At 35.2% G+C, this 72089-nt stretch overlaps 1 long non-coding RNA gene across 1 annotated transcript; it reads right to left on the bottom strand.

The window, feature by feature from the left end:
* Positions 1 to 40794: 40794 nt before the first annotated feature.
* Positions 40795 to 48589, bottom strand: LOC130455799 (uncharacterized). Its single transcript, XR_008913926.1, has 4 exons — positions 48428 to 48589; positions 47897 to 48082; positions 46260 to 46293; positions 40795 to 41480 (listed from the first exon to the last, which is right to left on the bottom strand). It is a non-coding gene; the product is annotated as an uncharacterized LOC130455799 (long non-coding RNA).
* Positions 48590 to 72089: the final 23500 nt, after the last annotated feature.

Here is a 72089-nt window from a genome sequence, read left to right as displayed (position 1 = left end):
TAATAGTGAATACAATTTTTGAGAGTTACAAATAACATTTTCCCATATAGGAATCTTAATGATTTGACATTATTGAAACCCTTACAGAAAAAAATAAAAAAAAATTTCCCCTCTCTTCCTTATTTATCTTTTCATGTTTCTCTTGGTTTTTGTATTTGGATATCAAAATTTCCATTTAGTTATGGTCTTTTCTTTATAAATATTTGGCAGTCTTCTATTTTTTTGAATGTCCATACTTTCTCTGGGAAGTATAAAGTCAATTTTGTTGGGTAGGTAATTCTTGGTTGTAGACCCAATTCTCTTTCCTTTCTGAGGCTGCCAGATCCTGTGTAATCCTGATTGGTGCTCCTTAATATCTGAATTGTCCCTTTCTGGCTTCTTGTAATATTTTATCCTTAGCTTGGAAGCTTTTGAATTTGACAATTACATTCCTGAGGGTTGTCTTTTGAGGATTTAATGTAGATGGTGATCTATGGAATATTTAAATATCTATTTTGCCCTCTTGTTGAAGAACTTCAGGGCAGTTTTCTTAGATAATTTCTTGTAGTATGATGTCAAGATTTCTGTTTATTTCCAGGTTTTCAGACAGGCTTATGATTCTCAAATTGTCTCTCCTAGATATGTTTTCTAAGTCAACTACTCTCTAGATGAGATATTTTGTGTTTCCTTCTAATTTATCATTATTTTGACTTTGCTTTATTAATTCTTGCTGTCTTGTGAGATCATTGGCTTCTACTTGCTAAATTCTAGTTTTTAATGACTGATTTTCAAATAAAATATTTTTATTTCCCTTTTTGGTTTGATCTATCCCACTTTTCATGGTTCCCAGCAGGTCATTTCTGGTCTTTAATGGGCTAATTTTTTCATTTGATTTCTGGGCTTCATTTACCAAGTGGGAGATGCTGTCTTTTAAACTGTTATTTTCTTTTTGAACTATTTTCCACTTTTCATGCCAAATCTTTTCCATCTTTCTCAGAATCTCAGATTTGAACTCTTCAATAGCTTATGACCAATGTCCATTTTTTGGAAAGTTTGGGTGTGTTTACTTGTTTGTTGTCTTCTGCTGTCTTCTCTTTAGTCCGGATTTTTTTTCTCCATAAAAATTATCAAAGGTTAAGATTTTCTTCTCGTTTTTTTTTTTTTTTAGTGGTTGTGGATTGTAGTTCTTGTGAATTGGTGGCCATTGCTGTGTTCTTTCCTGATCAGAAGTCTAAGTGAGGAAGGTGGGCAATCTTTGTGTTGAGCCTCAGAGAGGTTTTTGTGCTGAGGCTATTTTTCAAGTCTCTGCCTGTACAGTCTTTTTGCCCAAACTCCACATTCTTCAACCTCCTGGGGACCCAAGTCTCACTGCTCTTAGGGGCAAGTCCAGCCCCTGAGAACCTAAGATTGCTTCACAGAGGTCAGGGTGTGGAGTATAGGTAAGTCTTTGTATTGAGTGCCAGAGAAGTTTTTGTCCTGAGGCTATTTTTTAAGTCTCTGTGGCATCTGTTGTGAGCTGCCTCTCAGTCCAGAATTATAAGGCTTTAGTTCCATGTTTCCTCGGCCTTCTGGGGTACTAAGTTTTCTTTCTCTTAGGGGTAAGTCTGTGTTGATCTTAGCCAACCACCCTCCAGGAACCTAAAAGTTGCCCCATGTTGGCTTCAACTCTGGGACCATAGGTAGAGTGGGGGATAGGTGATGAGCTTGGTGGGATTAATTTCCCCCCTTTTAGCATAGAAATGCTCAGACTGTGCCTACCTTCCAAGCTAAGCCCTAATGTAGAACTCCTTTGCACATTTGACTTTGGTTTTTTCTTTTTGAGGCACTGTATCTCTTTCGGTGGAGAGGAGAAGAGAGGAGAGGAAGAGCCCTGCTTTTAGTTTGGGGCCATCTTAACCCAGAAGTTAGTTTGCATTTAATTTAGATGGATTTTTTCCATTCTCCTTTCTTTTCTCTTTTAATCCTAACCTAACTTTTCCACTTTAATTCTTCAATCTAGTCAGTTCTATGGAATTGGAAGTCAGTTTCCACTTTACTTTCTTTCATTGATCATGCCTGACCTGGTTCTTGACTCTCTGCATTAGGAAAATCACATCCGCAGCCTTACATACCAATCTTTCTGTTACCTAAAGTCTTCTAACACTCAGAACACCCATATAAGAGGCAGAGAGTAGGGGTCAGTGATCACAGAACAACTGTAACATGCACCTTCTTGTCAAGGTATAAAAATATAAATATGAATGTTGGGTGAAAATTATATGGATGGAGTATGACTGTTTAAATAGCAACTTTGGCCTAGAAATATATCCCACACTATATTCATACTCTCAGAATGCACTTCTGGTTTCTCTCCACCAGACTTTCTCTTTTATTCCATAGAAACCTCTTCACACTGACAATTCACTCCACATAAGGACTACTTACATGGGGGGCACCCTCCACCGTTGAGACATCATTTTCTGACTGACTGGTTCATCCCAGAGCACTACTTTAATGGGATGGCACAGACTAAATGCAGATTTATTTCTCTCCTAGCTGAACTGTTGAATGATCATCTTCACAGATTTTTCTCTTCCATGCTGGGGGCCAGGTACTTTTTCCTCAGTCCACTCCCTTTTCATCTCTCTTTTTGTGCCATTTTCCCCTATTAGAATGTAAGCTCCTTGAAAACAAAGCCTGCCGTTTTGCTGTGCTTGACCCATAGTTAGCCCTTAATAAATGCTTTTTAACAGGCTGATCAACGCTTATGAAACTGTCTGTGTGTAAATGATGAAAATGTAATGAAAGAAATTTAAGAGGAAAGCTGAAGCTTTTGATGTTGATTATCCATATTAAAGAACTGATGGAGTGAAAACAGAATAACTTTAAAAAATAGTTAGGTTACATAAAAAAAATAATAGTTAGATTCATTTATTTGAGCTGTTCACCACTCAAGCCTAATTATTATAAAGCATTGGAATGTTTAGATCATTAAATATGTGTCAGTTTGAGTTTCTTATGAATTTTGTTTTATTACTACAACAGTAAACTTCATAATTTGTTGCTTATATCTCATGGGCATCTGTCCATGCAACAAAGATAACCACTTACAATTTAAACTAATTAGGGAGAATGTTCCTTCTGGGACTTCTGCTATAGCTTTAAGATACCTAGAACAATGGTGTCAAACTCAAATATAAACAGAACCAGTAAATCCTATATAAAGATCTCTGATGGTCAAATATTGACTTATGTTCAAAATGCAATGTTATCTTTGTTTTATTTTATTGTTATTTATTTATTTTATTTTCCCCAATTTCTTTAAATCTGGTTCCTGTTATATTTGGGAACTGAGCTGAGTGTTTGTTTGCTATCTTTGATCTAGAATGCCCTTCTACATCATTCTGTTAAGCTCACATTCTTTCTTTATTCCTACAATTTCTAAAGTGTTATTTTATTCATGAACTCTCTTTGAATGATTATTCATGTGACAGTATGTAGCTTTGCTCCTACTCTGCCTTGCCATGCAATTAAAACATTGTTTTATAAAGTATTTACTATAGTATTTGAGGTGAAATGCTTTGGTAAAAAATGAATAAAATGCTATTGTTGAAAATAACTTCCCTAAAATATATAGATTATTGGGAAAGGTGGTATTAAGGATTATATATCCCTTAAGTAGAGATGAAAGAAGAGCCAGTGAAGCTTGACTTGAATTGTATTTTTGAAACAAAGAATGAAGACTGTCTTCATTCTCACTGGAAGTAACTGTAGATCTCTGGATGCCCTTAAAAGAGCTATCCAGATGTTCTGCTACTCACTAGAATGCAAGTAAATGTAACTACCTAGAAATTGCTTGAGATAAAAATGCTTGAGATAAAATTGCTGCAATCTCAGGGGTAAACAAATAGTACTCAGAGCAAAACTGTCATGCTAAAATTTGAAATTGCCCTTCCACTAAGATGTAAGGGTTAAAATCCCAAGATTTTAGGGCTTTAAGTTTACAGTCCATATGTGAGGATATGAAACAAATAAAAGTAAATGTTATAGCATTGAATTAAACTGTGTTAATTAGGCAACTTAATTTATATATACTTAAATAGCAACCTTTCTTCATGTCAAGTCCTGTGAGGAAACCTGCCCCAAAGTCTTGTTCTGTGTGCCTCCATGTCCAATTAAAAGCATCTTGCAAGTCCACATCAGTATGTTTTTTGGTTTGGGTTTTAGTTTAGTCACCCAGAGGACACCATAAGTTCAAAACACAACATTTAATGAAATGATAATGTCAACGTGAGATCTGGACATTTCAATTGGAGAAACCCCAGGACCAGGCACAACTGTCTAGGGCTGAACCACAGACATTAAAGGTTAAGTCCCCCATTTGGGGATCCTACTGTGGGTGGGATTAGTAGATATAGTCAAAATGTTGAGTGCCTTTATTTGTTTTAGAAGCTTCTCCCATTGTTTTAAAGACCCTTCTCAGGTAGCCCAGCTCCTGGTTTGACCCCTCCTTTGTAATTGCCCCAGTTGGCTGCTCCTTAATACCCCTGAGGCTGGCTGCAACCTCTTTGCAGCCTGCTTGCAATTTGTCTAGGTGTGCTTGCTGTACCTAGTTCTCCAGAGGGTATAAAAGACCCCTAAGTTTTGTCACTCTTTGGAGCTATCATCTTACCTGGTGATCCTTCCAGAGATAAGTCCCCAAAGTCCCAGAGTGTAGGCCCGGAGAAGTTCTTGGTGCTGGGCTCTAGACTTGGCCAGACATTGGACCTATCCCTCTCCAAATTAAAGGCTTCATTTTTCTGAATATTAAATAATTCAGTTTTTTTCAAGTTAACAATAACAAACATTTATAATGGATTTAAGATTTTCAAGAAACTGACAATATTACCTTATTTTATCCTCATGACAATCTTAGGAGATAGCTGCCATTAATATGCCCATTTTATTGCTATATAGAGCCAGTAACTATTGCAGATGGAGATTAGGCGACCTGCCCAGGGTCATAGAGGTAGTAAGTATTTCAGGAGTGATTTGAGCTCAGGTCTTAAAACTACAAGTATAGTGCTTTCTCCAGCACCCATAAAAAGAAATGTTAGGAAAAGTTGTATTAAAATATTCTTCCCTGTAAATGATTAATCTCCCATAAATGGATATACCATCAGCGGAAAGAGTAGACACATAGAGGGATCAAACACGAGCTATATTTGCAGAGTAAACCAGGGTACATTATAGAAAGGTGTATGATAGGGAAAAGTATATGCATGTGACTGAATAGACATGGTATAGCAACTCATGCTCATTTTGGCTGTAGGGCCACATATCTTTTAATGATATCACTGAATCTTATTTGCCTCTGCTTTTACATTCTTAGAATTGCATCTTTTTTATCATTACACTGGGTGTAACATCTCCCACTTCCTTAGAAGCTCTATTTTTCTTCTCCCCATCTTTTCCCTCTTCCCAGGATTTCTCTGTTACTTTACTCTAGGTGTCTCTGCTCTCTATTAGATGCATTTCACTGCTGATCTGAGCTGAACAAAGCAAGCTTGTTACTTGCTTGACAACTCATTGATATTGCATGCTACCCATCTCAACTCCTATTTGCTCTGGTGCAATGATTCAGAAGCCTCTCTGTAATATGGAAAAGCTGATGATTATTTAATTGTAGCCAAAATCTAGAAGCTATCATCCCCTTCAGAGGGGCTAAGAAACAATGTTAGCTAAAGTATCACCAGGATAAGGCTGTCTTTTATTTAGCTCTCTACTATTCACACTGAATGGCATAATACTATTTAATTTGACATTCAAATTAATTTGTCAGAACAAAAACCAACCAAGAATGCAATGTCATTGTCTTCCACCCACTTGATCCATGTTCATGAAATTATTATTATATCTTTTTGCAACAACCTTTCTCACTTTGATTTCATATTTTCATCAGCAATAAGTTCTCATTTCCCATGTTATTTCCTCTCAACACAATGTAAGCTCCTTGACAGTTGTTTTACATATACAAACATTTGTGTGTGTATGTACACATATATATATTCATGTATATATTTAGGGTTATGTATAGGGTGTGTGTGTGTGTGTGTGTGTGTGTGTGTGTTGTGATGATTAAAATAGTGGAAGACTTAAATTGTTTCAGATAAAAGAGTTGGAGCTTAAATTGTGACCACAGAAAATATGGTTCAAAACAGTGTCTTGTTTTAAATCAAATATAAGGTGGTCACCAGGGAAATATTCCCAATTATGAAATATATCCGTCAACTAGGTTTTATAGAGATTTTAATTCATACAAATGAGGAATTAAAGAAAGAGAGAAAGAGAGAAAAAAGGAGAATAATGAGAAAAAAGGGCTATATCAGCCTAGGCCAGCATGAGCCAGCCTAAGCTAAAAACCCTAAGAGAGGGATCAGTCAGTCTTTTATCAACTCAACACAAGATCTCTGAGAGGGAGCCCCGAGAGAGACCCTTCAAGGCAGCTTTGGCCAGCTGCCTCCTCCAATTCAGCCTTTCCCAGCTGACTGTCCTGAGACTCAGCTTTTCCTCTCCTTAGAAAGGGAATTTTCTCCTATGTCACCTCCCTAAGTTCTCACATCTACCAATCACAGTAGATGTTTTCCAAAGGACAGACCATTTTTAATTCACACCTAAGAAGGCTTGAACTTTTGATTAAGTTCATGCCTGAAAATCCTCTGAGTAAGTTTCTCACCTCTTTGCTCCTTTTAAATTCACAAGTTGCCTGACCTTTTATAGGTACTTAGCACCCTTTTGTATTAGATCTAAAAATAGGCACAGCTTAAGAACTTTTGCCTTACTATAAGTATGGGTTTAAGTATCTTTCATTGTTCAGCAAGGACTTTCTTCCCCCAAAGCAGGCTTAAGTAGGGGTGGAGTAGAAGTCTCACATTCCTGATCTAAGTAGAGGTCTTGCATTCCTGATCTAAGTTCCTTCATTGTTTAAATGGGGAATGGTCTTAACCAAACCTTATGAAATAGGGTCTGAGAATTTTTAAGGTTCCCAGTGTGTGTGTGCGTGTGTATCTATGTATTTCCGGGGTCTAAAACCATGTCTTTTAAATATTGTAGGCTCTTAATAAATATTTGTTTGATTGACAATTTAGATTTTTTATCATCTATGTAGGGTATTGTACAGAATGGAGTATGGAATAAAGAAATAACATTTTTATCTCCATATTTCAAAAACATGACTATTCATCATTTCCTACAATCTCTCAATATCCTGACTTCAAATTTAGGTCCTGAGAGAGGATAAATAGAACTCCTTTTCCTGTGATATAATTATCACCAAAAATATAGTCACAGTTGTTGTATGGACCTTGTGGAATCTGTAGAAACAGTGATTTTTTTTTTTTTGCTATCTCAATTAGGGGAGGGAATTAACATGCTAGGAGTTATCTGTGCCAGTGAAGTGAGAGTTGTAGTTCTTATGAACACAAACATAATAATTCTGTTCAAATAGCTGGAAATCAATAGAAGTGGTAGCCTGAGCTGGATCCAGTTTGGGACATCCCATAATACCATATAAGGAGCACTGACCATAAACTGTTCATCTGCAAAGGCTCATCTCTTTCACACTGATATTCATTCTCCTGGTAGTGTTCTTGGGCAACAGGGATATAAGCTCTGAAAAACTAATATAACTAGTAATTCAAAGTAGAATACATATGTGTACGGCGAACACAAGGAAATCATATCATAATACCAATGGCAGTTGCACTAGAGGACCTACAAGAAAAAAATTGTCTAGAATTGTATGATCAAAAAAGTGGTTGGTCAGTCTTAGAAGATGAGAAAAAACAAAGCAAAACAAAACAGAAGAATGCCCTTAGTTGTATAGTTGTACCTCTGAAACACTAAGAAAAAACAACAAATAAACAAATGAACAAAAACAATAGGAAATGCTTCCATTATGTGATATAGATACAAATAAAATGTATTTAAAAGTCTTAAAAAGAATCTTCCAAGCTGAGAAGGCTAGGAGGGGCTCTTATCTGCATAGGGAAGTAAGAGAACCCACATCAATAAAGTCAATGATCCACCAAACTATCAATCCTTAAGCCTTATGAAAATAAGCATTAAAACTCTAGTCCTTGTTTATGTTTAACAATGTACTACATTTGAGATTCACATTCTTGAACTGCTATATGTATATGATTGTGCATATATTTGCATATAACAAACATACACGTGTGATTATTTATTGCTATTAAAGAAGAAAATTATCAACAACTCAGTCCTGCAATAGATGGTTATCAGTTAAAATGTGCCATAATTAGGAATCCTATCAAGTTGTTGGTAATTTTTTCCTTTTATTATACCATAAAATCTCTCTCATTCAACATATGTGCATCCAGTAGGTCTTGTCTTCCCCTTTGTCATCTCATTTCAGCAAGGTAATAGTCCTAGGACTGGATTACTTACATACATAATCTCAGTTTAGTGGATATAAATGTCATGTTATGTGTACTTGGGAAGGATTTCTCTATTGTTTGACCCATGTGCTTATTATTGGACTTTAAGACTATCTCTGTTAATGCCATTGCTCACTGAAGCAAACTATTTTTTTGTTGTTGTTGCAAATTGCTGGTTGTCATATGGTTGCTTTTCCCTTTCGAGCATTGCTTTACAGACTAAATGTATAGTAATGAAAAAGAGACGATATTCCACGTTTAATAAATCATTTTTATAGGAAAATATACAGAAAGCAGGTGGTATTTGTGTTCTCTATTCCCGAAGAGGAGTAATATGTTACATATTTTTAGCTGAAGCAGCATTTAACATAAAGAGGATTTAGATTACCTGGGTCTGAAAATAAATAGTCTGATCAAATACATGCGTAAACCCCCTTCTCATGATATTTTGAGACTCTCTTTGCAAAGATAAATGAAATATTTTACATATTGAAAGTGAACTACTATTTGTCATTTGCATGGCATTTGCAATTGACAAAATACTCTTGCAGCCAATTTATAGAAGCTGCTTTTTATCTCAACTCTGTGAGGCAAGTTTCCATTATTGGACATATTTTGCAGACTAGGACTCTGAGAATATTGTTCAAGGTCAGCCATTACAGTAGAAGGGGAATCAGGAATCACAAATTGCCATTGTGTATAAGTTTAAATCCCAGATTCCTTAAAGTTATCAAAGAGTGACTTTCTTCCCTTCTTATTTTCCCATTAATCTATCACATCAAAACCCACCTGCTTCTATAATAATCTCCAGGTGATCTTCCAAAATACCTTGACTGTTAATAAGTGCAATAAGGACAATAAGGTCATTCCCTTGTGAGGGTAGCCATTGGGTCGTCGACCCATGGTGAACCAGGGCTTTGCTCACCCAGCATGTGAAGACTGCTTCGGCCGAACAGATGGAAGAAACCAATAAGAAGGTTGGACAGCTGAGATGGCGATGCAGCAAAGCACCATGGAGTGCTCAGGGCGTGTTGGAGCACAAAGGACAACACAGCCATCCAATGCAGCTGAGGAAGTCTCCAGACGTAACAATTTTTCGTGCCACTGGACCCAGGCTGACAATGCTGAGAGAGTGGGACTGTCTCTGTTCATTGACTATTCCACTTAAATCTCCTTCACACACAAGTATCTTTGTGCACACTCATCTATCCTAACCCCGTCCACCCTCTTCAAGACCTGCAGCGATGGGGGAGTGACGACGCACAGGTGGAGGTGACCACTGGCAGTTGTAGTCACGATCCTGCACGTAGGCGGCCCACGGACCAGTGGTCGCTCGGCCCTGTAGGGCAGCAGGGATGTTTGGCAACATTCTGGGTAACTGAGCAGCCCTCTCTAGGACAGCACTGCTCACCCTAATCAAGGGAGGGGACTAGAAAAGGTGTCCCAAACATTGCCTGCCCTACAAACACCCGGTCAGCACAACGTGGCTGGAGGGTCATCCCCTTTAAGTGGTCAAAATCAAAGAAAAAATACAAAGAAACTCCTACTAGGATCATGGAACATCAGGCCATTACTTGATAGAGAGAATACCCCAAGACCTGAGAGAAGAACAGCTCTAATCAGTAAAGAACTGGCACGATATAACATCGACATCGCAGCCTTAAGGGAAACATGCTTACCAGAAGAGGGATCACTCAGCAAACCCACCACTGGATACACCTTCTTCTGGGAAGGTAGAGCCTCAAAGGAAGACAGAATCCACGGTGTTGGCCTGGCCATCAAGACCAGTTTGCTCAAACAGCTGTCAGACTTGCCTGTGGACATCAGCGAGAGGCTCATGAAGATCCGTTTGCCTCTCAGCAAAGACCGGTATGCCACAATCATCAGCGCATATGCCCCAACACTGACCAGCACAGAGGAGACCATCGAGCAGTTCTACTCTGACCTGAGTGCCGTCCCGCACTCAGTGCCCACAAATGACAAGCTGATACTACTGGGAGACTTCAACGCCCGTGTTGGTCAGGACCATGAAAGATGGAAAGGAGTGCTCGGCAAACACGGCGTGGGCAAAATGAACAACAACGGCCTACTGCTACTCAGCAAATGCTCAGAGTTTGAACTCACCATCACGAACACTGTGTTCAGAATGGCGAACAAATATAAAACAACATGGATGCACCCACGATCAAAACAGTGGCATCTCATTGACTACATCATTGTATGATGGCGAGATATCCAGGATGTAAAGATCACCAGAGCCATGAGAGGAGTTGAATGCTGGGCAGACCACTGATTTGTTAGAGCGACTCTTCAAATGCGTATTGCGCCTCACCATCCAAAACGTGCCCAGACAGTTCACGCATTGTACAACGTGAGTCATCTTAGAGATCCATCTTATTTGCAAACATTCCAGTCCTGCCTGGACAACAAGCTGTCTGCCAAGGGGCCACCCACTGGAAGCTCAACCGAGAAATGGAACCAGTTCAGAGACGCAGTGAAGGAAACATCAAAGGCAGTCCTAGGCCCAAAACAACGTAACCACCAGGACTGGTTCAAGGAGAACAACACTGCTATTGAAGACCTATTGAACAAGAAGAACAAAGCCTTTATGGAGTGGCAAAATAACCCAAACTCTGCTCCTAAAAAGGACAGATTCAAGTCTCTCCAAGCCACGGCGCAGCATGAGATCAGGAAGATGCAAGACAGATGGTGGGAAAAAAAGGCAGAAGAAATCCAGCGGTTTGCTGATATGAAAAACTACAAACAATTTTTCAGTGCCCTCAAGACTGTCTATGGGCCATCAAAACCTACCACCACTCCCTTGCTATCCTCTGGCGACACTCTCATAAAAGATAAAAAAGGCATCAGCAACAGGTAGAAAGAACACTTCAGTCAGCTTCTCAACCGACCCTCTTCAGTCGACCAAAGCGCCCTTGACCAGATCCCCCAAAACCGCTCCATTGAACAACTTGATGTCCCTCCTTCAATAGAGGAAGTCCAAAAAGCCATTAAACAAATGAGTGCAGGCATGGCACCCTGTAAAGACGGGATCCCAACCGAGCTGTACAAGGCCTTAAAGGGAAAGGTGCTCCAGGCATTCCACATAGTGCTGACCAGAATCTGGGAAGAGGAAGACATGCCCCCAGAACTCAGAGATGCCTCCATCGTAGCCCTATACAAGAACAAAGGCTCACGAGCAGCCTGTGACAACTACAGAGGCATCTCACTACTCTCCACTGCTGGAAAGATCCTCGCCCATCTTATACTCATCAGACTCCTGTTATCTGTTTCAGAGCAGAACCTGCCTGAATCACAATGTGGCTTCCGACCAGATCACAGTACCATCGACATGGTCTTCATGGTGAGGCAAATGCAGGAAAAATGCCTTGAGCAGAACCTGAGTCTCTACATTGTCTTCATAGACCTGACAAAGGCGTTCGACACAGTGAACAGGAATGCATTGTGGGTGATCCTCAGCAAGCTCGGTTACCCAGCAAAATTTGTCAAACTGATCCAGCTCTTTCATGTCGACATGACAGGGGAAGTCCTATCTGGTGGAGAGACTTCCGATAGCTTCAACATCTCCAATGGCATGAAACAAGGCTGTGTCCTCGCTCCAGTACTATTCAACCTATTTTTCACCCAGGTATTACAACATGCTGTGATGGATCTAGACCTGGGCGTCTACATCAAATACTGACTGGATGGCTCACTATTTGACCTTCGCCGCCTGACTGCAAAAACAAAGACAATAGAGAGACTCATCCTGGAAGCTCTCTTTGCAGATGACTGTGCTCTCATGGCCCATCAAGAAAATCATCTCCAAACCATTGTGGACAGGTTCTCCACCACAACAAAGCTGTTTGGCCTGACTATCAGCCTCAGCAAAACAGGTGCTGTTCCAACCTGCACCAGGGAGGACAACTAACCAGCTGTGCATTACAATCCACGGCACGCAGCTCTCTAAAGTCAACACTTTCAGTACCTGGGCAGCACCATCACCAACGATGGGTCCCTAGACCACGAGATTAATGCCAGGATCCAAAAGGCCAGCCTGGCACTTGGGCGGCTGCGCTGCAAAGTCCTCCAACACAGCAGTGTAAGCACTGCGACGAAGCTCAAAGTGTATAATGCAGAGGTCCTCAGCTCGCTCCTGTACGGTTGTGAGACCTGGACACTGTACCGGAGGCACATGAAACAGCTGGAGCAATTCCACCAACGCTCCCTCCTGTCAATCATGAGGATCCAATGGCAGGACCGAATCACCAACCAGGAAGTCCTCGACAGAGCCAACTCCACCAGCATCGAAGTCATGGTCCTCCAAACCCAGCCTTGATGGTCTGGATACGTCATCTGCATGGACCCACAGCGAATACCAAGACTGGTATTCTATGGTGAACTGTCAGCTGGACTCGGGAAACAAGGCCGACCCAAGAAAAGATTCAAGGATCAGCTAAAGTCCAACTTGAAGTGGGCTGGCATTATACCAAAGCAACTAGAACTCGCTGCCTCTGACAGAAGCAGCCGGCCAACCGACAGTAACCATGCAGCCACCACCGTTGAAGATGAACAACATCGCTGTCTTGCCGCTGTGCGTGAACGCCAACACCAGGCCACAATCGCACCTCCCATAACAACTGGCGTCCCAGGCCCCATGTGCCACAAACTCTGCACCTCAGTCTTTGGACTCCAAAGTCACATGAGGGTAAACCGTAGATGAAACTGCACAAAGACAATTGTCATTCTCGATCACCGAGAGATTACTATATACATTCCCTTTATTTATATTCAGAGGACTAACTAAGCCTTTATTCTATCCCTTCACCCTATTTCCACAAGTCCTAATGCACTTATGCACTTGAGGAAATACAAATATTAAATAAGACATAATCCCCTGACCTTAGGAGTCTTTGAGTATGGTTTAATAACAAGACACAAACACTAATAACTATAATACTGAATGTAACATGATACGTGGATTCAAGAGCCAAAAATCAAAGATCTGTGTAATGTGGGAAACCAAAGGTTGATACCAAGTCTGGAAGAATCAAGGACAAGTTCACAAGAGCAGTTGATAATTTCATTAGATTTTAAATCAGAGGAAGAAATTTAAGGCCAGAACAAAAGTAAAGAGAACATTTTTTTTAAAGTAAGCCTGAGCAAAGCCCAGAAGAGGAAGAATGTGTCATATAAAAGAGCAAGGACTATTCCCAAGTCTCCTTGGACAACTCTAGAGAAATGGATGTTACTAACTGATGGGGACTGTCTTGGAATACAGGTAGAAATGTTTGACTTTATTTCATGGTCAGTAGCAAGTAACCTATACTTGCGGGAAGTGTTCCTTTTCAAGGGATCTGAAGCATTTTAAAGATTATTTTTACAACAGGTAGACCTTTGATACTCCTTCAAATATCCCCTTAATATTAAATACTTGAACATTAGAGCATGTAAAAACCAAAAATAAAAATAACCTATTTACTCTTATTGGATGCATTAGGAAGAACATTACATTTAAAATCATGGGAACCTGGTCTGATATCTAGCCCTGTAACTCTTTGTTTGTTGGATTTCAGAGAAGTCATTTAATGTCTATAAACCTCAGTTTCCTCATTTGTAAAATGAAGGGACTGGCATCAATGGTTTTGAAGATGAATGTCAGTTCAACACCTAAGATCTATGAACTCCATAATCTGGTTCTAAATCTATCATTTTGTGACCATGTGACTATGATTCTTATTTCTCTGTTATCTATTCATGTGGAATCAATTGCATTTTTATCCCATGACAAAATAAACAGTGACTTAAAATGGAATTTTAATGTTTTTTATATAAAAAGTAAAGGAAAAACTGTTATGATTTTCAAAGTTCCATTTTGATAAGTGTTAGGTAAATATTGTTACAATACAAGAGTGATCATAGTTAAATCTATACCATTCTGAAACTGTTGAATTATGGTAAATATGTTTCTTGTTTCTGGAGGAAAAAATATTTAACAAGGATGATTTTCATGGTTTTTCAAGGTCATTCATTGCTAATTAAGAAGAATGTCTCTTAGCTACTAAAATCTGCTTTCTCATTTGTAGTCTCATGAATGTGTTAGTTTTAAACTATCAAAAAAGTTCATGGTCAGCAGTAGGAGCAAAATAGGAATTGTCAATGAAGTACCATTTACTATATGAATTTGCATATCAGTTATTAACTTCATTATAAACATCACAATGGTAAGTGTTTTTTATTGAAATTCTATGCTTATATTGCAATTACTTATTTGATATTTCCTTTAGAATGTGATCAAACTACCTTAGCAAAGCAGAAAGTTAGATATTTTTAAAAAATCAGAGGGTAGCTGGGTGGCTCAGTGTATTCAGAGTCAGGCCCAGAGATGGGAGGTCTTGGATTCAAATTTGAACTCAGACACTCCCTAGTTGTGTGACCCTGGACAAATCACTTAACTCTCTTAACCATTGCCTAACTCTCACCAGTCTTCTGCCTTGGAATCAATAACCTGTATTGATTCTAAGATGGAAGGTAAGGGTTTAAAAAAAATCATTCTCTATTATATATATCCTTTCATACATGTGCATAGACCAGACCCTTATCCATAAAAGTTATTGTCACAACTACCTAATCCTATACCACTATTACAAATAATATTAGTATTACTAACTAGCATTAATTAATGCTTTAAGATTTGCAAAACTCTTCATAGATGTAATTTTTATCTTAATAATCTTTGAAAGTCAGTGCTAGTCTTGTCTCCATTTTATAGATGGTGACATGGAGACAGTAAATGAGTTGCTCAAGGTAAACAAATATTAAATGTCTGAGCAAGATTTAAACAGTGATTTTTCTTTTTTCAGATCCTGTAGTCTACCCATTGGGCTTCCAAAGAGTCCTTTTTTTCTTAACCTTTAACTCCTTTGATTTTCTTTTGGTTCATGGTATTGTAGTTACTATTTTATAACTCAAGCAAACTGAATTGTTTTAAAAAACATGCTTTGATGATGCATGATGTAACCTTGGGGTATTTACTTAGACCCATTTTTCTTTATTTAAACTGTCTCTTATTTGATGAGACTTTTAATTTTTTTTAGGGGCCATCCCAGAATTTGATTGCCTGGTATGTCACTCCTACCACTTCTGTTATAACTCTAGAAGTTTTTGGACTTACTAGGACAGCTGGCTGTGTGTGTTTTTTAAAAATTCTTTTCATATCCTGTGCTCTTTTCTTAGCTTAAAATTATCTGAATCCATCAAACTTGGAATTTGGTGAAAATTGCTGGGATTATACAAAAGAATCAAGTACTAAGCATTTATTTGGCATCTATGTTTATTGAACAAGAATTCTGTTAGGCACTGGTGATAAATATAAAACAAAGACAGGCCTTATCCTCAAAGACCTTTCATTGGGAAGCTGGAAAAATGTGGTGTGGTCCTTAGATTTGGAAATGTATGTGTGAGTATAGTTATTATAGTAATAACTTTTAACATCATACTGAAAACTTAAAAGTAAGTCTTAAGTCTGAGCTATAAATGAGTAAAAGAACTCTTTGTTATTCTGCTCCATTCATCTATCTAACTTATCAATGCAATTCTGTATTATCAATCATAATGGTTCTTTGGTGTCTGGACAAAAATGATGGATTAGAGTAAAAAAAAAATTGTTCTGATTCTCTATTGCACTGGAATCGAGCGTGGAAACCAAATGGTGATGAAAAGCAGGATTTGGCTTATAAAGGTCCAGGCTGCTCAGATTAAGATTTATGGAAGATTTTTATAAGTGATATGTATAGTATGTATCTTGAGTCATCTCCTAAGTTATGTAGCTAAATTTTTGGAATGGTATTATTAAATTTATTTTTTAAAAACACTAATCATATATTTTATATTTTTTTTCCATTAAGAAGCATTTTTTTCTCTTTCTTTCCCAGGACTCCATCACCAATTCCCACTGTCAGTGAGGGACATATTTGTAACAAATATGAATATTTCCAAAAAACAAATCTCCACATTTTCTATGTCTTAAAAAAGCACTCTACAAATTCAGTGCATTGCTTATCTGTCAAGAGAGATCTCCTTGTGGTGGCAAAGAACTAGCTACTAAAACAGGATTTCAATTCAGGTTTAGTGAGAAACTATTAGTTTGAAACAATTCTGATAACTTTTTGTAAGATCTCTTTTAAAAATTTTGTAAGATCTCTTTAAAAATTTTGCAATTGTAAGTTGAGTTAACTGGCTAGTCCCCCAGGCTCTTAATAGGATCCTCTACGCATTGTTATCTACTGATTTCTCTATTTCTCTCACAGATTCCGATTTGTTGAGATCAAATCATTTTTACTTTATGATAATTATAAAATCACATTTTCTCTATGAACAGAGCATACCAATTTACATGTATTATATACTCCATTTCATAAGTTATGTAGTTAACCAAGAACTGATGACTGGCTTGCATAATATTTGTCCAGAGATTTAGTTTAACTTACTTAGAAGTGCTATATAAGCAGCTCTGTCAAAGTTATACTATTGCTAAACATGACCCTCTTAAGGACCAGGACAATAGTCAGAACATTTAATTTACACACACACATATATGTATGTATAATCATTATTGTCAGTTAAGAGCTACAGTCAGATTAAAATTCATTTAGCAACCCTTAGAATTGCCATTAATCCAAATAATATCTCAGTAGTTCAAAATATTTTTGAAATGTTTTTTTCCCCAGTCTTTCTGGCCAATATAATTTAAAAATTTTAACTGTGGAAGTTCCAAACATTTTATTAGGTTCAGAATTCTTTGTTTAAAATATGTGTTATATGCACATTCCCTAAATTATAAATTAAGTTGAGACAAAATTTCTTCTCTTTTTTAGTTTGAATTAAATATTCTCCAGTTTGGAGTGCCTTTGTAAGATGAATCTGAATGAGTTTTTCTTTTCATTTTCTCCACTGGAATTGATCATAAGACTCTAGAGAGAGAGAAACAGGGCATGCTAAAAATAATCTTTCTTTTTGGTAATAGAAACTGATTAAAAAAATATCCTTCACCTATGACGTCCTCATCATCCAATTTTAGGATTCAATTATAGTCATACTATTCATTAATTGTTCATTTATGTTAGTCATCTTTACCCAAATAGTCTATTAGGCATTTGAATCTAGGTCCTGCCATTTGTGTTCTCCATAGGACTGGGGAAGTCCAGGGTACAGAATGAGCACTCAGTAAATACTTGATTGATTGATTGATTGATTGATTATCTCACAAGAGAATCAGCCCCTCATGCCAATGCTGTGAACAACAGATTTTAGTGTATTTGAAGGAACAGAAACAGCAGGACTATTAGAAGAACAGGACTCCCACAGGAAGTCACATAGTCAACCTGTGCCTGCTTCCCTGTCGGAGGCTGTTTCATTGGTGCAGTTATTCTGTAAAATGGTCTTTTCTCTTGTGCTCTTGGTTCGTTACAACTTTATTTATGTTCTGAGAAAGGGATTCCCTCTGCCAATATTTGAAATCTGTTCTCAGCCATCCAGTCTGCCAAAGCTCACCCAGATGTTTATTCAGAGATTTCTGATAGCTTGCTGAGAATTGTGTGTTTGGGCATGCAAAGGAAATCTCACTGAGAGAAAAAGATGAAATGGATGCAAAATAGCATTGATGACAAAAGCCAATAGCTTGTGGTTGAAAACTGTGATATAAGAGGTGATACAAAGCACTGCCTCCATGGAAATAGTGAGAAAAGCACCTCTGTGGACCTAACTTGAATGCCAATCCTGTATTTATATTTGAATTTCATAGAATATTTCGTTTCTTTGCCTTTTAAAACAAAAGCAAAGTAGAACTTACATTGTCATTATCATTATAATCATTCACATCACCGTTATCATCATTCATCACTATTTCTGCATCTGGTGTCTGTACTTATGGTCAGCTCTGTAGAGAAGGTCCATGAGAGGAGCAACATACAAGGTTTTGTTTTAATTTCATTCAAGTATTGGATTATCTTCAATGGAACTTAATTCTATGTGTTTCATAAAATAGAATCCTATTAAAACAACCATATTTATTAATAAACTACCAGTAAAATAGTTGGATAACTACAGTATTATGAGGTTGAAAAGAAATAGAAATATTCATCCAATGAGGAGTAGTAAATATATTATCATTTAATTGTCATTTCACTCAGTTCAGCTTACCTCTGTTCTCATGCACAGATGAGAGTTTGTATAAAGGGTGAAGACTGATTTATTCCTATTTATTCCTATGTGCATACACAGAATTCTCTTCTTTTTAACAGCTTACTACTTCTCTAATCATTTTCAGTTGCTTACACTCCTCTGGACTTGACCCTCATTGCCCAGAAAACTCATCATCTTTGGAAGATCTCTTTAACTATGGAACTCATAGGTCAACTCATCCTCCTGTCTTGAGGCCCCACCTGTGATCAAAGAAGATGAAGTTGTAGAGCTCAAAAACTTCAATTTGAGGCTTTTTCAATTGAGACAGTGCTTCTTTTTCTCCCTGACCATTCCCGTCCAGACACTGCAATCATGTCCGCCCTCTAGATATCTTCTTTTGCCCTGTTTTCAGCTTCATTTTTGTTTGTTGTCTTCCTCCAATTAAATCACAATCTTCTTGAGGGTATGGAATAACTTATTTATTTTTTTATTTTTTAATGCCAGAATTTAGCACACTGCCTAGGACACAGGAGGTGCTAAACAAAGGGTTTATGGTCAGTAACTTAACCTTACCCAGCTGTCTGAAGACTTGAATTGCAAACAGTGAATACACTCCTTCTATTACATAATTTCTTTGATTGATTGCAGTTAGCTAAGTGAGCTCTTCAGTTCATATTATTATATATCATATGATTTATTATATTATATATCATAATATATGAGATTATATAATTTAACAAAATATGGCAGAGATATTGAAAACTCAGAAGTGTATTATAAATGGAATAAAATGGAATTATAAAAATTAGCAGCAAAATTATCATGTTCCAGAACTAAGGCCCAGGTGTGATACTGAATATTTTGCATTATCCTTAATTAGCTATAAGCACTGATCAGCATATTGGAAGAAAGTAATGTGAAGAGTTGCCTCATAAGAAAAAGTATAGTGAGATATATGCCAAATTCATCAATGTTACTGGATTAAAACCATATTTATATAATACCTCACTTCTCTTGAATGTTATATTGACCTTTGTGAGAGAAAATTGCCTAAGCATAGTTTCTGTATGCTGGAAGCTTATAATATAAAACAGACAAAAATAATAGAACCAGAATATAAGTGAACACAAAGAAATAGTTTCAGTTATATAAATGTGAGCATTTATTTTGTTATTAAGATTTTATTAAAGAACATTTTAAAAAAAGAGTTGAAATGTGAAAACATAGAAGTTGGATATCAAAAGAGATGACACAAATGCAGATCAATAGAACACCTCCAGTTAGGGAGAGCTTTATTGAGAAAATCTTCTTAAAAGTAGCCTTATTTGGTCCTGTGATCCTTGATACCTATTATTATATATTTTCCCTTCCTATTATAACTAAACTCATAGGGATTGAAGAATAGATATGAGAGAGAACTACAGTGTGCCTCTACTTTCTCTCCTCCCACATTTTAAATATTTTGCAATTTTCCTATCTCTTCATTTAACTAAAACTCTCCAGTTATGAAAGATCCATTAATTACCATAGCTGATTATCCTTTCACCATCAAGATGCTTTTTTGATTGTTGTGGTATTTTGATATCTTTAATCACCTCTTTCTGATGGTATTTTTATGATAAACTATTCCTTGTTCTTCCTCCTATCTGTCCTACAGTTCCTCTCTACCCTTTGCTATTTATCTTATCACTTTAATGAATGTAAATATCTCTAAAAGGATATCTATGGGACATCACCTTTTCTTCTGATCTCAAATCTATATATCAATCCTTAAAAATCATCTCCTGACTTATATCAACATGGAAATCTAGAGATCCCCAGTTTATTTAGTTTGAGGGTAGAAACCCCAGTTTTTGACCTTGTCACAGGAGAATTTTCCCCCTGAGGGAAGGTCCCACTTCCCCGGACAATAGACATCCACTTCAGGTGGGAGGTAGACCCCATCCGAAGTCAAGTAGCTCTTTTGTCTCCAGAAGCCTTTCCCAGTATATCACACCTTCCTTTCCAGGATGAAACTCAGGACCTTCAGCTTGTGGACTCATGCGCTACCTACTGTGCCATTGCTAGTCTAGATCTTTATGGTCATTTTCTAATTGACTTCTCTTCCTGAAGTCACTCCTTACTTTAATTTATCTTCACTTCTTGCCAAGGTGATGTTTCTAATGCCTAGGTCAGATCATTTGCTCAACGAACTCCAAGGATTTGCTGTTAACCTCCAGGATCAAATGTAAACTCCTTTTTTGGCATTTAAAGTCCTTGTTAATTCAATTTCTTCCTACATTTCAATTCTTTTTATACTTTACTTTCCCTCATACTCCCTACATTCCACTAATCCTGGGTAACTTTGAGTTACTCAAATAAATGTCATCACATGTCTCCCTCTTTGGCAGCTGTCTCCCTCATTAGGTATTCTCCACTCTTTAACTCTGCTCCTTAGTTTCTCTAATTTCCACCAAGATTCAGTAACACATTTCATGAGATTATGTTTGTATGTCTGTGTGTATATGTACATATATGATGTATATATGAGAGAGAGAGAAAGTCATGCCAGTTGCCTCCCCATTAGTTCAGTGAGGATAATGGTAATTTGTTTTGTATCCCCAGTGCTTAGCTTACCAATTATATACTGAGTGTTTAATAAATGCTTGGTTGGTTTACCCAAATAGTAGTTTAAATTGGTTATAAATTGGTGAGAGTGACCTGATAAAGGCTTGTTCTGACTGTCAAGATGGACAGAAGACAATCCTCCTGCAGCCTCTGGAATAAATTCTGCAGATTTATTTTAAAATATCATATTCAGCTTATTCTTTCTAGGATTTTTGGAGGAAGAAGAAGAAAAGAGAAGAGAATAAACATTTATATAGTAGCTATTATGTAGAAGATACTGTGCTAAATGATTTACAAATATTATATCATCTGATAATATGGAAGCTCCAGATCTATTTTTTAACATATATGTAAGAAACTTCCTACACCAGTGTAGAATGGCAATAGCTCTACAACTTGACCCAAAGAAGCCATAAGAATTCTGAATCAAGAGAAATCAATATACAATGGCTAGAAGATATACAGTTGTGCAAGCCAAAGGTCTGTTTCCAGGGCAACACAGGAACTCCTTAGCTGAAGCTTGGACAGAGCACATACAGAAAAATGATAATGCATGCCAATTATGCTATTATAATTATGGTAAATACAAACTGAGGTGGGACTAATTTTTGAGTAGAATTTGTATAGAGGAAAAAAAGGAAAAATATGGAGATTAAAGAAGTATGAAAAGTGATTTCCTGTGTCCAGAATTGAAGTTGCAATCACCTTGCAAGCTCATTCCTCAGTTTCTAACTGGAGTTGTAGAGTCTTAATTAAGAACTTATAATAATATAATAAATAAAAATAATAATAATAAAGAAGGGAAGAAGAGGAGAGTGAGTAGAAGGAAGGAATGAAGGAAAAGGAAGGAAGGAAGAAAGGAAGGCAGGAAACAAGGAAGAAAAAGGAAAAAGACAAATAGTTCACATTTATCTACTGCTTGTTTTCAAAGCTCTTTGCATACATACATGCATTAAATCATTTGACTGTCAAAACAATATTGAAATCAATGTTGTTAATTTTCAAATGGAGAAACCAAGGATCATAGAGTTTAAATGTCTTGACAGTGTCACATAGTTAAAAAGGGTGTGCAATGGATTTGCTTGACTCTAGCCAACTGCTTGATCCACCATGCCAGGTTGCTTCTCAATTAATGAGAAGCTACTTTTATAGAACAAACAAACAAAAATGATTTATGTGCCTAAACACAATTACTATTTCCTATAATATGAGGCAAGTTGTTATTTTTAAGGTACATTTCTGGCCTTCTTAGTTTTATTAGAGAATTTTACTTGTGAGATAGGATTTATTCAGTGTCAGACTTCTCATTCTTTTTTCTTTATACAGAAAAGACCTGCTCAGAAGATTTCCTTGTTTTTAGATGGAATAGTCTCAATCTATGAATAAATCCCTGGACAGAAGAATTCATTGAACAAATACCTGCTTTCCATATTACCTATATAATCCTGCTTCTTTTTCAAAGCCTAATATCAATAAAGAAGCTTAAGCCACATTAACCTATGTTCATTGATTCATTAATTCACATGATCTATAACAAATCTTTCATATATAAGATGCTGTGCTAGATAAAAGACTACATGAAATTGTTTCTACCATTTCTCTCTTTTGTCCAGGTTTTGTTTTTATAGCTGTAGGGAATTGTTACCACAGAAGGCAACTTATCTGTAACTTTAACTCTTAGAAAATCGACTAGGGTATTAAGAGATGAGATATATTTACCATGATCACAGAGCTAGCATGCATTAAAGGCAAATCCTAAGCATCATTTTTTCTATGGTTCTCTATCAGTAATGTAAGATTATCTTGTGTATTTTCCCTATATTTGCTCAAATACTTGATTACATATGTGACCATACTGATGTGATTATTCTTACCAAAAATTCTGATTGAAGCATTAGAGTCACCCTGTTAGTAGGTAGTCTTTAAGGTGGCATTTTGTTCTATAGAATCAAATTCTTTAAATAATTAGCTAACAATAAATGCCATGAGGTTTTTTTATTCTTTACATTTCTCGATTGGTTAAAAGTAATGTTGTACTATGCAAGATGATTTACAAAAGCCTTTATGTTTCCTAAAAATAATCCCATAAAGGATTTCCTTGATGCACACATTTCCATAATTTTTTCATATAGGTATAGAAGGAAATATGTGTACCTGGAGATATTTTCTTGGTTACTTTTTCTCCTTAGTAATAATATCTGGTGATTTTTGCACCTCTTTGCTCTTCCAGTCCATCATTATTTTAGAATCATAAAACCATGGAATTCCTGAGTAAAAGGAGACCTCCAAAGTGGCTTACTCTAATCACCACCAGAAATATTTATCTCCTCCCTATCACCAAACCATAATAATCATGTAGATTCTATTTGGACATCTTGTATGGCATGGAATTTGTTACACATTGTAATAGCGAGGGGGGCTTAGAAAGGGAAGGAACAACTGAACAACTCTTTGGGGACTGAATTCTATGTGACACTTCCTCTTTCTTTCACTGAGTTGAGCAGTTACTAATGGAGTCAGTCAGTCCAGATTTAAGGGTAAGTATATTCCCCACAGCTTCCTTCTTAACTGATGGATTGAAATTTCCCTCCTACTACATAGATTCTGAATCAATTTCTGGTATAACTCAAAAGTATCTAATTTACTCTGGTATAGGGTTGTTGAAAGAATGAGGGAATGAAAGGAAGGGGAATGGCAGAGGGAAGGGGAAATCCCTAATATTTTCTTTCCTAAATAACTCTTGAGGACTTGATGAAGGAAATCTCTTCAGGGAATATGCTCTAGGTTCCCCTAAGGGAAAAAGAGTCCCAAAGGTTGGCTTTGGTTGGGCATTGAGATCTTCATTAAGTTCAAGCAAAGGGATTTTGAGCTTGATATTTCTTCCAACCAGCTCCACACAAAGTCCCAGATGAGAAGAACTTTGAGTCTTTGGCTCCAATTGTTTTTGAGCCTGGATGGCATTCCATCCCATCCGCCCAAGGTCTGGTGAAAGTTCCATTTGCTCCTTTTCTCAGCATTTCTTCAGACTTCAACTTTCTCTTTGCTCTTGGTCATCCCCTTGTTCACAATATCCAAATTATACTCTTCCAGATGTTTTACAAATCTGTTAAATATTGTTTTTTTCCTTTTCAAGGTAAAGCAAATAGAGAATCAAAGCATAGTATTTCTGGTATGGATGTAGTTTGGTGCAAAGAGTAGGATGATAGTCTTTGTTCTGTTTGAAAAACGTTTTCTGAAGAATGGTTAACATCTCACTGGCTTTATTGTTTTTATCTTCAAGGATGAAATATTCCTTCAGGGAACAATCTGTAATGACTCAGGTACATGTTAAGCATATAGTTAGAATAAATGATTTCTAAGATTCCTTCCAGCATCAAAATTTTCTACTTTCCTTGTCTCTTCTCCTGGTCTCTTCTCTGACTCACAGCTGGTTCAGAAACTATAATTCTCTATGTGTAGCTTGAATGAGGTTTCCCTGTAAAGTTTTATATCTATATAAATTTATATTTATAATACATAAATATATATTCATAATTTATAATTAATTAATTTATATCTATATTTATATCACTGTTTTATATCTCCATCATCAAGTACAGTGCCTGGCTCCCTAGTATGTGCTTAATAAATGTTCTGATTAATTAAATTTGAATAGACTTTCAAGACTAGGTAGAAAAGAATGTCAAGTAGTAGACATACAATATCTGCCAGAAATAATTAATTTTTTATTTGGTATTATCAACAATATTGTCCAATAGGTAATATAAGGGTTGTTATCCTAATTTTATGGAAAAGGAAACAGGAACAGAAAGATGGGGTTGTTTTTCAAATTGTTTCATAAATAATTATATTAAATCCAAGGATTTTCTTCCTGAAATCTGTGCTTTTTCTAATATTCCATAGCTTCTTCCCTGGAAGTTGGCAGGAGGAGGCTTTCATAGAATTTGATTTGACTGCTCTCCTTTTGCAAAGGAGGAAACTAAGGCCTTGAGAGCTTAAGTAACTTTACAAAGGGCATATGGACAGTAACAAGCAAACATAATAATCCATTGGAACAAAGAAATGCAGTTGGGAAAATTTGGGGTGTATAAAATAACATTAAATCAAAGCTAGCTAGAATATAAAATACATAAGGGGGAATGCTGTGGCATAAAGATGGAAAGAGAGGTGCTAGCAGGGATTTGGATTCCAGGCTAAGAAATCTGAATTTGTAAGGTAATAGAGAGTTCTTACAATTTTAGAGGCAGTTGGGTGATAATATTAAACCTGTAAATTCCCAAGATTAATCAAATCTATAGGATGGATTTGAAGTAGGGAGAAATTGAAGAGGGAAATCCATACTGATTCAAAGCTATAAGAATTATGTAAATATGAAAATTTGAAAACCTGAAAAGGATGAGGGGCTTGGTTATGAGAAAATAAAGAGATATTTTGTAGTGTCTGGGAAAAAATGGAGGAGTTGAAGGCGAATCTCAGGTTATAAGTAAATATAATCATATCAGTGGTGATACAACTAACAAAGACACTCAAAGGCAGGGAGAGATGCTGTCTGTTAGGTTCAATTAGTTGTATAAACACAAGAAGATGCTCAGTAGGCAACTTAAGTCTCTAGCTCTGGAGAAAGGTCCCAACGTGGAAATATCTGTATGGAAATAATAACTAAAATGTTCAAAATGGAGGAGATCATCATGGGAAAGAGAGAGGAAGAAAACAAATGAAATCTAGAATTTACTATCAATAATAATTATCATTCAAGTATTTGTTTTATATATAATTATTAAAATATTTATCATTCAATCATTCAAGAAGCATTTAATGATGAATGGTTGTAAGACAGAAGTTATATTTAGTGATTGTACTAAGGACAAATAATGAACTATCCCTCAAGGATTTATATCCTTTGGGAGATTTGGCAGAAGGGTAATAGCAAACAATATATATATATATATATATATATATATACATACATATATATGTATGTATGTAAAATATGTAAAACAAAAACAAATTAAGCTGTTTCTGAGAAAGCTTTGAATTATGGACTTTAAATAAAAGGTTTTATGCAGGACCTCTATATAGAATCCCATAAGAAAAAAATTCCATGAATAATTTCCTAGAAAAAAAGATTGAACCCAATTTAGGTAGGTCAGCAACATTAATAGAAGAGTTGAAATAAAATGCAATATACCACACCACAGAATTTCTAAGTCCATAGTTTATGTGAAGTCAATGGGTGCCAGATATTTGCTTGTTTCGTTGTATTTACTTCTTTAGGAGGCAAGGCCTTAGAAATAAACATTGTTCAAAGCAGTAAAACATTTAAAATTACATTAAGGTAAAATCAGGTATTTTTGTAGTCATAATAGAATAGGGAAGCAGCAGGAAGTGAACAAAGGGCTGCACAGCAGGAAATTTATGCTAGTGAAAAAGCAATTCACACCTGTTAACTACTGTGAATAGACTAGGAGAAGATGCCAAGCTTACCATTTAAATATAATGCAAGCTTATTTTTTATGGTGTCTTTCAGACATTCTTTTTTCCAAAAATGAAACACACAATTAAATAATTGCAGCCCACTGCACAATATAGAATAAAGTATAAATGGGGAGGTTGATGGGGAGGAAGACTTAAAGGAATGTAAAGACATTGGAAGGTGAATAAATTACATTATTCCATTTTAAATATCCATTAATAAAGGAAGATGAAATATAAAAATGTGATTGAAAAAGAATATAGATTAGCAATTTAAGTTCGAAACAAACTGGAGAGGAAGGCTATAAATCAAATCATTATGAGAAGCCCATATTTGGATGTAAAGAGGAATGTACCCATAATTCCTTTCTTGCCAGATATCATATCATATCCCTAGTATTCAGAACTAAAGACGGAGCAGAGACAATAGCCAGACCCTACATAATGAATTAGTGAATTTGTGAGTGAAAAAAGAGGGAAAGTTATAGAGGAAGAAATTAAGCGGTTAAAGGGGAAAGAGAGAAAGAAATTGAGAGAAAGAGATAGAGAGAGAGAGAGAGAGAGAGAGAGAGAGAGAGAGAGAGAGAGAGAGAGAGAGAGAGAGAGAGAGAGAGAGAGAGAGAGAGAGTGGTCTACTGTTTCAGATAGGATATTTATGGGAAGGTATTATCACTAATGAACTTTTTCCTTCTCTCTCCTCTGCCTTCAGTTAAAAGGAATCAGAGAATCATTTTATATATGGGACAATGGTGGACTTGTGGGCACTTTCATTCCTTCCTTTCCTGCTACCACCACACATTCACTGATATTATTCTCATCAGGAATGGAGACAAAGGATTTAACCAGAGTTTTGTGAAAAGGAAAAAAAAACAAACAAACATTGATAGATCTGGCTTTGTTAATATATACGTTCCAAAGGTGGGAGCCAGAAAAGAGAATAGTTCTTCACCACTGCTTCTTCTATCATAAATTCATAAGGTTCATTTTTTCACATAAAATGTAGGATATATTTCTATTAAATTTATTCTCATTTGAATCAATCATCATTATAATCTATCTTTAAGCCTCAGGTACTTCATCTATAATATGGGAATAGTACTTGTATAACCTGTTTCACAAAGTGGTTACAAAAAAGCATATTGTGAACATTAAAACATTATGTAAATATATAATATAATCAGCACCATTATCATTATTCTATTGTGTCAGGAATTATGAAAAAATATTTTTACAATGTCTCTAATATTATCCTTATAGACAAAATTGAAATAATGATTTAAATCAGTGGTATCAAATTCAAATATAAATGAGGTTAACAAAAGGATTCTTCTGACCCCATGTTGACTTCAAAGATTACATGTTTATTTACTAACCTATGTATATTTTACAGTATTTCCTTCTTTTCAAATTACATTTCATCCTGGTTTAGGCCACATTTGGGAATTTGGGGGGCCACATTTGGCCCATGGGCTATATGTTTGCCACCTATGGTCTAGGTTATAATACACTTGGGTGTATTGATAACTAGTTTATTGACTGAATACTGTGCCCTTTGAGTAGTTACTAATGGTGGGGTTGTGGGTAGAGGATGAATCACTGATAAAACACTCCAGGAGTCTGTTTTTTGCTCTGTTCTCTTTGATACTTTTATCATTTACTTGACTCAAAATAAGGTTGACCTGCCTATCAGATTTCCAGGGATACAGAGCTAAAGCAGATGACTAGCACTGCTGACAGAATGTAGACCTAATAAGTTCTTGAAAGATAATTTTAAGTGTAAAACCACAAAACTATGTATTGAAAGTTGAAGAGAACATAGAAATAATGTCATCCAAATAGTCACATTTTACAGTAGTTTTGTATAAGCTAAGTATGTTAGTTACAATGAAAGCTTTGCTGAAGTGTAAGTAGACATTTATTATCAACTCAATGTGCATTAGAAATCCATTATTTTGTTTCTCTCTTACAGGCATGCTTGAATTTTTATTATCTCGCCCAACAGTGAGTACTATAGCACCCTACTATGGATGCTGCCCTAGATTTAAGATACTGAGTCACTTCTGAAATCAATGGGAACACTACAAAGATTTCCTTTAGATGATTCTCCATTTACAATTGATTTTTCAAGATGTTTGTTGGCATTTAATTCTAAAGAAAGACTATAATATTGCTTAGTCAGGACGATATTTTCTTTACATTCCTACATGTGGTTTATATCCAGTGTCCTTTCAGAATGTTGGACAAGAGCTCAAAAGCCAAGTATCATACTTTATACACAGGCACACACATAAAAATGTATCAAAGATTTATGTATTTTTAAAAATAGACAAACATTTAGTTTGATAATAATCTTCCTCTCCAACACTACAGTTGTTTTAGAGGTTGTGACAATGCCATTCAAATTTAATTAATTGGTAAATAACAGGATATAGGAAAACCTTAATTTTTCTTCTCAGGAACAATTCAAAGAACATCACAAGTGAAGGGCAAGCCTCTGTATAATTTGACCTTATTAATGCCTAATAATAATAACAATAATAACAGTAGTTAAATCTTAAAAGTGAATTTTCAGATAACTGAATTTTGCTTTATATTTTTATTTAATTTAAGATGAACATGATAGGGGATCAAGAAACTTCAAGGATGACTCTAATCTTTATTTGGCTTCTACAGCACTATGTAATCTTGATTAAATTATTTGATTTCCTTTGCTAGGCCTCCAGATCCTTATCCATAAAATGAGATTATTGGACTGAATCATGTATGAATTATCTTCTAACTTTTTGTGGGCATATAGTAGGGCATAAACAACTGTTAGCATGAAGAAAAACCTCAAGTTAGGAAGAGACATTTGAACTGAGACTTAACGGAAACTTGAACTTAGAGCTCATTCTCACTATCTATAAACATGCCTATCTTCTCCCAAAAAAAGGGGTGGGGGCATGGGGAGAGTATAGGATAAGAGAACTCTCCTTGAACATGCCATCCCCTTAGGCTATTTCCTATATCCTCTCTCTTTCACAACCAAACTAGTTCCTCATCACCAACTCATTCACTGATCATAAAATCTAGCATAATAAATGCTTTTAATGAATGAGAGTAAACATGAATGAATGTCTTCTCTCCTCAGTTACTCAATAGAAACTATCCTTTCCAGGAATTCTAATATCTCTTGAATGCTAAAACCAGTGGCCCTTTCTCATTCCTTATCTGATATTTTTTCATCCTTGTAAAAATTTGACATTGCTCACCCTTTCTTTTCCTTGGGTACTATTCTCTTTTCCTTTGCCTTCCATACTACTGTCTTCAGATTCTCCTCCGGATGTGAGACTATTTCCTTTCAGTATGCTTCTTTTAGATAATCATCTGTTTTCTTTTCCCTGTGCATTGATAACCCCTCAAAGCTCAGTCATAAAATTTGTTCTTGGCTCTCTCAAAATTTTCATCCTTGAAGATCTTCATGACTTCAATTATCACCCCAGAGTCAAAATTCTAGGCAGCTAGCTAGGGCTAGTTTTAGTGTCTCCTTATTGGAAGTCTCACATTATCAATCCACTTGCTACTTACCCATTCCTGTCGTATAGATATCTCAAAATATCTAAAATAAAAACTAGCTTTTTCCTCTCTAAATTAATCTCTTCTCCAAAGCTTCCTATTCTGAAAGAGGGCACCACCATATTTGTAATCTTGGTTCACAGTCTTATAGCCATCCTTGAATTTTCCTCAGTCTCTAAATGCAACCAATTGGCAAATCTTGTCACTTCTACTTCTACAACAACTCTTTCCTTATTCTTTTTTCTCTATATCATTGATCTATTTCAGGTCTTCTCATCTAATCTATTTTAATAACCTCCTAAATAGTCTCTTGTTTTGATTCTCATCCCTCTCTCAAACATCTAAAATTACGTTATGATAATCATCTTCCTAAGGCACAGGTCTGGACATCTCAGTGCCTGCTCAAAAACTACCACTGGCTAAAATAAAATAAAACCACTCAGCCTGGTATTTAGTTTTTTATTTATATTTTAAAATATTTTTCCATGTTTACATGATTTATTTTCTTTCCTTCTTCTCTTTCCTCCTGCCTCCCAGAGCCAACAAGCAATTTCAACGGATTGTACAATGCAATCACTTGATACCTATTTCCGTATTATTCATTTTTGCTATAGAGTGATCTTTTAAAGCCTAACCCCCAAATCACATACCCATATATACATGTGATAAGTGATGTCATATTTTTTTCTTTTGCATTTCTATTGCCATATTTCTTTTTCTCAGTGTGGTTAGCATGCTTTCACATAAGTCCTTCAAGAGTGTCCTGGCTTGTTGCATTGCTACTGGTAGCAAAGTACATTGCATTGGATTGTTCCACAGTGTTTCACTTTCTGAGTACAGTGTTCTCTTGGTTCTGCTCATTTCACTCTGCATCAGTTCATTGAAGTTCTCCCATTTCATATAGAAATCCTCCAGATCATCATTCCTTACAGCACAGTAGAATTCCTTCACTATTATATACCACAATTTGTTCAGTGATTCCCCAATTGATGGACAAACATTCATTTTCCATTTTTTGCCACCACAAGATCAGCCTGGTATTTAGATCATTCTGCCCTCATTTTTTTAAAGCATTCTATTTTATTGCCTTTCACACATTCTACATTCTATAATTTTTTTAAAAAATCCAATTCAGTGCAATGATACCTCTCTCTTTGTCTGATTATTGTCCATTGCTCATGAAATGAACTCTGTCCTCATCTGTTTCATGAATACTTCTCTTTCTAAAGGTTCAGCTTTGATGCCATCATCTTAGGGAAGCCTTTTTGATTTTTGCTAATTGTTAGTGCTCTCAACTCCTAAAATTGCCTGGTATGGACTTACCAGTGCTATGTATGGTCCACCTCCCAACATAAGCTTCCCAGGGGCAGAAATAGTTCTGTCTGGATGTAGGAGGGAACTAAAGTCTCTCTGTGCCACACTTAAATTAGCCTGCTTCCTTGATTGTAGTAACTGTTGATTCGTCATTCCTAATTACTCCTGCCCAGCTTGATTGGCTTTGTACTTGGCCTGCCTACTGGATTTCTGTCTCCTGGCTTGTGTCCCAGACTTACTCTCTTGACCTCCCCACTTACCTGACATTCTAATCCCTTTGCTCCCTCCATAATTGAATTCTTTAGTGCATGACTTGCATTTGTGAACTATGGATTCTTCTGCCCTCGTTAACCTTCCCAGAGTCATATCCCAGACAATATGTAACTGTTCTCTCTTGGTCCCATAAAAATTGTAGACTCAAAGAAAACTGTCTAAACCCCAGATAACCCTGCCTGTCCCAAGGCCTTAGGTTTATATGATACCTTATCATTGAATTTTTGTAACAACCCCCGGCAGAGCAATATTATGACTTCTACTTTACAAATAAAGAACCCCTGATCCCATGAATGAAATGATCTGCCTAAGATCACAAAGCTAATAAATAGAAGTGTCAGTGTTTGAATCCAAGTCTTCTGAGACCCGGTCATTGTAAATATTAGTATGTAGGTATTGGGAAGAAGAATAAGAGAAACTTTAAAGAAAGTCTAGAATAAAAATCAAATCAAGTGAAAAAAATCAAGACTGAAGCAGGAGTGTGAGGCTGCAAAATGTGAATTGCAGTTGTAGAAGGGGTTCACATATCAAAGATTAAGTAAAGAAATAGGCAAAATTGGAGTCAATTCCTTCTTGGGGACACCTCCTTCAACTGAGCAAATTAAACCAATTTTAGCAGCATGAAAGGTTCAAAACTCCAGCTATCCAAAGCTTCTGTCTTACTGTGTTTGAGTTTCTAATTTGCCTCAGAATGCCTTCCTCTCCACTTCTATTACATATAGATACACATCTCCCTAAATCCTTGAGGAAAATGACTATGTTTCACAGAGTAGATACTTCAGAAATATGTTTGGATCAGCAAGAAACTTCTCATTTTATTTATGGGAGAGTGAATAGAGTGCTGGACTCAGGAAGACCTTAGTTCAAATTTCCCCTTAGATGTTTATTAGTTGTATAATAATGCTGGCAAGCCCATTAACCTTTGTTTTTTTCTTCAGTTTTTTTTACCTGAAAAATAGAGATAATAACAGCATCCACTTTTCAGAGTGTTTGTAAGAATCAAACCCGATACATATGCAAAGCAATTTGCAAACCTTCAATTGCTATGTAACATATTGTTATTGTTATTATTATTATTTATGATAGAATAGAGTGGGTTCTAGGAAACATGGTTTAAAATAAAAAGTAATCATGGGTCAAAATGGTTTCTTAAGAGATTCTGATTTATACATAAGCAAATTAAGTTTGAAATGAAGAATACCATACCCTTGGAGCTCCTCCCAAAAAGATTCCCCCGGATGAACTTCTCTTCTCTTGTCTATTGATAAAGATAAGATTTTCCTTTTAAAAAAGCTTTTTGGCTCATGTTATTTCTATCCCTCTCCACATTTTAATTTCTCTGTCAATAAAATTCTTATTCCTCTCACATCTACTTTATTTAGCAGAAGTGAAATCAACTATATAAAAGCAATGTTGTTTTTATGATGTAATAGGGTGATACAGTGCTACAGATCATCATCTGATGCCATTTGTAATTATAACATCCTATTGGTCATTTAGTACTATTCTGACATAAAGCTTGTCAGGTCATTCTAGCTTTTCCTAATTCTTTTCTATTTGTGTTATTTTTTTGTCCCTAGCTTTGGAGTTAGGGCTTTTCAGTCCATAGTCCAACTTCTACACATGGCTCAAAACTCAACTTATTCTTCAGTTTCCTTGGCTCCTGGGCAAAACTAGTCTTTTTTATTTCTAGATCTTCTGTATATGCAGGTTATACTTCAGGATAAAATCTCTGTCCTGGAAGTCATGTGCCTTATCAGCTTGTCCAGTTTAATCCTAGATTTGGCCAGAAAAATCTCATTAGCTTTTCTCTTGGATAAGGACATTACATTCCTTACTCAAATTAATTGAAGTGAATTTCCTCATCACTGCCTTCCGGTTTCCTTTCTACATATATCTATTGTCTGTTGTGTTTTTCATCAACATGAATTTTCTAATAGATTATTCCCTTAGTGTTGCCACTGGTTAAATTCCACCTTATACATTCTAATTTCTTATTATTTCTCCTGGAATTTTGCTTTAAAATTCATCTTAGCTTTTTCTCTCTTCATGAATCTACCTAATCTTTCTTAGAGTACCTCTCCTTTATGAGAGATATCCTATAGCCCCCCTGAGAATTTTATAACTCACATATACCTTAACATTCTGTTTTAAATGAAGCCTATGAAAAGATCTGATTTACTTGACTCTTCATTTGTTAGTTTCACCCCCCCCCTTTTTTTCTAATAAGGTAGCAGGTGGGAAGAGGAGAAAATAGATTTCTGTTAATTAAAAAATTGAAATGTAATTAAAATTTACTAAGTGATTTTTTGGACTTAGGCTTTATACATGATAAAGATAATTCTGATCATATCCAGAAATGTTTCTGTTGTCTTTTATTATGAAAAAGAACCTTTGAAATATCTAAAACCTCCCTTTCCTGGCCTAATATTTGCATTTTTGCATCACTCCCTACCCCCAGCTTGTCAATCAGTAATCCACTTAACATTAATATGGTACTATTCTGAAGGTGACAGGAATCTACTCACTGCTTTCATCTCAAGTGTGAAATAAAGAAAACTCTTAAAACTGCCTTCATATGTATCAAATCATCTTTAATAGGAAACCAAGTCTCAATCTAAAATTAGCCATGACTTAAAATGAATATATTTCATTCAAGAACTAGCCAAGCAACTTAAGTTCACACATAGGTATATATGCCTGATATCTGTTCCTTTCCTGAGCAGAAGTATTGATGGAGGGATTCAAAAGAACATCTGAAAGGGTAGCAGAAACAGGAAAGAGAGGGAAAGCAGGTTGAGACTTGAAAAGCTGAAAATCTACTTTCCTTGTTCACAGTTTTGACTGAAGTGAATACTTGTTGTTACATCTTCTCCCTCTTTTTAATCATAAAACTCTTCTTCCACATCATGTAATTCATGCATAACCTGAGTTATACAACATGAGACTTTGAGAGCAATGGTGACTTTTTTCTTATATACAGAGCATCACTCTTCCCTCTCCTTATTTTCTTCCAGTTTTTATTGCTCCTTCACTAAGAAAATTGTCTTGGGAAAATAGAGGAAATTATTAAAGAGAGTGAAGATAGAACACAATTTTATGGTTAGATTTACAAATTTAATTCTACAAACTGTAATATAGGTCAGTAAGAGAAATTACACCCACCCACATTGGTGAATTGGGGAGGAGATAAAAGGTTGAGAGAATGAGAGGGGAGAAGAGGTTGATCTTCCTCTCTCTTCCCCTCGCCATAGACAACCTGAGTTTGTCTACTTGGGGGACAGAATATGTTTCCTCAGAGAATGGGGTTGGGAGGTAGAGGTTAAGGACTAGAGGAGAGGGCTTTAGGGAAATGACCTACTGCCTCCCTTCTTGATCTTAGTTATTGTTGAGAGGCAGGATAGATTTTCCTGCCACTGGATCTTCTCAGTACCCCAACTACCACTTTTCCTAAGATCTAAGTTCACTCCTCATCCCTGGTCTTGAGCTAATCCTCCTCTTTGGGGAGAGGTATGGTTCTCTACAAATCTTTAGTCCCCTTCTTTGGTGTCAGAAAGTAGGCAGATTTGATCTAACTAATAACACTTTAGGAGAGAACCACACAGGGAAGGGAAATTGAAAGTTGAGTATGGAAGGTGGGTAGCAGGAGTCCCTAGAGACTGGCAGACTTACCCCAATCCAAATCTTGGGGGTCCAGGTCCTCAGCCTTGACCCCCTCTTCTGGTCAGCTGCTGGTTGTCCCTACTCTTGAACTAGTCTGATTAAATTGCTGGAGTTCAGGACAAATTGGTGATAGAGAAGTGGAGAAAATCCTTGTAGAGGATTTTCTCAATAGATGGCTTCTTTCAAAGTCCAATCTACAATGTTTGAGATGAGCAAAAGACTTCCAGGGATCACTAGGAAGCAGTTAGTGTCCAGAGAAAGACCTACAACCTCTGAGATCCTATTGTCAGGCTCTCAGCTAAAGGAGTGAGAGTTGAAGTGGCATTTTTGAGTTCTACTCAGCCTCTGTTCTCACCCTGGAATCCTGGATCTCTTCCTTTCTGTCCCTCCCCCACTTGGGCTGCTTCTTGCTTCACTGGATTAGATGTCCTTCTTTTGCATATTTCTCTTTTTTGCAAATTCTTCTCTTATAAAAGTATATAGCAAACTGGAAAATTGAGATACAAGAAGAATTCTGAAAGAGCAAAGATGTGGGAATGGAAAAGAGGAACATAGACAATAAAATGAAGAGAGAATGCAAAGCAAGATATGTAAGTGATCATAACAAAAATTAAAAAGCTTCCGTTGATCAGCAGTAAAAATAGAGCCCAGTGTTTTGTGGGCAAGATGATCACATATTTAAAGAGAAATGAGCATTGGTGAACCAAAGGGCATGGTTAGTGAACAGAATTCTCCTTGTGGCCTAACAGAAATAATTGTCATCCATTATATTACACTTTTTTGTTGCTGTTATCACAAATGAAAGGGTAAGAAAAGGTGACTATATGTCATATTCATTATTTAGGAACCATTCTGATAATCTTGTAAAAATATTTAAAATGTCAACAACTCTTCTTTTGTTTAGTTATGTAAGTATGTGTGTGCATATGTGTGTAAGTATATGTGTGCATATACCTGCCTGTATTCATATGTGTACACATTAATATATACATGTACATATGTGTATGTATAAACACATGCACACGCATCTAATTAGTGCATTGTGCATGCTTAATGCATTGTGAGAGTGCCTGTGTGTGGAAGTGTGTATATGCACACATAGATGTCCATACAAACATGGACACATGGGGTACACTCATACATTTTATTATGATTTTGCTGATGGGCTAAAGACTAATATGAAAATATGCCAGAATATATGGAGATTTTAATTTAGAACATCATCAACAGAGCTCTAATCCAAGTTGTTCACAAATAATTTTTTATACTGAATTCTTTTGAAACTTGTCTCATTATTTATGTGTACCTATCACTCCATCAATCCATCTGTCTATCTATCTATCTATCTATCTATCTATCTATCTATCTATCTACTTTAGCAAATAAACCAGAAGTAAGTTTTCCTTTTTTGTATTACCAGTGGACAGTGCATCTCATATATTAGTCAAAGAAATATGATTTTTATGAATAATAATACAGAATTTCTATAATTGGTCTTCCCATACTGGTTTTTTATATTTTTGAATTAAAAAAAAAAGTTCTTTGAACTCTTTTGAAGTTCTTTAGAAAAAGAGAACTCTAAAGATAAAGGAGAGGGTTAAGAAAGATGAGATCATTAAAATAGGGCTCCAGCAGAAAAGGTGGAACTGATATAAGAACCAAAGAGAATCAAAGTAATTTAGCATTGATTCAGGTAAGATTTTGATGACAGGCATGGAAGAGGATTTCTGACTCATTATTTAGAGATCCATGAAACAGAAGAAGTCTATTGTCTTTTCATATCATTGGGTCTTTGCTTTTAGAAGTTAAACTTGATGTGAACTGTGAAAACAAATTACATCGATCAGAAAAATTCCATATTTGGTTGTGTTTTCATATAGAAATTGAACTCTTCAGACGTGTAAGTTTCTACCAGTAGGCATGTACAAATCTTAAAATCTATATAGGATAAATTTTCACCTCACATGGTATTCTTAAAAAGTTTTGAGAAGCACAGTAGAAATTAAAGTATAAGCCACAGCCAATTGTCAATATAAGCATGGAATTTAGGGCATGGCTAATCCATTTAAGCCTAAGCATATTTCTGCACAATGAACAAATATAAAAATCAAATGGAGTCAGACAGATTTGAATTACAAGCCTATGAAGAGAATGTTTTCACTTTAATCATTTTAATTTCCTTTATTGTTGTCAAAAGTACTTACAGAGAAACCAAAACCAGCTGAAATGAATTGCAGTGGACTAAAGAAATTAAATAATCAACAAAGAAAAAAACACTACCAGGCCACTGTGACACCCATTTGAAAAGAATCACATTCTTGATACTTCATGTAGCAAATGTGGAGTCACTTAAGCTTTCAGTACTTAATTTTCCCAATTGTCTTGTTAGATTGTCGTAAGTACTTGCAGATTAATTGTAAAGAACTCTGAGATGCTTGAATAGAAAGCATTGTATAATTTTAAAGCACTACTATCTCTATAGTTCCCTTACACTCAAATAACTTACAAATAGATTTGTTTCTCATTGTTCACTTTTAAAATAGCAATGATATCATATTTCTTATAATCATATATTTCCATCAGAAATACTGTTCTCAGTCTTGCTCATTGAACTTTATAGTAGCAATCAATTGATCAATAAATAAACATTTACTAAGTAGCTACAATGTTCCTGGAACTATACTAAGCACTAGGGATTAAACAAAAAGGGACAAAATATATGCGCTATCCTCAAAAATACCATATACTGAGAGAGACTACATCCAAACAAATATATGTATACGAATGCATCCTGATTCTATCAGAGAACTATATGCAAGATGAAAGGGTAAATAGGAAATAATTAAATGAGAAAAGGCAGTAGAGTTAAAAGAGTTTGGAGGCTTCATAAAAGCTCATCAGTGTGAGAGACAGAAAAAGAATCCTTTACATGCACCAATAGCTTTAAATCTTTATCTAACAGAGAAGCCTGTTGCACCACTGTCAAATCGACATCTATCTTTTCTATGAAAATGGCAAATCTAAAGCTTACATGTAGTCAAATGCTCTCCCATTTGTCTAGAGTGTCTAGAGACAAACTCTAGACACACACACAAACAGATAAACAGATATTCATAAAAGTTAAGTTTCTTGTTCATGTTTTTACAAAGTAGCTTGTCAATAACATTGTCAGCATTTGACCCAAGTTTTCTGGCTTCATGATCAAGTTCTACTACAACACAAGTAAAATTGTCCAGTTTCATTTGAAAAATAATCATTTTTATCAATTTGATGAGTAAAAACTTAATTCCCAGTTGTTTTACTTCATGTTTCTTTAATTATCTTCTCTGTGGTACCATTATTATAGTATCACATGACCTGGATTGCTGGAGACAGTTATAGAGTAGCATAGGCCCTACCAGAGCTGAAAAGATTTTGAGTACAGCCCAATAGATGGTGGGGAAAAAAGGCAGAAGAAATCCAGCACTTTGCTAATACGAAAAACTACAAACAATTTTTCAGTGCCCTCAAGACTGTCTATGGGCCATTAAAACCCACCACCACTCCCTTGCTATCCTCTTATGGTGACACTCTCATAAAAGATAAAAAAGGCATCAGCAACAGGTGGGTCCCATGCCCCATGTGCCACAAACTGTGCGCCTCAGCCATTGGACTCCAAAGCCACATGAGGGTACACCGTAGATGAAACTGCACAAAGACAATAGTCATTCTCAGTCACCAAGAGACTACTACTACAGCCCAACAGTTGTTTTTCTTTGGTGGACAAATTAAGTTAAGTGAAAAAGACAAAGAAATACGTGGCCTTTTCATGCACTTACTCAAATACATGTACATAAATATATAATTATATAGAGTATTACATATGTAGTCACATAAATTCATTGACTTTACTAATAATTACAAAATACTTTGTTTAAAAAATGTCATTTTTTTCCTGATAGGCTTCTTCTCTCATATATTTTGTTAGAGCAAGTCTTGAAGACACCTTTACCCAATGTGAAGTGTACATATCATATCTGAGACTAAATCTTTGGATGGAACCATGTTTTGTCTTTATGTCATTGGAATACTTGTATTCCATTGTGGTGATATATACACTTTGTGCTGTCAAAAGTGTATGATCATTTAGGGGTTAACTGGAATCAATTTAAGGGACTTCCACACTTAACATTTGTCAGTTTCCAGCATCAGACAGCCCAACACCTAATCCCTATCCCCATCCTCACAGCTTTACAGATGGCATCAATGATGGACTAGAGGGATATGAATCATATTTCAAAGTGTGAAATGTAGTACAGCTGGTAATGTCAAAAGAATTTCTCTAAGAATTGTCATATTGAAATGATCCACATTAGTTAGAGCATTTTAAATTCCTTGATTATAATAGAATGGCTGCAGGAATATGTGTATAAGCAAGGAAGAAAATATGATTAACAGAAAGGTAAAGGGGACCTGAAGCATGACACAGGTGACAAAAAGGAATAAAATGAGGAAAGAGCCAGAGTAAGACTACTAGTCATGACCTCTAAATCCTACACACACAGTTATAATTAGTGTGCACAGTAGAAAACAATGCACATAACTCACAGGTCCTTTTCTGCTTAAGAAGAGATGTAGCTAACTCTTGATTATTCAGAGTGACAAAGAAAAAGCTCAACATATGCTTCATAATTTGCATATTTTGTAATATAATTTGCATTTGTACTTATCCCTGATTTTGGGTGATACACTGTATTCTAAATCTTTCCTATCATCTTGTATAATCAAGAATTGATAGCACCCTCTTTGTCATATTCTTATGTCAAAGCATGAGAATGCAACACTGATCAAAGATGAGAACTGATTTCTTAAAGAAGTTATTCCTGTTCTGTATTTTGGTACTAAAGGAACCATTAGAGAAATTTGTCTGAGTCTTTTCTGCTGATATTACTTCATGTGTTCCTTAAATTTATCCCAGAATTGCTCTCAAGTGCTGAATATCTTCTTAGAAATTAGGACCTTTTTAAGAAGTAATTGCTTTGCCCCCCAGAAATAATCAGATTAGTAAATTAAAGTGATAAATTTTGATTCCATTAAATTATTTGGCATAGCTTATCCAAAAGTTGGTGTCCTTTGTTATCATTGTTTTTTTTTCCTTGAAAACTTAATTTGAAATGGCTCACACATGGACTTGTGAAGCAACATTAAATGATAAATACCAATGTGTGAAATGAAGGTGTCTAATCTGTTATTTTAAGGATTGATGTTATATTTGTTTTCACCTAACATATTAATTAAAGAACTGTTAAAGGAAGTAGAGAGTATGATTTATATGAGATTAGTTGGGTAAGAGAAAATGATGTCAAATGTGAAAATTCAATAATAAAAGGTAAGACCCATTGATCAAATATCATGGAGGAGAAATGCATTTTTAAAAGAATATACTTTTATTATTACTAGAAACTTCCTAAAGTCAGGAAATATCATTTAAAAAAATGTATCCTATTTTTCTATTAAAGACTCTTAAGAGAGAAGTACATTAACATTATTTCAAGACTCTGTCATCTTCCCTGGAGAGAATAGCATGTGGCAAACCTATGTGTCAATGGGGATGAAACATCCTTTTTCCCCAAAAAGGGAAATATTTCAGCATTTTTCATTTCTGAAGATCACTCTGTGTAGCATATTCAGACAGATTCATCGAAGTCCCCAGAATCCTCTGATAAGGCACTTGGGATTTGGAGACACATCGCACAGAGGCCAGTGAACACGACATTTAAATCAAGCATTTTTAAAACTTGGAAGGACATTATTTCTTTAGCATCTGAGCTAACAGTCTCTGAAAAAATATCTATTCTGTATTGGTCTGTTTTCTTGCTGACCAATGCTGCTGTCTTTCCAGGTTTAGGGAACCAAGTATGGGTTTTGAAACTCTTTGCTAGGCAACTCATGGAGCTAAACAATTTATTTGATTTATGATAGCTTGGTCTTCTTAGAGTTAACTGAGAAAATATTTTGTAGTACGATAGCTTGTTGGAGGTTCTGCAGAGGCAAAAACAAACAAACAAACAAACAAACAAGAAAAAATCTACATTGAATAACAGAAGAATCAAGTGTCCAGGCAAACTAGAATAACTCTTAAGGTTTCAGTTAAGAAAAATTTCATAAAATCTATTTTCAATTGATCATTTTTAGTGTTCAAAATATAACTATCATAATATTTTAGCAGTAGGGATATGACTTAATTTTTTGCTGATGAAGCTTTTAAAAAGGTTTTTTTTTTAATTTTAAAATTACCACTAAATTTTCAAACCAAGATTTCCTGACAAAAATATTCAAATTACAAATAATATTTAACAGTTGCACATTCATCTATGAATCGTAAAAAAAAAAATACGGGGACTTTAGGCTAGAAAATATGTCTTGCTTTTTGAAGGCTGAACTAAGAACAGGCTAACCTTGATAGTTTAATGCTTTTTACTGACCTAATTGATATTAATTTAATTCTTATTTTTTGAAGATTCACATGTATAAATGAAGTGGGCATCACTGACTCTTCCGTCTCCTATATTTCCAATATTTAATCTACTGCCATGTTAGTAAACCAATTAACATGAATTTAATGAGCAATTACTATCTACGAGGCACTGTGCTGTGTGTTAAAGAGATTTAAACAAAAATAAAAATGAAACAATCTCTATCCTTAAGTAGCTTACATTATGTCAAGGGGGATAACATTTACAGGGTGTGTGTGTGTGTGTGTGTGTGTGTGTGTGTGTGAACTAGAGTATTGGTAGTATGAGTGGGAAGGAGGATGTAAGAAATATTCTAGAGGGAGAATTGGGTCATCCCTTTTGCCTTTTAAAATCTTTAATTTCTTTTGAAATTCAGGTCCAGGACAATTTCTTATGATTCCTTTTCTGATACTGCTCTTTTGTCTCTCCTGTATGCCATGCCTACCTCTAGATCTCTGTCTCTGTCTCTCTCTCTGTACATATACACACATACCTATGCAGACATAGAGAGGAATATTTGAGAGGAATTTTAAAGGAAACAATGGATTTTAAAAAGCAAAGGAAACGAGTCACTTTTCCCTCTCTAACAACCCTCACATCGTCCCTCCTCTTCATGACTACTTCCACTCTAGTTGTTGTCCTCTCTTCTCAACTTCCCCAATGTAAACTCAAGAACTTTCCCATAGACTGACATCTATTGCCATCTGGAATTCTCCCCGACACCTCAAACTCAGCATATACAAAGTGGGAAACTACCACCTTAGTTCAGGACCTCCCCTGCTCTTTCCTAAACAATTAGAATTGCTGTTGAATGGTTCAGTCATGTCCAACTCCGCAATGCCATAGGCCATAGCATGCCAATACTGTCCATGGGGGCTTCTTCACAAAAATATTGAAGTGATATGTTCTTTCCTCATCCAGAGGATTAAGGCAAATGGATCAAGTACCATGCTCAGGGTCACTCAGCTAGTGTCTGAGAACAGATTTGAATTCAGGTCTTCCTGACCTTTTCCCAACACTATCCACAGAGCCATGGAACTGTCCCAGGCTATAACAACAGCCTTATTCTTTTAATTGTTATCACTTGATCACTGGTCGTCTGGATTCAAAGTCCAGCATCTCCCTCTCATTTAGTATTTCCTTACTAACACAGTTCCTAAATTTATCTGCTTTTTTTCCCCTTCTCTTTCAGATGAACAGTTTTCTTTTTTAATGTTAGCCATTATTTCCTCGCCTATTTTACTCATGTAGCAAATAAACACCCTAGTAACCATTTACTTCTTCCTCATTGGAAATCTTTTATGAATTTTCCAGTTAGTTTGTATACATGTTTAGTTTGTATATGTCCAAGTTCCTGATTTAGGAAGTTTCTTATCATTGTTTTCTGATGGAAGAGAAGAATGTTTTGCTTGTATTTTTCCCCAATAGGGAAAAAAGTGCTTAATTTTGCCAAGTAGACAGATTTTTGATGAATTAAAATTTCCTTTTTTTTTTTGGCACATCACATTCACATTTCCCCTTTTGTTTCTTATCTTGATAGAAATAATTTTAAGAGGTTCTTTTTTTTTTTGTAAATGACTCATTGAAGCTCTAAAGATTTAGGACTATTTTTTAAGGAATTAGTAATTCCTTCTTTCTAAGTTTTATGGATTCTGTTAACCTATACAACCATATCTTGTTTTTTATAATTCTAAGAAATTAGAAAGGGGTGTGATTTCCTGAATTCTGATATTCAAACTCTTTGTCTTCCACTTTTTTTCTGGGAGATTCATAAGTGTCAAGTTTTCTCAATGAGCCCTATTCACTTGTTTTGTGATCTTCATGTGAAAATGTATTAAATATTTTCAATTTGTTCTATTTAAAATGTCCTAAATATCATTTTTCGGCTGCACACTCATTTGACTTTGCTGACAACACCTGGTGACATATTATGGTATAAACTGTAATGTATTGTAATATTCTGAGGCCAACATGTGATTCTTTTAAACAGGACTTGATCCTATATCTCTGTTTGTTTTTCATTTTAGGTAAAAGGATATAAGTCTGACCTTGTGAAGCTCAAAAGGTTAAGAGAACAAGCTTTAGGGCATTCTAGCATTCCATCATCTGTGCATCATTATTTTGCAGCTAGATTAGCATCAATGCCCACAAGGGGTGAGGACTGACCTTCATATATGACTTTGGAGATTCAACCCAGCAATAGCTGATACAAAGACTCCTCTGATTACCATACTTCATTTGAATAAAAATTTAACATAATCAATGCTAGATAGAAACTGTACAAAGTATGAGCCCAGAAATAAAGATGAAATAGGGGATAGAGTATAACCCTGATATGGTGGGAAGAATAGTTGGACTTTTCTTAGCATATATATTGGAAGTACATATTCCTGTGTAACGCTGAAGATTTTTTTTTAACCTTGTTTAAATATTTGTTTTTACCTCATCTGCAGTTCTATCTTTCATCTGGAGCTTTGTCAGAGAACCCACTGTTTTACTAAGATTTTCCATCAATTGTTCCAAACTATAGAGTTTTTGTTACTTCTGTTGTTCTTCCAGTTGTTAATTTTAATTCCATCTCCATAGTATAAAAATTAAAATTAAATATCAAATAATAAAATATTATTTTGAAATCAAATAATAAAGAAGATCACAAAATAAAGACCACATGCTCATGGCTGATTAGCCCATTTAAAATCCCCATGCTTAATATGAAAAAGTGTTCTAAATCTCTTATAATCAGAGAGATGCAAATCAAAACAACCTCAAGGTAACATCTCACACCTAGCTGATTGGTTAACATGACAGCAAAGGAAAGTAATGAATGCTGGAGGGGATGTGGCAAAGTCAGAACATTAATGCATTGCTGGTGGAGTTGTGAATTGATCCAGCCATTCTGGCGGGCAATTGGGAACTATGGCCAAAGGGTGATAAAAGACTGTCTGCCCTTTGATCTAGACATAGCACTGCTGGGTTTGTACCCCAAAGAGAGAATAAGGAAAAAAGATATGTACAAGAATATTCATAGCTGCACTCTTTGTGGTGGCAAAAAATTGGAAAATGAGGGGATGCCCTTCAATTGGAGAATGGCTGAACAAATTGTGGTATATGTTGATGGAATACTATTGTCCTCAAAGGAATAATAAAGTGGAGGAATTCCATGGGAACTAGAATGACCTCCAGGAATTGATGCAGAGCTAAAGGAGCAGAACCAGGAGAACATTAGCCACAGGGACTGATATACTGTGGTACAATCGAATATAATGGACTGCTCCATTAGTGGCAATGCAGTGATCCTGAACAACTCTGAGGGATCTATGAGAAAGAACACTATCCACATTCAGAGGAAAAACTGTGGGAATAGAAACACAGAAGAAAAACAACTGATTGATTACATGAGTCAATGGGGATATGTTTGGGAAAGAATATGATTCTTATAACCAAGGAATAATGTTCTAAATTGACAAAATAAAGAAAAAAAAGCCATGCTTAGTTTAGCACCACCACCATGCTGGTTGCAAGTCCAAGAAAAAACCCCAGAGGACTACCTACTCGCTAATATCCTCTGTTTACAGGAAGTACATAATGGCAGGAAGTCAGTGGGCTCCTGGGAAATGTAGTACTTTTTTCAATTTTACATTCACCCTGAGATCCATGGAAAACTGGTATGTCCAATGGATCTTGTAAACATAACCAACTTTGAAATTATAATAATTTGGGGATAAAAGAAAAAAGAAAAAACACATGATTGCTAGGCACATTGATGAAAAGCCAGTTGGGGGCAATCCCCTTCAGCATGAGAGTATACATACAAAACAAATGCATTCAACCCCACACAGTTCAAATCACCACATCCCAAAGTTCACTCTGGATCTTCTTGTGCAGTATGTGGTCTGTGGAGGCATGTTCATGGTGCCTTCTCCAAACAGTTCAATTTCTGGATTCAGAGACGTAACATGCTTCTTAACCTAAAATTACTCTCAAAAGAATTTAAACTTTGTATTTTAGAATGATAATGCATTCCCTCACCCTGAAGAGGGTGTTGAAAAACACAGGGATCACTTAGGGATACATGGCTGAGTTATGAGTTATATGAATCAATTGACAAGAGAAATCAAAAACATCAAAAAAAAATCAAGATAAAAGAGAAAAAAATAACTTCAGGATGAAATATAGACTATAAAAGTCTTATGTATAAAAATTTTACGTATAGGAAAATAACCCTATAATAGGTTCTTGAATCAGGGCCCAATTAAAGTGATTTCCCACAAGTCTATAGGACAAAGTGCAGTAATATTTCACTTACCCATTTTCAGCCAAGACTACAGGTAGTTTCCAAACTATAAAAAAGAAAAGGGACTAGATTATTGGAGCAAATAGTAGATAGGATGGAGCCACAATAATCAATGTCATGTATTTTATATAGAGTGTGTGCTATAATAGGGAAGATATGCATTTAACACATGTTAAACAGCTACAACCTCGAATCTCACACATGATTAAGGCCTTGCATTCTTTGAGCAGAATGTCATCAATTCACATGGGATTGGTTTGGTCTCTTTGACTTTGTGCTCTATTGGCACTATGCAAGTAGCTTTTTACTTCTTTGGCACTGTGCAATGGCTCTTTTGGTATTCCCTTCTCCTGGAATCAGACAGAATCATTTAGCAAATTTCCATAATTTTTTAAACAATCAATGACATCATTTTTATTGTCAAAAGCTTTTTGGGTATGTATTAATATTAAAGCAAATCTATATTTTAACTTATATCACTGCAAAATCAAAAAAGATAAAGAAAATCTCAATATTGGTGACATATGCTTCAAATACAAAAAGGAGAGAAAAAATAAAACTGAAATAGTATATTGTACATGCAAGCAAAAATAATAATAGTTTTAACAATCAAAAATATATAGTTCACAATTATTGTGTCAGCTAAGGAAAGGTAGAATACAAAGGTTCCCCCCGCCCAAATGAGATCCATTTCCTTTTCAAACTTGGCCATGATCCACTGTTTAGAAAGTAACAGTTTTTAATAATAGTACAACAGGTAATGCACATTCAAGAAGTATCAAAATCCCCAAAGTTATAATAACCCATTTAATGACAATAGAAAACAAAACCACTAGTATATTTTACATGAGTCTGCTGTATGACATTTAAAGCTAATGGATACTTGTCACAGGTTTTTCAGGTTTAGTAAAACTTTCAAACTTGGTTGAGATATTTTTAAACTAAGTAAAACTTATTTGGGTCTAGAACATTACTAAGAAATCTAGATTGTTCTGGTGGAAGTAAATTAAACTGAAGAGTAACAAATGAGATATGCTTCATCTTGGGAATTATCCAGAGGTACCATGCCCTGGGATCGACTTCCCAGCTCCTTTTGTATGAGACTGTTGTGTCCCATCTGTTCACATTTTTACAAATGCAGGAGGTGGGGATTATAATTGTACTTCACTTCAGGTTCTAAAATGGACCCTTTACCTCTTTTACAAATAACTCAGAGGCAGGCAAAATGATCCATCAGAGTTGTTGAAAAAAAAAATGTAAAATCCATGTCTAAAGACCCCTTAAAAACAATTTGAGATATTTAGCTCATTAAATTCTCCAAAGGTTGTTAACCAGGTTAACAGAGTCTATAATCACCAATGTGACAATTTAACAAAGCCAAAATGGAAGAAAAGGGTGGTTATGGACGTTTACAATATTTTAGAATATTTTGTTAAGTAGTTACTGGGAAAAAGTAACAGAACATATATATATATATATATATAGTTAAAACAGTAGATTAAACTGATTCAGTGTAACAGAATAGGATTGAATACATTAATAAATGAACAAAATTAAATCTTAAAGCAGATAATCAGCAAAATACAAAAAATACAGAAAACTACAGACTATATAAAACAATGTGGTCTGAAAAGGCTTAAAATTTTCACCTCAAGTCTCTTTAAGTTCCTTTCTATCCATCCAGATTCCTTTTGTCAGATTTTTTGGCTCTTCCATAGTGAGGGAGAATTCCTTGCTGAACATGGTGAGGAGGAATCCCAAATTGGATGAATCTTAGAGACTGAGCAGGCCCAAATGGCAAAGGATTGTAGGAAGATGAGTTTTTTCCCCTGAATCTTATGCAAGATAAGTGAAAGGATTAGTGCACTCATAAAAAAAAAAAAATCCTAAAGCAAGAAGCTGTTTGAAATAGGTAATGGATTGCTCTTTCATAGAATGAGCCTTGCTTATAATTCACTTCCTGTTTGGAAGAGTAACTTCCTTCTTCCCTTTGTGATATTGAAATAACTTTAAAAGACTGATATATATTAATTCATGGTCGCCAGGGAATTCAACTTTGTAATTCCCTAAATGAAACATTGAAGTCAGAATGGAGTTTATGGTGGTTTAATCACAATGGGAGTAAGAAAAAGGAGAGGGAGAGAAGGAGAGAAGAGGAAAGGGAAAGAGGTTAACTCAACCTTTTGGCCGAGCCAGAGGGAGGTTAGGCCTGGAAGGCCAAGGTAGTAAGGAGAATCAGTCCTTGACTGAGGTGACCAATCTGAAGGAAGCTGTCTGAGGGCCTCCTCCCTGCTCAAGCTTCTAGCACAAACTGCCGCCCAGCTCTGTCCACAGGAAGTGAGCGAATTCCAGAGCCTGCTTTCTACGTCACTTCCTCTGCCTCACAAGTACCAATGGTAGCTCAAGCTTGGCTTAGGACAGCCCAGGTGGTCAGTTAGTCATCTCTGATTTGTCATTGACTAGTATTTGCCCCTGCAGCGTGGGTGTATACAATTTTTTGGGTGCTATACCAAGCAAGATGGAGATTCCAAAACTCACAATCCCCCCTGATGATGATTGGGGGACTAGTCTCCCCAATTGATCATTAAACATAAGCATCCTGCACCCCAAAAATTCTAACTGCAAGTGTATACAAAATTTTACCCACTAAGAGGAAAACTACAATAGTTGTAGATTAGAGGAAATAGAGGAGAGAGAAAGACAGCAAACCAATGTTTTGTTGGATGCATTGACAAAAGCCAATTAGGGGGCAGTCCCCTTTGTTATAAGAGTGTACATTCAAAAAAATGTTCAATCAACTGCATCCCAAGGTTCATTCTGGATCTTCCTGTAGTGAAAGGGTTTAGATATCTTTCTGCAAACAGTTCATTCTCTGGGTTCAGTCAGTTAGCAAGCTTCTTCTCTGAAGATCTATCTCGAACAAAATTTAAATCTTGGATTTTATGAAAATACACCTTCTCCCCTGAGGAAAAAATGCTAGTTTCCCCAGCCACATGGAGAGGGAGTTAGGAGGCTAATCATTGCTTAAGGAAAATATACCCCAGTTTTTACCAGCTTCCTGGAGAGCAGATCCAAGTACTCCTAGATTCTCAGCAGCAGCTACCAGTAGCCCAGTAGGAACACAATAGTATTTGAGGTTGGGGCCGGAGATCAAGAGGAAGATTCAGGAGTAGGAACAAGCAAGTATCAGGAAGAGAAGCTGGCCACTGGGATTTAGCAAGCAGAATCAGGAGCAGCAATGCCAGAGGCAGCAGTGAGGAACTGAGGAATTTGGGCTCAAGCAGATGGGTGAGAGAAGCAGCTTATCTCTTCTTCACCAAGAGTATCTCTGTTAAAAATAGCCCAGCCAGTAAGGAGATCAACCAGGCAAAAAGTAGGGAAAGAAAAAATAAATAAGTACACAAACTGGCAGGATCAGGATAGCAGCTCAGGTGAGTTTGGAGTCCTCTCTGAGTTCAGGAGAGGAGAGGGCGAAAAGCTGTGGCAAGAGAAGCATGGCCTAAAAATTTTATCTAGAGTATCTTTAAAAAAAAATGAGAGTTTTTCTCATCCCTTCTGATTGCCTCAAATGGTAAAAATTAAAATTAAACCTCAATAATTATAATGTTATATTTTAAGGAGATTTATTAAATGATCATTAGAAATCAAGTAATAAAGAAGATACAAAATAAAGACCACATGCCAATGGCTGATTAGCCCATTTAAAATTCCCTTGCTTAGCTTGCCACCACTACCATGCTGGCTGCAAGCCCAAGAAAAAGCCCAAAAGGACCACCCACTTGCTAATATCCTCTGTCTACAGGAGGTATGTAATGAAAGGAAGTCAGTGGGCTCTTGGGAAATGTAGTTCTTTTGTAGGGTAACAAATTTTCAATTATACAGTAGAAAACATTTTAAAAATATTAATTTTTACATGAAGAGTCTTAAGAAAGATCCTTTTTTATGGTTGGAGGTTCTGTTCTCGTCATCTCTTTTTTTTCCTTTGCCTTCTGGACATTTTGGGATCAAAGTAGTTATTCATCAAATCATAACTTCTTAAATTTTGCTTGTGGATTTTTTCAGTCATTATCTCTCTTTTTTTTGCAAAACTATTCTCTTTCAATTTCTTTCCATTTCCTTCTTGTTGTTGCTAATATCCTTTTAGTTTACTTGATACATTTGTTGTTCATTTGTGATGATGAAGGAGAACGGAGTTCAGTCATTTTCATTTTCCTGACAATTGGCAAATCTTTATTGAATATTAGATTAATAGTGCTGGATATAGTAACAGAAGAACTTGGCTAAGATATTTGAATTTTATCATTTGAAGAAATCATTTAACTTTTTGAAAGTTGAATTGCCTCACTGGAGAATATGTTTAAAAATGCTCAGCTGCATCAAAGAACCATCACATGAAAACTTTGCATCCTTAAAGCTCTATATAAGCTGAATTTTTATGTTGATTCTATTGCTATTATGTGGCAATCACTGTATTAAGGTCTTGGAATTAAAAAAAAAGAATGCATCTGTTTTAAAGGCATTTAGAATCTAATGTTGGGATACATTTAGGGCAGGCAGCTTTTGGTTAAATACAAAGAAATTATTTCTTATGAATAATAGTTATCAAAAATGGATGGGATGTCTCATTAATGTGAATTTTCTGTTACCAGAGTTGTGCAATCAGAAATTGTGAGCCTATTTTCAGTGATTTTCAGTGATGAGGTGGAAGGGATTAAAATTTATCTAAAGTGGTTGGACCTAGCAACTAAAGTTCCTAGAATTCTATGAAGCTATTTTTATTTTGTCTTTTTATGATCAATTTACTGATTATTTATTTATTTACTTAAATTGAGACATCATAAAAATAATGGCATCTATTGAGTCTTTGAAAAATATGTCAAAAAGTTTGAAAGAAATGTATGCTTCTTTAAGCTTTCATAGTAAAGTTGATCCTAGAAAGAGATATTTAAATTTTCAACTAAAATATTTTATCCTAATCTTATGTGGTTTACAAGTTTGGAAGGCAAATTAATTTATCTACAAGATGATAAGGGCTATTTTACAGTGTTGCATGAATTTTTATGTGTGTTTTGCTTCCATATCTCTAATTAGATTCTGAATTCATAGATTAGTTCTTACATTTCTTGGTATTCCTCATAATGCCTAACAGAATATTGGTTATGTGAATGAATAAATGGAAATAGCTTAGCTATTTATAATATAAAATAATTTTGTATGAGAATTGTAGAGAAAATAATATATAATCCTTTTAAATTAAAAAAAAATTATAGCCAAAATGTGAAGTGAAGAAGATTTATTATGTTATTAAAAGGTATGTTTTAGGAGTTAGAAGATGTAATAAAGGAAAGACAATATTGATAAACAACAGATGAAACTTTAAAAATTGTAAAATAATTTTTCAACCTAGGTTATATGGATCTTCAGTAAACATTTAAATTTCAACTGACAAAAAGTATAGGTTATAGCCAAAAAAGAATAACAGAAGTAAAATGGTTAATATAGTAAGCATTTTTTTGAGGGATAATCATACATTTGCTACTAGGATTGTTTAGAACCATCATTTATGAAATGAAATAATTCTAAGTCATTATCAAGTTATGTGATGAAAGGAAACCCATATAAATTATTGAAGCTTACAAGATTCCTCCTTTGAACTATTCACAATTTTTGATATTCCTATTATTTCATCCTCTTTACAACACTGATACATGCCAGAGCTTTTACAAAAACTATATTTGTTGTGTATATACCTCAAGAATAGTTATTACAAAATAGTTCTGCTTAACCAAGGAAACACTCTGTCCTGTATATGCAGGGGAGAGATAGATAGATAGATAGATAGATAGATAGATAGAGAGAGAGAGAGAGAGAGAGAGAGAGAGAGAGAGAGAGAGAGAATATTTACCCTTAAAAATACTATGCTATTGATGCACATGTATAGAAAATGCAATGAAGCAAGAGGTAACAGAGATTCTTCATTCTGAAAATCCTTTTCTCCTTTTAAGGAAGCCTTCACCAAATTTGCTTTAGGATGTGCTGTTAAGAGATGATTTGCTGCTTTGTTCAAACAGAGTGGTTCTTTTTAGGACTAGAATGCTTTATCTAATATAGTAATATTTTGTTGGTCTGGAGCAATCTTAGTTGCTTCACTGGCTCCTCAACAGTTTGAGCTATTGATGCTATTAATTCCTGAGGACCCTGCTACTTTCTCTTGTTTCAGATTGGAACTCTGAAGGATCTTCCAGTTTCAACCATTATCTGTGTACTTGTAACTCTGTATACTCCTTCACCTAATACCAGGAAATAATAAACCCACAAGAAACCCATTTATCACATACTGATGGAAATATGGCAATGGAAAGTGAGACAAAATAGCCAACTTCCCTCTCCTACCTGTCAGTTTACATCAATTCTTAAAGTGTGAAAGACATTTAGGAAGACACAGAAAGAATCCATTTGTATGTGTTGTATACACATTCACTTGTAGTTCAGCCTTTCCTGAATCATCTATCCTTCACTTTCTAAAGTCTATTATGTTTGTGATTATCACATAATCCTTATCCCGAATCAACATGGATGACATTCATTTCTAAAGTTCTACACAGTAGATTGGCAAAAATTAAAAAAAAATAATTCAAAACAATAAATATTCATTAAAGTATTTGTCAGGTACTAAATGCTGAAGATACTAATTAGAAAAAGAAACATAGCCCCATATATCAAGTTGCTTATGGGAAAAATAACACACAAAAGGAAACTGATAATTGACTGAGTCAGGGGAGGAGGGCTATAAGGAGTGTCTGTTATGGGTATGATATTCCTTTTGTGTAGAAACCAAGTAAAGGTTGAAAAAATGGAAAAAAAAATTCAACGTTCTTAGCTCTATAGAGGAAGATTTTATTGATTTACTCTAGAGTCCTCTAATTAGTAGGGAGAAACAAATAAAGGAGTTGAGAAAGAGTTGATAAACAAAAAGATGATTGTAGCTCCAGGAGAGAAGGTTAAGAAGATACTTGCATCCTCTGGAAAAACCAGAGTGTAAAGTGATGAAAGTGATAGTGTCTGCAATGTAGAAATTAAAAGAAGATCCAAGTGTTCACTCCCCCCACCGCCACCCCGAGAGCTCAGGAAATAAAAAACAAACCCTAAATATTATCTCTTCACACAGGGAGAAGAACCTGACACTTGCATAATATTGACAATTAAGAAATAGGCTACTAAAATTGAAAAGTAAAAGGAGAAAGTACACACTGTAAAATAGATTCTTTGGAAATAGAGTTCAATTTCATAAAAAACAAAACAAAAAAACCCTGATATTAAAGTATCTTACTAAATTTTAAAAGAAAATTATAAAGTGGAAATAAGCCCAAAAAGTTATTAGAAGAGCATTAAAATACTTTAAAAGCTAAATGAGAAAGGTTGAGGGAAAATTAGAAAAAAAATAGAAAATTAAAAGAAAGATCAACCAACTGGAAAAAGAAATCTAAAAACTCACTGAAAAGAATAAGTCATCAAAAATTAGAATTGGGCAAGAGGAAGCTAAAATCTTATGACAAAAAAGATACAATAAAGCTAAATAAAAATGAAAAAAATGGAAGAAGGTAGGAAACATTACAGAAGCAATTATCCTGGCAAACCGATTGAAAAGACGCAATGTAATACTTCTTGGACTATCTGAAAGTTATGATTTTTTTAAAAAAAGAGTTTAAATTCTATATTATGTGAAGTTTTAAAAGAAAAATGTCCTGAAGTTTTGGAACAATAAGATATAATATAACTTGCAAAACATCATCCACCATCATCTGCAAGAGATCCCAACATAAAAGGTCCCACAAATTTAATAGCTAAGTTTTTAAAATCACAGTTTAAGAAAATATTGTAAGCAATGAAAAAGAAACAATTTAAATACTTTGGAGATACAAGATGGATAAAACAGGAATTAGCAGCTTCTATATTAAAAGAATGTTGAGCATGGAATGCAATATTTTGAAGATCAAAGAAGTTGGGTTTATTAATAAGAATAATTTACTAAGAAAACATGAGTATCATCATATAAGAAAAGAAATAGTTATTTAGTGAAATAAAATACTTTAAAATATTCTTGAAGAAAATATCAAAACTGAATGGAAATTTCAATGTACAAAAAAGAGAGGAAACATAAGAAAATTACATAAAAGCCCAATTACAAAGTGTGTGACAAAGGCAAAATGTTTATTACTCCTATGGGAAAATTATATATTTAAACATTAATTCTTTGTGGGAGTACTCATGTTTGTTAAAGCTTATCAAGTACATAGTAATAGAAGAGAAATTAAAAAAAAATAAAATGCTTGCATGTTCTTCAAGGACTGATATTTCACAGGTTTTCCTGATTTTACAAGAGAATCATAGAACAAGAAGTGGAAGAGAATTCAGATATGACATTATACAAACTCCTCATATTGCATATGAAGAAATTGCATTCAAGGAAGATTGAGTGACTGGCCACTTAGATATGTGTCAGTTGACAATGAATTTAGAAATAGTTAACTAAAGCATATTGCACCTAGAAACATAAAAAAATAATATATATAGGCAATGTTGATCAGTAGAAGAAGATGTCTTTCTTGGAATCGTGAGGTGAAATTAGAGAATATTATGTTTATGTCTTTGTGTGTGTTAATATCCCTGTATATCTCTCCTCCTTCCTTTTCTTTGTCTCTCTGTCTCTCTCTTTCACTGTTTGTCTCTGTCTTTTCTGTCTCTCTGTCTTTACCTCTGTTTCTTCTGTCTCTGTCTCTCTCTTCTCTCATTCTCTTTCTCTCTATATCCACATGCTCTCCTCCAGTAGAGTGAAATCATTTTTAAGACTGTGTCTAGTATCTAGCACCTAGTATAGAGCAGGCATTTAACAACTATTTGTTGAATGAATTAATTGAAAAAGAAAATACTTTCTTAAAATAGATAATTATTTAATGTGTATATGAAAAATTGTAAATATATATCTTTCACAGAGAGCCACAAGGAAATTGAAGCTCAACTTAGAGAGCCTGGCCAGGTTATATGAGGCAGGATTTCTTGGTTGAAAAGTGGGACATTTGGAATAACATATAACATTGTCCCTTTAGGTTTGATAAATTAAAATAGACTTTCAACTTAGTGACCTGACATTTATGCATAATCCTGAGATTATCAATTTGTTCAAGTCTCAAAATCACACTTCCCATATTACATAAAAGCAAGAATATTATATACTGTTAAATTTATGGTTGAACTGAATATATTTAATTGATCGCCAAGGATTTAATTATTAAATCCCAAAATTGAATTACTAAAGTCAGAATGGAATTTATGGTAGTTTATTTTACAATAGAGGGAAAATATTAAGGAAGAGAGAAAGAGAAAAAAAGGGAGAGAGAGAGAGAGAGAGAGAGAGAGAGAGAGAGAGAGAGAGAGAGCTTGAGCGAGCTCTGGTTTCTTCTGAGCCAGGTAGTGATTCTAAGGCTCCAGCCAGGGGAAAGGAGTCTCAAGACAATGGGCCTTTTCTGGAGGCTGACGTCTCGAGAAAGGACAAGGAAAGGAAGTCAGCCTTTACACTCACCATGTGTCAGCTCAATCAGCAGATTCTATATCAGCCTCAACTCCAGTAGAACTGCTTCTTACAGGACACTTCTTACAAGCATGCCTCTTTCAAACTCCCAGAAGAACCCTGTTCAGGCTCTTGTCTCTTTCTTTTAAGGACCTTTTTCTTGCATCACTTCCCCTAATTCCACGTCTACCAATCACAGCTGATGCTCTGCTCTAGGACTGCCCAGAAGACAGTTAATTGATTCTGATTCCTTACCCACTATCACACACATGGGTCACAGATTAAGTGGGATATTTACACCTTTGGTGATTAGATCTAACATGAGCAGATCTTCCCACTCAACTTTAAGTATTATGTTTGCATTTTGGGGGATTAAAATCTAAAACTAGACAAGGGATTACAATTTAATCTTCACAATCAAGGAAGAGCCAAGTACCTTCATTGTTACAATCAGAGGAGAGCCAAATCCAGTCTTCACAATACTAAATATAATCCTAAGAAAAACTGTAAAGGCAACATGCTATAATGGATAGCTTCTATTTCAAAAATATATGGAATCAAGTCTTGTCTTTGGAACAGACTAAATGACACTTAGAAAATCACTTTACTTCTCAGTGCTCCAGGCAGAACTCTAAGACCATAAATTACACAGCAATGGCCAATATGTACTGATAGTGGGAGGTTTCTTTAAGTATTCTATAAAGCAATAAAATCACAGGGTCTCACCCCTCCAAAAATACCCCAGAAAAACCCTAAAATGTTAGAATTTATATTAATATATGTACATATATACACATATTACCATGTCTATAGAGGCTACATATGTATGTATACATATATAAAATACATATACATACACACATTTATTGACTTATACATACATGCATACTCATATATCCACAGAATGGAAGAAACATGGATTTTTAGTGAATTTGGAAGAGTGTTTTGCTACTGTTCATTTGTTTAAGCAACCATTGAATGAGAATACCATCTCTGATGTTCTCAATGGCTGATAAGTTCAGTGAATGAAGAGTAAGTGGTAGGCAAAGGGAGAGTCTAAAATAGGTAGATTTGAACACAAAAAAGAGAAACATTACCTTAAATTGTTTCCAGAAAGTGTTATAAATAATCCCATTCCTTTGAATATTCTATTTCAATCCAATTGCCTCCTTTACTGCACACTAAACAAAATAATACATATATTGTTAAAATCAGAGCTTAATGAAATGACATTTACTTTATGATAATTTTAAAAAATTATTGTCATTTAGTGTTTAACTATTTTTGTCCTAATGTATTTTGTCTGTATATTTAAAACCATTGATTCTTCTTCCTAGAAGACAGATTAAAAATAAGGCAGAATGAGCCTCCTTTCCTAAATATATTTTTTATGTCCTAGAGCAATGAAAGGGGTTAATGATGTATACAGTAAAGAGGATCTCAAGCTAGGCTTTCTGATTTATATAACACATTGGGAAAGCAAATATTTAAAAGTACATAATGGTGCCATAAAAATGTCCAATTTTATCATATTGGTATTAGCATAATATACAGAATCTGCCCAGTAAATCAATAATTATAAACCTGTTAGCTGAAGATACATTCCTGTGGTGGATTCATTTCAGAGCTTTAAAGAGAACTTAGTACTCAGTTGTTCATACCTGGAGGTAAACAGTATCAGTATCATGTAAGAGTGAGGAAGAATATAAATAGTTCTTTTAAGTGAAAAGGGAATGTTTGCAGCACTTAAAGAACTTATCTGCTGTAAATAAAATGGGGGTAGATATTTGTGATGTATAGACCCATGATTTCCCCAACATATGCAAATCCAGGTGTGGAAATTGTCTGTACCTATTAAGATTGGCATTCATGTCTAAATTGTAGACTTAAAAATTGCCTGGGATGCTGCAAGGTTAAATTACTTAATCTGTTAAGCACTGGAACTGCTTCTCTGTCTGCTATATAATATAACTTCTCTAAATTTATATATGCTTTAAAATTAGATACCATTTTCATACTTACTCCTGAAGGTAATTTTCCCTCGAAATAAATCTACAAACATTTTTTTAACATTGAGTATGAATTAGAAAAAGTAAAATGATAATAATGATATAGCTTTTTTATTGTCCCTATTATGTACCAGACAGCCTTTGGGGCATACAAAGAAAGTTAAGAAATAGCCACTGCTCTCCAGAAGCTCACAGTTTAATGGTGACGACAACATACAAACAACTGCATATAAAGAAGATGCATATTTAGTATTATATCAGTATGCATTTTGAAATCTTTTTTTTAAAAACCCTTACCTTCCATCTTGGAGTCAATACTGTGTATTGGCTCCAAGGCAGAAGAGTGGTAAGGGCTAGGAATGGGAGTCAAGTAACTTGCTCAGGGTCATACAGCTGGGAAGTGTCTAAGGTCAGATTTGAACCCAGTACCTCCCGTCTCTAGGTCTGGCTCTCAATCCACTGAGCCACCCAGCTGCCCCCTCATTTTGAAATTCTTAAAAAAGACTGCAGGAAAATTTTGGAAAATAAATGTGTCAAGAGGACAAAAAAAAAGAAGATCCACTTTTTGCATTCTTCCTATTACAACCTAAAATGATTTTAGGCAATAAAACTAGCAAGAGTCAGGACTCTTTTTGACCCATGGTTTAAACACCCCAAACAAGAAAAACCTGGAATTTAATAAGAATTTTTTTTTTTGTAATTCTATTGAGTTCACACTAGTTATGGATTATAATGACATCAAGCTGAGGTCTCCATGGAAATGTTACCTGTGCTTTATGTTATGGATATTTATTCTATGTGTCCTGTTGTATACTTTACTCTCAATTGTATACTCAACACTCCAGAAGTTTGGAGTTTAAGCAGATCACTCACTGTCTTGCATATGTAATCTCTCTGATCAAATAGCTACCTAGAAGGTAAAGTAACTTTGTTTATACAGGCTTTCTAGAAACCACATCTTATCTCATTTTTATTATATGTATTTTGGCATAAAATCTAAACCAACATCTCTTTCTTCTTTCAGTTCTAAACAGCCAGGAAACTCCATGATAATGTATGTCACTTCACTCCTTTCTCCACCTTATCCAGAATTTCTCTCTCCAAATATTATCCATATCCACCCACTCATTCCAATCCTTAGCCAAAATTTCTACTCTTATAAAAAGTTTTGCATTTATACAAGCCAAGACTATATGCTGTTTAATGCAATCATTGTTGTACCACATTATGTGTATATGCTTTATATACGTATATATAGTTTACATACTTACATATAGTTTATATACTTGCCACATTCCATTTATAGACCTGTTTTCGATTTTCTAAGTATCAGTTCTTTACTCCATGCTGTATACTCCCAGTTGCCCCTTCCCCCACCAACTGTCAGTCTTGTTTCCTTTCCACAATGCTTAAATGTATTAATATATTATTATGTGTATATACACATGTAGAAAGGTTTATATATACACAAAATCTCCTCATATATTCTCTTATGTCTTGTTTCATGTGTATATTATTATCTCTTCAACTATATTATAATGATTTTATTAAGAATTGTTATCAATTACATTTATATGACACTTTATAGTTAAAATGTTATAAATATATTTTCTTTTGAACTATATAATAACTCTAAAATCAGTTTAATTTTTATAAATTAAAAAATGAGTGATAGAAATTAGAAGACTTCCCCAAGGACACAAGATAATATCATACTCAACTCTTTTAATTACAAAGCCAGAGCACTTTTTGTTCTACCTTCTTTGGAGCAGTAACTATGTCATGGTTCTCTTGAACTCTATAGTACATCAAATGTATACTAGATATTTTACTGTCACTCTTGTAGTAAAATCACAGAATCATAGAGATTGAAGAAACCATAGAAGCCATCTGATTTATATTTTACTTGGGGGGAGAAAAAGAAAAGGAAAGGAAAAGAAAACTTTGACCAAAGAAATGGTCATCTAGTTTTTTCTAGAAAAAGATCTAATGAAGTTGAATTGTTGAAAGCAGTCTCCTGGAGGAAGCCATTCTACTCTGGGTTAAATAATATTGTTAGGTGATACAATAAATTGAGTGTTGGACTTGGAGTTAAGAAAACTTAGAATCTTATGACTTATGTGGTTCTGGGCAAGTCACACATGCCCTCTGTCCTTCAGTTGCCCATCTGTAAAATAATAGTAAATACACCATAGTATTATGAAGATTAAAAGAGAACATTTAAAATGCTTTATCTATCAAAAAGTGTTATACTGATGCTAGTTATTATTATTGCTTATCTTTTGCTTCTGCTTCATTGAAAGTGAAGAGCATGAAGCTTTGTCATATATTTAGCATTGGTTTGATAATTCAGCCAGGTATATGCTTATACCCCCAGGCTAGACTTAGAGTAGTTACCATACACCTTTTCTTTTCATCACTGATCAGTGTTTTGAGATAGGAATGGTGAAGGAAGGGTCCATAGCATGGCCTTGCCTATAGAGATGGATCTTTTCATTTTTACTCCTAAAAGTATTAGACATAATCAAATCTAATCAACAATAGTTAGTCTATTGAGTATACAATGTAAAATTTCCATCATAGTTTTGCTGTGTGTTTGTTTTTGAAAGCCAGGAAAATACATGTTTAGAACAGGACATAGTGGCATTTGTTTTAGTGTGTGGAAATCACACGTGTGACACCTCCCAGTTACATGCTCACTGTTCAGCTGTTAGGAAGATATTTTCCACTTACCTTTTCTATGAGAAAAAAAAAAGTTCCATTACTAAGGAAAATAATGGATGTCCTAAAAGAATTCTCTTTTTATCCATACCAAACAACTTTATTCTGCTCTAAAATATAATTAACTTCAGGACATTCTAGTAAACTATACTACATTTCGTAATGGTGGACTTTGGCTCCTATGTAATTGGGCCTCCTTCCTTTCATTCTATTTTCTTATCTGTTTCTTTCATGACTGTTTCTATCATTTTAATACACTTGTACCATATATAGTTCCCTCTCATATAAAATTTAAAACTCAATTTCCATTCTATTTCTGTGAATATGTTTGATCATGAAAGGGAGGGTGATCCAATTTACTCTAGTAGATTTCATTCAGATTTCAGTTCAGTCACTAGCTCTCCTGTCCCTAGGTTATAAGAGGTGGGACAACCTTATTTAAATTTCCAAAAGTCGTTGAGTATGATTTGAAGTCTCTTTATAGAATATTTCCATTGACAAAATTAGAAATTTAACTATTAAATATAATAATAAATCATTGGTACATAGCCTACAAAGTATTACAAGGTATATTTCTCAAGAAGTCCTCTAAAGTAGGATGAAAAAATCATAAATTTTGAATTGGAAGGGACCAGAGTGATTATCTAGTCCAAATTCATATTTATTTTTTTACATATAAAGGATGTGAGGCCAAAAGAGAGAGTGATTTATTTAAGGTCACTTAGCTAGAAAGTGTCAAATATAGAATCTGAAAGTTGCCCTTTTGGCTCCAGGTCTGGTAAATCATGGAAGGCTTAGTTGCACAGCAGAAAAACCAAGTCAAAACTTTAACTGACTAGATTAGAACAAATTTAATAACATTAAATCAAACAAAGATCAATCTAACATTTTACACTTTCTTTTTTTAAACCCTTATCTTCTTTCTTAGAATTAATACTAAATACTAGTTCCAAGACCGAAGAGCAGTAAGGACTAGGCAACTGGAGTTTAATTGCTTGCCCAAAGTGCCATAGCTAGGAAGTGACTGAGGCCATATTTAAATCCAGGACCTCTCATCTCCAATGCTCCTGCTTTATCCATTGAGCGACTTAGCTATCCATACACTTATTTTCAAATAATTAAATTGAGGAGTACTTGATAGGGAGAGGTATCAAAAAAATTTTGTATTAATACGATGTAAGACTTTTAGTGGACTCTTTGTTCAGTATGAGTAAGCAATATAACACAGTTCCCAGAAAAAGGTAAATCAGTCCACTAAATATAATTAACTAAAAGTAACAATACCATGATAATAAGAATTGCCTTATACATATAGTCCCTTTTGTGTTTTGCCCTGGTCAAACCATATCTAAAGGTATATTATGTACAGTTCTTTAGGGGGGCTTTTAGAAAGGGAATTGATAATCCAGAGTATGTTAAAAGGACAAGCAGGTTGGTAAGAACACTAGAGAAAATGTCACCCAAAGATAGATTTAAGGAAATGGAGAAAAGACAGGAGAATAGGGAAGGAAGCATATGATAAGTCTTAAAATATCTGAAGTCTGCCACATATAAGAACTTGTGGACTCTTTGATCTAAGAGGACAGAATAAGAAGAAAGAAGCACATTTCTAAAAGAAAAAATATGGAATAATATAAGAGAAGGTTTCCTATGAATTAGAGCTGATTCTTATGGTAGTAAACTTTCTCTTATTAGAGGTATTCAAGTAAGAAGATAACTGTTTCTTTAGTGGTTTTGGTAAAGTTTCTTGGCCAGGTAAAAAATTAGGCAAGATGGCCAATGAGGTTTCTTCCAACTCTGGTGCTTTGTGATTCTTTGATAACGAGTGACTATATATGCACATATATATTTGCATTCTGCCAAGGACAATTATAAACTATTAAACTATATGTATCCACAGGTAATTTTTGAGGCAGAACTCCATTCCTCATATCTGATGTCAACAGGACATGGACTTTGAGTTATTTTTCACAATAGTTGGTCCATCTAGGCTCCCTTGTCTGATCTCTCTTTTTGAGCAAAGGCAGGCTTTTTCTAAATATTTGACTTGACATATCTAGTGTATAGCCTATGACTATGGGGAAAATATTTCCTTCATGTGAAGATCACTGGAAACATATGAGGTCCAGCCTCAATAGTCTTTCCCTGACCCATTGAGCTCTCATTTCCAGTGTTCATTTCTGAAGTTCAAGGATTATTTTATGTATCACTCATATGCTCTCATAATGATATAGTAACTTTTCTGTCACTTATATACTTTATATGACTATATCTTATCCTTGGAACTAGATTTTAAACCCCTGTAGTACAGGGATTATGTCTGACATTTCTTTGGCATTGCTTTAAGCATTTCGAAGCAGTCTGAACCCAGAGCTGGTAGTCAATAAATAGTGTATATGGAATGAAACTGTTCCCTAGCCAACTGAGTAACGTAGTGAAGTAGTTCAGGCATCATGAAGTAATAACAATATGTTCATATAAATGAATGTTTGTTTCATTCTTTATTCTTTGTAAAAGGGATCTCATACAAATAATTCCACTAGATCTTCAAAACTCCACTGTGTAGGAAGGACAAATGTTCTACAAATGACAACTAAAGGATAATGAAGTGATATGTCATTAGTGGTATGAGTGAAAGAAAAAAGAAAGGTTTGAGTCGTAACAGTCTTCTCTGTCATAATTGTCTCATAAGAAAAAAATTGATACTTGCATGGTTTGTGATTTCATCAATGTACTTCCTCCCTCTTGTGATATAAGAAGTAACCCGGCAATGATTTTTGGTTGTCTATAAGGTACATCCATCCATTAACCCAGAATCCTTTGCCTAGATCACTTGAAATTGAATAGATTGGCTAACATAACAGCAGAGGAAAGTAATGAATGCTGGAGGGGATGTGGCAAAGTAGGGACATTAATTCATTGCTGGTGGAGTTGTGAACTGATCCAACCATTCTGGAGGGCAATTTGGAACTATGCCCAAAGGGCGACAAAAGAATATCTACCCTTTGACCCAGCCATAGCACTGCTGGGTCTGTACCCCAAAGAGATAATGGACACAAAGACTTGTACAAAAATATTCATAGCTGCGCTCTTTGTGGTGGCCCAAAACTGGAAAACGAGGGGATGCCCATCAATTGGGGAATGGCTGAACAAACTGTGGTATATGTTGGTGATGGAATACTATTGTGCTCAAAGGAATAATAAAGTGGAGAAGTTCCATGGAGACTGGAACAACCTCCAGGAAGTGATGCAGAGCGAGAGGAGCAGAACCAGGAGAACATTGTACACAGAGACTAATACACTGTGGTATAATCGAACGTAATGGACTTCTCCATTAGGGGCGGTGTAATGTCCCTGAACAACTTTCAGGGATCCAGGAGAAAAAAAAAACACCATTCATAAGCAAAGGATAAACCATGGGAGTGGAAACACCGAGAAAAAGCAACTGCCTGAATACAGAGGTTGAGGGGACATGACAGAGGATAGACTTTAAATGAACACTCTAATGCAAATACTATCAACAAAGTAATGGGTTCAAATCAAGAAAACATCTAATGCCCAGTGGACTTACGCGTCGGCTATGGGGGGTGGGGGGGAGGAAAAGAAAATGATCTATGTCTTTAACGAATAATGCTTGGAAATGATCAAATAAAATATATTAAAAAAAAAAAAAGCAATTTTATATCTCACAGAATGTTTATATAACAAGGATCTCTACATTTTGCTACCTGTACTGTCATACCTACTAAATAAGATGCCATCATTTTTCTAATTAAACAAATGACTATGCAATTATAAATATTTATTGAGCATTTAAAAAAAAAAAAAAAGGATACAAATTGTCCATTACAAAGCTCTTTCTCTTACTCTATGGCCAACTAATACTTTTTTCAATCATATGTCTCGTTGATGTAGCTTTACTATTGCCCAAGAGGGGATACAGATTTCCTCAGGGTTCCCTGTAAGTGATGTAATTTATGAATTTAAGGGGACAGGAAGGAGTCTGAGACAATGCTGATCCATGATGAGGTATCAGTTAGGGACTTATTTCAGTTGGCTGGACATAGACTTCTGGGGAGAATCTCAAGACAACTGTGTCTAGGGAGAAGCTGCTGCAAACTTTTGAATTGTACCAAAAGCTGCCAGAGGTTCCTGCTCCACCATCATGCCTCTTTCCTTCTAGTGCACGTAGCCTACAGAATGATAAGAACAGATTCCCCCTCAGTAAAAGAGATTCCCCTTTTTCCCTCTCTTACAAAGTGTGTCAAACAAAACTGAAGCCCCTTTTTATTAATATAGTGTTGGCCCATGCAGTTTAATTTCTTCTATTATATCTTTTTGCCTTGAAGGATTTTCAAATAAAAGTAGAGGAAGAAGACATATTATTAAACTAATCTATGAGACAAACATGGTCCTGATACTTGAACCAGAAAGAGATAAAGCAGAACAAATAAATTATTATTTAAAAGTTCTAATGACTATTGCTGCGTGGCTCAGTGGATTGAGAGTAAGGCCCAGAGATGGGAGGTCCTGGGTTCAAATGTGACCTTAGACACTTCCTAGCTGTGTGACCCTGGGCAAGTCACTTAACCCCCATTGCCTAGCTCTTACCACTCTTCTGCCTTAAAGCCAATACACAGTATTGGTTCTAAGATGGAAGGTAAAAGTTTAAAAATAAGTAGAAATGCTCATTAATAATGCATACAAGAAAAAAATCCAAATACCTAACAGTAAGAATAATATGAAATAAACCAGGTTTTGGGTTTCACCTTACACTCATCAGATTAACAATGACTAAAAAGAAGTGTATATGACAATTGTTACAAAGGCAGTAGAATGATAAGCATAATGCACCATTATTGGAGGTCTGGAAAGCTATTTGGAAATGTGCCAAAACCATATCATTAAACTATGCATTCCACTAAAGAGAACAAAAAGAGAGGGGTGAGAACCATTTGTAGATATATCATAATATTATAGGTACATTTTTTGTTAAAGCAAAGAACTGACAACAAAGTGTATGAATGACAAATGGGGAATAGTTATATATATATATGTATATATGTATACATTTATAATAATTTTAAGGAAAATGTTTATGGTTCTAAGAGTCAGTTTCAAGATCTTTCCCTTCCCCATCTTTTTCTTATATTCATAGGAGTAGTTACAACACAGTGACCAAGCATTCTCAGTGGTGTTGTTAGAGACGAGTTGACCAGCATTTTATTTTTCCTTCCAGGACTTGACACCTATAGTAGGTGGCCCATAAGGTATTCTAAGCCATTTTATATCTCCTAAAATTCCCTTACTACCTCCTTCTCTCTTATATTACATGAACAAGTGACCCTTGAGATGGACCTTTGGTTTTATTCCATTCCTGTTTTCTCCATCAGGTAGAGATTTCTCTATCATAGCCTTCTAGAATTCCAGGGTCACCCTCATGTCTGCCTGATCTGGATAATATTTTCAACATTTTAATTAATTAGTAATACTTGTCAACACTTAATTTTTAAATTAATTAAACACTCATATGGGAAATTAATATAGATAATAAAGTACTTAAGAATTGAATTAAAATAAATAATTATTAAGATGAACAGACAAAAAAGTGGAAGTGACAGCTGATAGCTACTTAGCTAAATATCTAATATCTATTTCATGTATTACTAAAATATTAATATCATTTGCAGCATTCTTAGTTTTTTCTTTTTAAATAGTCAAATACAAATTATTGGACTTATTTTTGAGTTTTTCCATTACACTAATTAAATAGACAGGTAATTTATTTCAAAGGAGTTTTGCCTTCAGATCAGGATGCCAAATAAAATGTGAATTGATTTCTGATCTTCATATTTAGAACTTGAATAATATTCAATCTTAATAGAAGAGTAGGACTGATCATCCCAGCATTCAGTAAGGGCTTTGGAATTGGAGAAGTAGACATTTGGATCACCCCTTGGCCTTACCTCTTACCACTATAGAAACTTGGGTACTCTCCTTCCTCCAAAAAAGTATAAGATGGGTTGTTTTGAGATTACTATTAAGATAACTATAAATTAAATCATTTCATTTCCCTTGTTGCTCTTTGGATAATCACTGTCTTTTATCTATTTTCTTTTCAAAGGAGATCACAGCACTTTAGTTCATTCAAATCAGCACATATATTACATATACTTATACCCTGACTTTATGGCATATGACTTTGAATGAGAAATTTATGTTCAAGATTCAACTTTCACATTGTCTATACATCATTATTTTTTCTAAACCTCGATTGCCTTATCTAAATTGCAAAATGGATAAAGGGCTAGGCAGAGTTTTTAATTTTCCTTCAGATACTTGATAGTGGTGTGACCCTGGACAAGTCACTTAACCTTTTAATTGTAATTTCCTCATCTGTAAAAACTAATTATAGCACTGACTTTACAGGGTGTACAATGATGATACTGGCTATTCTTATTATCTACAAAATGAAGTTAATAGCTTCTACCTATGTACCTCACAAAATTGCTATGAAGGAAATATTTTTAAATAATAATAAAATATGTAATTGAGATTGCTATCATGAAATATTACATTAATCATCAGTGTTAGACATAGTATATCATAATAGGATATTATATTATATCATATATTTAATAATTATGCATTTAATAGGGAAGACAGTATGGCAAAGCAGAGAGAAAGTTGGATTTCAGTACCAGAAGACCTATGTTCACCTTGGTTCTGACACAGACTAACTAGCAAATCATAAACTTTTAGTTCTTTAGGCACTATGAATTTCAGTGAATGTATAAGCCTCAATTACTGGAGATAGTGTCCTCACCCAGAAGTTCCCTATACCAATGAAATCATAGGTCCAGTTCTTATTTCCATAAATAGTATATGGGAGAGTTTAGATACATTAAATTAGTTGACAAGCACATTATTAAATTAAGTGGCAGATTCATTATAAATCATGAAAATCTATTACTTTCCCCCCTTATGCTGAATAATTCAGTGGACACATATAAGTGTGTTCTTATAGACCCAAAGGACCTCAGAGATTAAATGTCCCTCTGAAGTCTTTTTAGTCTAGCTGAATATGAGACAAGATTCTGCACTACCATATCACAATGATCAGTCAATATCTTTTTGAAGATCTAAAGTGATTCATACTTCTTTCCTGGCCTGTTACTTCTGATTATAGTCTTCACCTTATGCTGGCTAGACCCAGAACTACCAAGCTACCCCCTGTCCTCTTCACTCAAGATTCTTGAGTGATAGATTAAATCCTACTTTAAAAACTCAATATCTTTGTGGCCATGGGAAAGTCATTTAGCCTACATAGGCCTCAATTTTGTCTTCTCTAAAGTAAGGCTGTTGATCAAATGGTTTCCAAGATCTCTCCCAATTAAATGATCCTTTGTTTATGTACATAACCTTATTGCCCCTATAACTTTGCTTATGCTGTCCCTACTCTGTGAGTGTCCTCTCTGCCTATCCAAATTTTGTTCTGTCTTAAAGGCACATTTCTAGCTTCTCTAAAAGGCCTTTTACAATGCGCAAATACCAAATTCTCTGTCTTTTATTACTTAAAGATGTATATGTGTGTGTGTGTGTGCGCGCTCATGAGTTGTTTCCAATTATCTTCCGTTCCATTTATAAGGTAGGCATCTCAAAAGGCAGCAGATTTTAATGGCTCTGTTGTTGATGTAGTTAGTAAAATCATATTTATAGTAAGAGTATATTCTAGTCAAGTCACTCGATATCTCTCAGCCTGGATCCTTATCTTTGGAATACAAATGTTAATATTGTACATATTTGTTGCCATGATCAAATGACACAATGATTTTGGGCAAGTTTTTGTTCCTCTGTCAATTTCAGAAACCTTATTTGGGGTTTTCTTGGCAAAGATACTGGAGAGGTTTGTTATTTCCTTCTCCTGCTCATTTTGTAGATGAGGTATTGAGGCAAATAGGTTTGCGTGACTTGTCCAGGGTCATACAGCTAGTAGAACATGTCTGATGACAGATTTGAACTCATGAAGATGAGTCTCCTTTCTAAGTCTGATGTTCCATCCACTGAACCTGTAGCTGCATTTATAAATGTCATCTGATACTACAATCTTTTTGAGGGCAGCAACTGCGTTATTCTCAATATTTGTTTTATTTTGTTTTGGATTTTTTTGTGACTTCTACAGGGTCTAGCTAATTGCAGAGGAATTACATTATACCCATAGTTCCAACTAATTAATATATTTTACATTCAGAGCATTTCCATTCCCTATCACAAAGCCTCCCTAAGCTTCTCTTGTTCTTCATAAAACTAGTTCTGGATTATTCAGACACATTAGGTATGTGCCCATAGGGAAAACAAACAAACAAACAAAAACAGTTTTTCCTTCTGTCCAAACAGCCTGCAGGGGTTTTATGGGTAAGTAATGTTAACACAAAGGGTAGTAGACATAAGTAAAGAAAGATGTGCTTCATGTAAATTTTCTAGCAGCCAGAGAAGTTGGAAGTGGGTCTTTTATTGGTTGTTGATTCATACCTATGATTTCATTGGCATAGAGAACTCCCTTTATTAATACAGATGAGGAATTCCTCTGAAATCTAAGATAGTTGCTGGGGAAATGAGAGGCTAAGGGATTTGGCCACCATCTGAGTCAGTATTTTTTTACACAGAGATATAAAGACTTCCAGACTAGAAGACCAGATCTCCATTCATTATCCTACATGGCTTTTTGTAAATGAGAAAGACATAAGTAGAGGGCATCTACATTGTACATTGTGATAGAGTGCATGGTAGTCCAAAGGTTCTAATCTGGCCTCAGACACTTCCTAACTGTGTCACTCTGGACTAGTCACTTAACCTTGATTGCCTAGTCCTTGCTGCTCCTTTGTCTTAGAATCAACACTAAGAAAAAAGTTAAAGGTGATTCTTTTATTTTTATTTTATATTTTATTTTGTCAATTTAGAACATTATCCCTTGGTTACCAGAATCATATTCTTTCCCTTCCTCCCTTCCCCTCACCCTTCCCATAGTCGGCTCCCAATTCCACTGGGTATTACATGTGTCTGTGATCAAAACCTATTTCCATGCTGCTGATGTTTGCACAAGGATGTTCCTTTAGAGTCTACATCCCAAGTCATACTCCCTTGACCCATGTATTCAAGCAGTTGTTTATCTTCTGTGTTTCTACTCCCACACTTTTCCCTCTGAATGTGGATAGTGTTCTTTCTTGTAAATCCCTCTGGCTTGTTCAGGATCACGGAATTGCCACTAATGGAGAAGTCCATTACATTCAATTGTACCACAGTATATCAGTCTCTGTGTACATTGTTCTCCTGGTTCTGCTCCTTTCACTCTAGTTTCTGGAGGTTGTTCCAGTGCACATGGAATTCCTCCACTTTATTATTCCTTTTTGCACAATAGTATTCCATCACCAACATATACCACAATTTGCTCAGCCATTCCCCAATTGATGGGCATCCCCTCGTTTTCCAGTTTTTGGCCACCAAAAAGAGCACAGCTATGAATATTCTTATACAAGTCTTTTTCCTTATTATCTCTTTGGGGTACCAAAGCAGCAGTGCTATGGCTGGATCAAAGGGCAGACAGTCTTTTATCGCCCTTTGGGCATACTTCCAGATTGCCCTCCAGAATGGTTGGATCAATTCACAACTCCACCATCAATACATTAATGTCCTGACTTTGCCACATCCCCTCCAGCATTCATTACTTTCCTTTGCTGTCATGTTAGCCAATCTGCTAAGTGTGAGGTGATACCTCAGAATTGTTTTGATTTGCATCTCTCTGATAATAAGAGATTTAGAACACTTTTTCATGTGCTTATTAATAGTTTTGATTTCTTTAACTGAAAATTGCCCATTCATGTTCCTTGCCCATTTATCAATTGGAGAATGGCTTGATTTTTTTGACAATCGATTTAGCTCTTTATAAATTTGAGTAATTAGACCTTTGTCAGAGGTTTTTGTAATGAAGATTGTTTCCCAATTTGTTGCTTCTCTTCTAATTTTGGTTGTTTGTTTTTGGTTTTGATTGTACAAAACCTTTTTAATTTGATGTAATCAAAATTATTTTACATTTTGTGATTTTTTCTAACTGTTGCTTCGTTTTAATTTTTTTTCCTTTCCCAAAGATTTGACATGTATACTGTTCTGTGTTCACCTAATTTACTTATAGTTTCCTTCTCCAAGTCATTCACCCATTCTGAGTTTATCTTGGTGTAGGATATGAGACTGTCTTCCAATTTTCCCAGCAGTTTTTATAAAATAGTGGATTTGGTCCCCAAAGCTGGGATCTTTGGGTTTATCATAGACTGTCTTACTGAGGTCACTTACCCCAAGCCTATTCCACTGATCCTCCTTTCTGTCTCTTAGGCAGTACCATATTGTTTTGATGACCACTGCTTTACAGTATAGTTTGAGATATGGGACTGCAAAGCCACCTTCTTTCACATTTTTTTTCAGTATTTTCCTTGATATCCTTGATCTTTCATTCTTCCAAATGAACTTTGTTACATTTTTTCTAGTACAGTAAAACAGTTTTTTGTTAGTTCAGTGGGTATGGCACTAAATCCATAAATTAATTTGGGTAGGATTGTCATTTTTATTATGTTTGCTCATCCTACCCATGAGCAGTTATTGTTTTTCCAATTACTCAGACCTAGTTTTAATTGTGTGGAGAGTGTTTTGTAGTTGTGTTCATATAGTTCCTGTTTTTGTCTCAGCAGACAGATTCCTAAGTATTTTATATTGTATAGGGTGATTTTAAATGGAATTTCTCTTTCTAATTCTTGCTGCTGAGCTGTGTTGGAAATATATAGAAATGCTGATGACTTATATGGGTTTATTTTGTATCCTGCAACTTTGCTAAAATTGTTGAATGTTTTGACTAGCTTTTTGTTTGACTCTCTAGGACTCTTTAAGTAGACCATCATATCATCTGCAAAGAGTGATAGCTTGGTCTCCTCGTTGCCTATTTTAATATCTTCAATTTCTTTTTCTCCTCTAATTGCTACTGTTAGTGTTTCTAGTACTATGTTAAATAATAGAGGTGATAATGGGCATCCTTGTTTCACTCCTCATCTAATTTTGAAGGCTTCATCCCCATTGCGGATGATGTTTGCTGATGGTTTTAGTTATATGCTGTTTATTATTTTTAGGAAAGACCCTTCTATTCCTTTGCTTTCTAGTGTTAGGGGTTTCTTTTAAAGAGAGATGTAAACAAGAGAGTAAAGGAAGGTACTTTAGAGTAAATTTTGTGCCCTACCAGAATAAAGTATTAAAAATATATACATATACATGCAGGCATATCTATATCTATATCTATATCTATCTATCTATCTATCTATCTATCTATATCATATTTGAGAAGGTAAAATAAGTAATTATCCTAATATACTAAAAAGATTTTGGGGATAAAGTATAGATAAGTGTTACATATAACCTCCCCCAAAGAACTGGTTTAATACATCAAACATCCTGATTTTTAATCCCTTGCAGCGATCATAAAACCATTATCATTTTCTATGAACT

The sequence above is a fragment of the Monodelphis domestica genome, chromosome 8 (genome assembly GCF_027887165.1).
Source record: "Monodelphis domestica isolate mMonDom1 chromosome 8, mMonDom1.pri, whole genome shotgun sequence".
NCBI classification, from domain to species: domain Eukaryota; kingdom Metazoa; phylum Chordata; class Mammalia; order Didelphimorphia; family Didelphidae; genus Monodelphis; species Monodelphis domestica.
The sequence above is the reverse complement of the archived record's forward strand: the minus strand, read 5'-3'. Positions and strand labels throughout refer to the sequence as shown.